The sequence below is a fragment of the Macaca fascicularis genome, chromosome 2 (assembly GCF_037993035.2).
Source record: "Macaca fascicularis isolate 582-1 chromosome 2, T2T-MFA8v1.1".
NCBI classification, from domain to species: domain Eukaryota; kingdom Metazoa; phylum Chordata; class Mammalia; order Primates; family Cercopithecidae; genus Macaca; species Macaca fascicularis.
The window spans coordinates 144155396-144227484 of NC_088376.1; positions in this window are offsets into that span (position 1 = coordinate 144155396).

Below are 72089 nucleotides of genomic sequence, written 5' to 3' on the forward strand. Positions count from 1 at the left end.
CATATTATATGAGTCTATTTTTAATTTATTTGAATTTTTGTTCCTTTTCTGTTCCACGGATCTATGTATTTATCTCACTGCCTTGATTATTTTAGCTAGATGGTATGTCTTAAAATTAGGTAGACAGGTTTCTCTGACATTACTCTCCTTTTTCAAAAGTATTTTATCTGCTTTAATTATTTTGTCTTTGCTTATAAACTGTAGAATAATATTGTTTATAGCTACAAGAAAATTTCCTGGGATTTTGACAAGAATTGTGTCAAACCTGTATGTCAATTTGGGGGATGTGACATCTTTACTATATGAATCTTATAATCCATAAACTTAATGTCTTCCATTTATTTAGCTCTTCGATTTCTTTCAGTAGCATTTTAGAACTTTTAGTATCTAGATTCTGTATGTGATTTGTTCAGTATACAATTAAGAATTTCATTTCCTTTGGAGCAATTAAAATGGTATTGTGCTCTATTTAACTTTCTGCACGTGCATTGTTAGTATATAGAAATGTGATGTAGTATTGTCTGTTGATCTTGTATCCCATGACCTTGCTTGACTCATTCATTATTTTAGGAGATTCTATAGATTCCTTAGGATTTTCTACATCGTCAGTTAGGTCATCTGCAAATTGGAAGACTTTAATCCCTTTTTTTTTTTTTTTTAACCTCCATAGGTTTTTGTTTTCTTTTCCTGACTTGTTGCACTGGATAGAACTTTCACCATGACATTAGGAATGTAACTTTTAGCTGTAGGTGTAGTCTTTATTAAGTTGGGGGCGTTCCTATCTATTCCTATTTTTTTCGAAAGCCTAAATCAAGAAGGGATGCCAAATTTTGTCATTTTTTTTCTTTCCTGCATTGATTGGTATGCTCATGATCTTTCTTCTTCAGCTGGTTAATGCAGTGAATTATATTCACTTTTGAATATTAAACCAACCTTGCATCCCTGCACTAAACCCTACTTAAACAGTTTGTTTTTTTTATATATTGCTAAATTCTATTTGCTTTTGTTTTGTTGAGTTTTATGTTGATATTTATGACTTATATTAGTCTAGAGGTTCTTTTTTGTTTTTTTTTTTTGTTTGTTTTTTTACGGTCTAATTTTGGTATCAGGGTAACACTAGCTTCATAAAATTAATTGAAAAATATTTCCTCCTTTTTATTTTTTCTGCAAGAGATTGTGTAGAATTTTAGAATTTTTTTTAAACATTTGGAAGAATTCTCCCTTGAAACAATTGGGCTTGCACATTTTCTTTTTTGGGAGTTTTTAATTATAAATGCAATTTTCTTAATAGTTATAGGAATACTCAAATGATCTATTTTATACTGAACTATACTGGTTTGTGTTTTTCTAGATATTGTTTCATTGCATCTAAGTGGTCCAATTTTTATATGTAGAGTTGTTTGGGGTATTTATTTATTATCCTTTTGATATTTGCAATGTCTGTGGTAATATCCCCTGTTTTATTCCTGATATTGGTAATTTGTGTCTTCTCTCTATCTCCTCTTTTGTAAGCCCTGCTAGAGGCTGATCAATTTTATTGATCTCTTTGAAGAATTAGCTGTTTGTTTCATTGATTTTTTTAAATTGTTTTCTTGTTTTCAGTGTCATAGATTTTGCTTTTGTCTTTATTATTGCCTTCTCTCTGCTTGCTTTGTGTTTATTTTGTTCTTCTTTATCTAAGTTCTTTTTCTTTCAACATTTACATTAGATTCAGGGGATTCATGTGCAGATTTGTTATCTGGGTATATTGTGTGATGCTGAGGTTTGGGTTATGAGTGATCTTAATAACCAGGTGTTAAGCATAGTACCCAAGAGTTAGGTCTTCAGCCCTCTTCCTCCCTTCCCCCTCTAGTAGTCCCCTATTGTTGCCATCTTTATGTTCATGAGTACTCAGTGTTTAGCTCCCACTTATAAGTGAGAATACACAGTATTTGGTTTTCTTTCCTATGTTAATTCGCGCCTCCAGCTGCATCCATGTTACTGCAAAGGACGTAATTTTGTTTGTTTTTATGGCTGCATAGTATACCATGGTGTATATGTACATTTTCTTTATCCAGTCCACCATTGATGGGTACCTGGGTTGATTCCATGTCTTGGCTATTGTGAATAGTGCTGCAATGAAAATAAGAGTGCATGTGTCTTCTTGTTAGAATGATTTGTTTCCCTTTGGATTTATATCCAATAATTGAACTGACAGGTTAAATAGTAGTAATGTTTTAAGTTTTTTGAGAAATCTCCAAATTGCTTCCCACAGTGGCTGAATTAATTTACATATGATTTACAAATTGTATTTATTGATTTGTTTATGCAGAACCAACACTGTATAAGCATTCCCTTTCTCCACAGTCTTGCCAGCAACTGTTGTTTTTTGACTTTTTAAAAAGAACCTTACTTACTGTTATAGGATGATAGCTCATTGTGGTTTTGACTTGCATTTCTTTGATAATTAGAGATGTTGAGCATTTTTTCATGTTTGTTGGTCACTTGTATTTCTTTTCAGAAGTGTCTATTCATGTCTTTCTCCAACTTTTTAATGGAATTATTTGGATTTTGTTGCTAGTTTAATTGTTTAAGTTCCTTATAAATCCCCAATATTAGATCTCTTTTGGATGCATTGTTTGCAAATACATTCTTCCATTTGGTAGGTTGTCTGTTTACTCTTTTGACAGTTTCTTTTGCTGTGCAAATGCTCTTTAGTTTAATTAGGTCTCACCTGCCAATTTTCATTTTTGTTGCAATTACTTTTGAGTACTTAGTCATAGATTCTTTCTCAAGACTACTGTCCAGAATCGTGTTTCCTAGGTTTTCTTCTAGGATTCTTATAGTTTGAAATCTTGCATTTAAAATTTTAATTTATCTTGAGTTAATTTTTGTATATGGTGAAAGGTAGGGGACATTTTCATTCTTCTGCATATGCCTAGCAAGCTATCTCGGCACCATGCGTTAAACAGGGAAGTCCTTTCTGCATTGCCTATTTTTGTCAACTTTGTTGAAGATCAGATGGCTGTAGGTGTGTGGCTTTATTTCTTCATTCTCTTTTCTGTTCCATTGGTCTATGTGTCTGTTTTTGTACCAGTACTATGCCATTTGGGTTACTGTAGCCTTGTAGTATAGTTTGAAGTAGGGTAATGTTTCTAGCTTTGTTGTTTTTTAATGTTGTTGTTGTTTTGTTTTGTTTGTTTGCTGAGGGTTGTTTTGGCTATTTGGGCTCTTTTTGGATTCCATATAACTTTTAGAATAGTTTTTTTCTAGTTCTGTGATAAATGACATTGATAGTTTGACAGGAATAGCATTGAATTTATACATTGCTTTGGGCAGTATGGCCATTGTAATGATATTTATTCTTCTAATTCATGAGCATGGGATATTTTTCCATTTGTTTGTGTCATCTCTGATTGTTCTTCACAGTGTTTTGTAGTTCTGCTTGTAGAGATTTTTCATCTCCTTGGTTAGATGTATTCCTAGGTATTTTATTTATTTTTGGTGGCTATTGAAAATGAGATTGCATTCTTGATTTGCCTCTCAACTTGAACATTATTGGTATATAGAAATGCTGCTGATTTTTAAGTTGACTTTGTATGATGAAACTTTACTGAAACTGATTTTCATGTCCAGGAGACTTTTGGTGAAATCTTGAGGATTTTCTAAGTATAGGGTCATATTGCCTGTGAAGAGAGATAATTTGACTTCTTTTTCTTTTTGGATGTCTCTTATTTCTTTCTCTTGCCTGATTGCTCTGGCTAGCACTTTCATTACTATGTTGAATAGGAGGAGTGAGAGTGGACATCATTGTCTTGTCCTAGTTCTCAAGGGGAATGCCTTTTTTCCTGCCTCTTCAGTATGATGTAGACTGTGGGTGTGTTTGTCACAGATGGCTGTTATTATTATATTCCTTTCATTCCTAGTTTCTTGAGGGTTTTTATCATAAAGGGATGTTGGATTTTATTGAAAGCTTTCTCTGTGTTTCTTGATGATTGTATGGTTTTTGCTTTTAATTTTGTTTATGTAGTGAATCATAATTATTGATTTGTGTATGTAGAATTAACCTTGCATCCCAGGAATCAAGCCTACTTGATCATGATTAATTAACTTTTTGATATTCTGTTGAATTCAGTTTCCTAGTATTTTGTTGAGGATTTTTGTGTCTATGTTCATCAGGGATATTGGCTTCTGGTTTTCTTTTTCTGTTGTGTCTTTGCCAGGTTTTGCTAGCATGGTGATGCTAGTTTGTAGTCTGAGTTAGAAAGGTGTCCTTCTTCCTCAATTTTTTGAAATAGTTTCAGTAGAATTGATACCAGCTCTTCTTTCTACATCTGGTAGAATTTGACTGTGAATTCATCTGATCTGGGTCTTTTTTTGTTTGGAAGCTTATTTATTACTGATTCAATTTTAGAACTTGATATTGACCTGCTCAGGATTTTAATTTCTTCCTTATTCATTTTTGGCAGATTGTGTTTCCAGGAATTTATCAATTTTCTCTAGATTTTCTAGTTTTGTGTGCATAAAGGATCTTTTGTACTTCTGTGGGATTGATTGTAATGCTACCTTTCTCATTTCTGATTATGCTTATTTGGCCTCTTTTTTTTTTTTTTCTTTGTTAATTTAGCTAGTGGTCGGTCTATTGATCTTTTTTATCCTTTCAAAAAACCAACTTTTGGTTTTGTTGATTTTTTGGTATAAATTTTTGGGCCTCAATTTTGTTCAGTTTCATTTTGATTTTAGTTATTTCTTTTCTTCTACTAGTTTTGGAGTTAGTTTGTTCTTGTTTTTCTAGTTTCTCTTGTTGTGATGTTAGACTGTTAATCTGATGTTTTTTCTTTTGAGGTGGGTGTTTAGTGCTACAAAATTTCCTCTTAACATGGCTTTCGCTGCATTCCAGAGATGTTGGTATACTGTATCTCTATTTTCATTCGTTTCAAGGAATATTTTGCTTTCTTTTTAATTTTGTTGTTTACCCAAAAGCCATTCAGGAGCAACTTGTTTAGTTTCCATGTAATTGTGTGGTTTTTGAGAGATCTTCTTGGTATTGATTTCTATTTTTATTACACTGTAGTCCAAGAGAATGGCTGATACGATTTCAATTGTTTTGAAATTATTGAGACTTGCTTCATGTCAGAGCATATGGTCCATCTTACAGTATGTCCTATGTGCAAATGAGAAGAATGTATGTTCTGTGGTTGATGGGTGGAGTATTCTATAGATATCTATTAGGTCCAAGTGGTGAAGTTTTGAGTTTAAGTCTAGAATTTCTTTGTGAGTTTTCTCCCTTGATGATCTATCTAATGCTGTCAGAGGGTTGTTGAAGTCCTGCACTATTATTGTCTCGCTGTCTGTGTCTTTTTTAGGTCTGGAAGTACTTGTTTTATAAATCTGTCCCACTCCATTCTGCTGTTGAGCCTATCCATTAGAGTTTTTAAAATTTTGGTTACATACTTTTACTTCTAGAATTTTCATTTTGTTTAAATATTTTTATTTCTTTACTATGATTTTATTTCTGAGACTTAAATGTATTTTTTCATTTGTTTCAAGTGTGTTTGTCATTTTTGTTGAAGCATTTTTGTGATGGCTTGTCAGATACTTCTCACATCTCCAATATCTCAATATTATTATCAATTTATTTATTTTTCATTATTTTGGGGATCTTCCTGGTTCTTTGTTGATGAGTCATTTTGGAATGAACCCAGACACATTGGATATTGTGTTATGAGACTATGGATCATATTTAACCCTTCTATTTTGCCATCTTTTTCTCACATCAATTCATCAGGTAAATGAGAGAACATCACCTTGTATCTGTGGATAGGGGTGGAATCCATGATTCCCACCTCTGTATTAATTGAAAACCAAAGGGTACAGTTTCCTTATTACTGCCTGGTGTTGGTGAGAATCCTGAATCTCCATGCCTTTCTGGCCAGCAGAAACAGGAATGTCTTATTACTTCTCCCCTCATGACTTTTGCTGACACCACAGTCAGGGTAGTTTCATTACAAACAGGCAGTTGTCAAAGTCCCGACTCTCCACTACCTCTCCTCTTACATTATGCCAATGGTAACAGACCCTTCATAACTTTTGTATGAGAGTGGAAATCCAAGTTTCCCATGTAGTCTTTACTGACAGCATGAGGGGGTCTGAGTTACTGTTCGATGGAAGTAAATTTGCCTATTCCGGACTTATTATTGCTCTCTGCTACCAGCCTGGTGGATAGGTTGTGTTGTCTTGTTACTGCTTGGAAAGAGTTGAAGTCTAGGATATCCGTTGGCTTTGATATAGGGTGGGTGGAGATGAAAGTCAAATGTTTTGTGTGATCTTTGTCTAGAATAGAGTAGCCATTGTTTAAAAGTTTTCTGTCTTCTTAAGTTGCGCCTTTACTCATTCTATGGCTTGAGAAAACAGAATTTTGATGTGACTTTTTTGACTGTGATTATTGGTCTTATTAGGTTGCTGGCTTCTTCACCAGCAATCCAAGACATATGAAACAAAAAGGTAATCTAGGGAAATTGATACCACACCATTCCTTGGGACTTGAGTTCCCAGGATTTGAGAGTTTTTTTCTTTTTTTTTGTCAAGGTTTGTTTTATATATAATATCCAAGCTTTTTCGTTGTACTTTCTAGGAGGAATAGGATAAATTATATCTGTTTCATCGTCGCAGAAGGCTTCTTTGACTTTTTAATGTTATATCGACATTGAAATTATGGAATAAATCTTACTTGGTCATGATGCATTGTTAACTCTGTATGTACTTGGATTTGATTTTATAATACTTTATATAGAGAATTGACTTGTAACTTTTTTATGTGATAGCTTTGTCAGTTTGTGGGATCAAGTTTATGCTGGTTTCATAAAATAAGTTGAATTCTCTTCTCTTTTCTTCTCTGGAAAAGTTTGTGTCAGAATGGTATTTTTCTTTATTTACTTTTGATAAAAGTTATTGGTGAAGCTCTCTGGGAATTTTCTTAGGATTCAATTTTAAAATAGATATAGAACAATTTCCATTTTCTATTTATTGCTTACTAGTTTTGTAGGTTGTATTTTTTATACTTCTTCAATTTATTTTGTATCTTTGAGTTTATTTGCATAAACTTCTTCATAATTTTCCCTTATAATATCTATATCATCTCAGTTTTTTATTCTTTTATTGGTGATGTATGTTTTATCTCTTTTTGTTCTTGATTGGTCTACTTTTTATATTGTTTCCTCAAAGAACCAACTTTTGACTGCTTAGATTTTCTATATTTCAAATTTATGTTCAATTTTATTATTTTTTCTTTTATCTTATTATTTCTGTTATTTCATTTTACTAGAGTTTAGTTAATTTTATTTTCTTGAAGTGTGTATTCTGTAAATGATTTTAGCCTATTATTTTAATATTTGTATTTAAAGTTACAAATATCATTGTAAGCACAGCTTTAAAAGTATCCCACAATTCTTAACATGCTTTATTTTTATTATTATTCAATGATTACTATTAAATTATTTTTAAATTATTTAAACTTAATACTTTTCACCTTCTAATTTACAACAAGGTATCTTCTTTGATCCTGGGTTATTTTGAAATTCAACATTTATTTTCCAAGCAGTTGGGATATCTATATGTCTTTTGGATTTCTGGCTTAATTCCATTGTGGTCAGAAAGCAAGTCTTAAATGGTTCTATTTTTTCCCTCAAATGTGTTGACACTAGTTTTCTAGTTTAGCACAATGTAAATTTTTATAATATTTTAGGTACGTGAAAAAATATATACTGTTTCATCATAGAGTACAGTTTCCTATATATGCCAATTGGCTGATATTTATTCATATGTATAATATCTTTACTTTTTAAATTTGTTCTAACAATTATTTTAAAATATATGTAAAAGTTTCCTACTCTGATTATGGATCAGTCTATTTTCTCTTTCATTTTTGTTACTTTTTCCTACATGTTTTAAGCTATATTTTTCAATTCATACAAATAGTATTTTAATTTTCATTTCGTTGGCTCTATCATCAATACAAAATGCTCTTTGTTATCTCAAGTCATACTTTTTGCTTTATCGTCTAATTTGTTTAATTTACTATATCTACTTGACAAATACTTAGATGAGTATTTGTATGACGAATATTTTCCCATTCTTCTAACTTTTTGCCTTTTGTATCCTTTTATTTAAAATATGTCTCCTCTAAGTTACACAGTGTTTTAACTTTTTGTCTATACTGACCATCTTTGTCTTTTTTGCCCCCTGTAGAATATTTCATCTATTTACATTTGATGTAACATAATTAAGTGGGTTTAAGTCTATGATTTTACTATTTTTATATATATTTTGGTTTTATATTCTCATTTTCTTCTATTTTGCCTTTTATCTAATCAAACTTTAATAAAAATGTTCTTCTCTCTGTTTGTTAGTTAAAAATTCTTTCCATTTTAGTTGTTATCCCAGAGATCACAACATACAATTTTAACTTAATAGATTACAAAATATGGTAATAGCTTTACCACTTCCCAGAAAACTCTAACTTTTGGACTCTTTAATTATTTTTAATTTATCTGATTCCTTTCATTTATTGTCTTGTATTTTAATTCTATATACACTTTAGTCACCATAAGGCTTATTATTATTTAGTACAATAGGGAATTATTTAAATTTATGCACATATTTATTTGTTTAGTAATTTTCATTTCTTTATTTTTTTGCTTCTCTCTGGCATCATTTAACTTCTGCCTGAAGTATTCTCTTCAGTATTTATTTTAGTGAAATTCTTCTGTTGACAAATAGTTTTTGCTTGGCCAGAAACATCTTTATTTTGCCTTCATTTTTAAGAGATATTTTATAATCCATCAAATTGAATTTGAAATGTGACAGTTGTTTTTCTTCAGCAAATTAAAATGCATTTTCATTGTTTTCTAGCTTTTATCACTTCTGTTCAGAAGTCAACTATCAGTTTTATTGTTGCTTTATTGAAAGTGATGTTTTCTTTTCTTTGGCTGCTTTTAAAATATTCTCTTTGTCTGTGGCAAATTATGGCCCATGGATTAAATCTGGCCCAATGCGTGTATTTGTAAGCTTTTATTGGAACACAACCATGGCCATTTGATTACATGTTATCCATGGCTGCTTACAGCAGATTAGTTGTGACAGAGATAATATGACCCTCAAAATCTAAACTATTAGGTTGGTGCAAAAGTAATTGCAGTTTTTGTCATCACGTTTAATGGCGAAAACCACAATTAAAAAGAGTATTTTCTATCTGGCTCTTTACAGAACAAGTTAGTTCATTCCAATCTATAGTTTTCAGCAATTTGAGTTATTATATGCCCAGCTTTGCTTATTTTTTTCATTTAAAAAATCCTGTGTGAGGTTTATAAAGCTTCTTGAACCTTTAACTTGGTATGTTTCATAAGTTTGGGGAAAGTTTCAAAGAGTGGTCATTACCATTCTTCCTCTTGACTCCTTTTAAGATGTCAATTGCCAAATCTTCAGCATCTCACGTGCTATTTATACTCATTTCTCTATTTTCAATTATTCTATTCATTCGGAGTAAACATTTTATTATTATTTTATTTTGCTGTGCTGAAAGATTGTTTTGTTTTGTTTTGTTTTGTTTTTTTGAGACAGAGTTTTGTTCTTGTTGCCCAGGCTGGAATGCAATGGTCCGATCTTGGCTCACTACAACCTCCACTTCCCGGGTTCAAGCGATTCTCTTGCCTCCGCCTCCCAAGTAGCTGGGATTACAGGCACCCGCCACCATGCCCAGCTAATTTTTATATTTTTTAGTAGAGACAGGGTCTTGCCATGTTGGCCAGGCTGGCCTTGAACTCCTGATCTCAGGTGATCCACCCACCTCAGCCTCCCAAAGTGCTGGGGATTACAGGTGTGAGTCACCGTGCCTGGCCACTGAAAGATTTTTATACCTTCCTATTTTATTCTTAGTATCAATTATGTTTTTCTGTTCTAAAATTTCCATTTAATTCTTTGTGAATTCTATTTTTCAAGTGAAGTTCTCCATTTTGTTTTATATTTTATTAAGCCTATTAATTGAAGTTATTTTAAAGTCAATGTCTTGATCCTCTAAGGATTTGTTTCCATTGTCTACTTTTTTCTCATTGTTCCTGATATGGTCCTGCTCATGGGAAGCCTGATGACTACTGATAGATGTCAGATTTTGCAAGTGAAAAGTTGAGATTATCTAAAGTACTGTTTGATATTATTTTCTTCCAGAAAGGATTTATTCTGCTTCTGATAGGCAGTTAAAGTGGGGATAGAGTGCCTAATCTAGTTTGGAATTGAATTTGTTTGAAATGGGATTTCAGTCTTTGTTACAACTTGTCTTAGTCTTGCTCACTTTCACTCCTAAGATATATCCCTTTTGGGTACTAATTTGAAGTCCAGATCTTCATGATACTGCTATCTTCTTGGTTGCTCCTGAACCCTAATTTTTGTTTCTCCAGCTCTGTGAAACTGTAGAAAGTCTGCTCAGCTTTCCAGCTCATTAGCCACTGTTTTCTGCTCTGCTTCCTAGGGTCTCAGCCCCATGCTCTTACTGTTGGAAAATGTCTTGAGGGAAAATGGCACAGATCTTCTATCTCTTTGCTTTCCTTCTGTCTGTGATGCCGAGTCCTCATGTCGAATTGCCTTGCCAGGTCTATAATACCTTGAACACATCTAAAAATATATATATTTGTATAAAATGTCTAGTTCTTAACTGGAGAGTTGATCTGCAATAAGGTAACCCAAGTGCAAGAGAAGTAGAAATCCTTTACCTACATAAAACTTTTCTTTAGCATTTATGCGAAGAGACTTTGATGATTCTTACTCTGAATAAATTTTCAAGTTTTTATTTCCAGAATCCAGGGCAAGTGTTTGTTTCTGATGAGAATACCTTCGAAATTATCAATGGACCTTTTCTGTCTCCTGTGATACTTTCAGGTATTTCTTCCATGGATTTCATATATGGCTCTTTATATTAAGTTGTGAAGGAGCTCATTACATTGCTGGGCAGGCCAGATTATTAGAAAATAACATTTGATAAATAACCAGAACGTATTGGATGAGCAGATGATATGTATTCTAGAATTTACTTAATCAAATAAAAGTATATCCCCTTTCAAATAATAACTCGGAAGGCTAAATTCTTATTCCAGCACTAATGGCCAAAGCTTGAAACAGTTTGGAGTATTTGGAGTCACCCTTAGAATGCATTCTTCCAAATGTGCTTAGTGGTGCAAATCTTTTTCCCTGGGGGTTGGAATTAACTTGTAGAAATAGCCGACAGCCATTCAAGGCGTAGTCTAGCTAATAACATGGTGACCAAATTTTGTAAATCTTGGAAGTACAGTCTGCTAAGAGAGATGTAAAATTTGTTTCTATTTTTTAGGGTCTAATTCATCAACTTATTTTTAAACAAAATTTTACTTAATGCCTACTGTGTACCAAACACTCTGTTAGGTGCCAGGGAGAACAGTGAACAATACAAGTAATTAAATAATTGATTATTAATTCAAACAGTGAATATTCAACATGTAAAGTGGTTACAAATACATAATATGGACATACACACATATTGTGCATTTGTGCAGTCCCATACATACATGTATGCATACATACATACATTCCATATATGTCATATGTTCTCATGTATTTTTCATATTGATTTGTCATATACCCCCCATTCATTAGACAATCAAAATTCCAAGATATTTTTGTATCTCTTAACAATGCCTAGTCTGTTATTTTGCATATATTGAGAACTTGGTTAGTATTGACTGACTGATTAGTATTGATTGATTATCCATAAGTCTGTATTTTTCAATAACAAACTCAAAATTGCCCTAAGCATAGAAGTTGTTTGATTATAATATTTCTTACTGACAGTTACTTTCTTTTCATAATCTCTGAGCAAAATATTTACTTTAAGTTATAACGCCTTTATGGAAATTTTGACAAAACTCTGGTAGCTGGAGGCCAGGCATCATCAGGGAAAAGAGGCAGCTTATGATTCATAAGAAACTGCATGAATCAAAATATATGAGAATATTTAATACAATGAGTGCTGATCGGCTCTGACCCTATAGAGTTCAGTTCCATTATAGCCGCTTATCTTAAGGAAAGGGTGGATTAAAATGCCCACACACTTGGCACATGAGCCATCATGTACATTTATATTTTAACATCCTTATGTTTCTTTTTTGGCAATTGAATATGTTTTTAAAAACACATTTTGCTTTTCCTAGCACTTTACTCTTAAATTAGAAACAAAATAATAAAATAGAAATCTAAAATGATACTCCAGAAACAGTGAATGCTTAGAGTTACATTGTAATGAAGTATATGCATCAGTTGGAAGCAATATTAAAAATACTGCAATTTGCTTTCTTATTCAGTTCTACGTTGACTGTTCTAATGTAACAACTTAGTTGACATTTAATATTGAGGTGTGAAGGTGTATTTCAGAAACATTTTCTGTGACTATACACTAGCCTGCTTCATGTGCCACCACATTTATGGAATGAGCCTGACCCCCTAATAATTCCTTTAAATAATAAACAATTTCTCTTTCATCTAAACAATGAAGAATAGAAGAAAAATTTTCAAATGCTGATGTAACTTCCCAAAACAATTTTGCTTCAATTTTGGCAAATTTGGCAAGTCTCTCTATGGTGTGAATACAATTGGGATAAAGTTGTTTTCTATCAAAACGTAATAAGGCAGACAAAATCTTTTCGTAAGAGCCATTTGACACTTGATTTTTCAGAATGAATGTTTGAAGCAGAATGAAATGTCATGTCAAGAGTATATTATTAGAAAAATAGCAAATTGGTTGCAAATGAGGAGAAAAACTTCAAGGAACATAGAAAATTAAAGATGATTTGGGAATAACGGAAAAAGATGTTTCAGATATTTTTGGGGGAAAGAGATGAATCAGTCAGTCTATAAAGTTCTATCTTGCTCAAATAGAGTATGATGTATCTGTCAGGATAGGTTCAGTTTGCTGCAGTAACAAATGACCCCCCATCTCAGTGGATTATGACTATAAATCTTTATTTCTGACTTGTATTTCATGTACATTGTGATTCAGATGTGACTGCTTGTTTCACCCTGGGTTCCAAAATAATGGAAATTCTTTACATATTACTAGTCTTCATGGAAGAAGGAAAAGAAATCACAGGAAAGCAGGTGCTGGCTGCTAAAGCCACTACCTAGAAGTAATGCCTATAATTTCTAGCACATTTTATTATCCATTGCACATAAGATAGTCTTGCCACAGTTGAATGGGTGGGGAGTTATAATCCTCCTTTATGGAGAGGTAGTAAATATTCATAAACAATGATACTGTACCACGGTGCCAGATGATGATGGAAAAAAGCATTGTTGTATTTAGAAATGTTGTAAGCATAAATGCCTAGGGGAAGCCAAGGAAACTGAGAATAAGAGAAGTTGGCTGGATGCTAGGATGGGAGACAAATAGAAAAAAAGAATACTACTAGTAGCTTAAGGGCAAATTGTGGCAGGCTCTGAATATGTGCCCAAGAGGTTTACACAGTAATGATATTCTGTAGAAACAAGTTTGTTTTAGGTTAGGTTTCTGTAAAAGAAGAGCCTGGGGGGCTGCAAGTAATTTATTTGAGAGGTGATCTGAGGAAACAGGGGTGAGGGAAAGGGCAACTGAAACAAAAAAGGAGTAGCTATTGACAGGTAATTATTGAGCTGGTTACTGCTGTGGGCATCCCTAGCTTAACCCACTGGGAATGAAGTGAGGAGCAATGTTATTCTAGGTCATCCAAGAAGGAGACATCAAGATTATGTTAAACATGAAATAATTTTATTAGAGGAAATGTCTTTGGGATAAAATGAAGAGCATGCAGCATCCCAGGCTGTCCCACAGCCCAAAGAAATTCCCATAAGGCATTTGGGAAATCCTAGACTTAAAGTAATTTATCAAAGGAATCCCATGACTTCCAGGAATCGCCATGCACTACTCAGTAATTAAATAGGAGCAGCCTGTGGAAGAAAGGACTTCATCATGAACATAGAGATGGAATTTAGAGCACAGCATCTGGGGCCCTCAGTCCATGATGCACCCTGTAATTGAAGGTCTGCATGGTACATTCCCATGGCTACTGCAGGAACCAGTAAAATTTACCTTAGAATTGTCCCTTCCAAGGAAGAGAGGCTGAAGCATTTATCCACTAATTTTCTTTCTCTGTTGTTTAAGAATTGTTCCTAGGGGTGTAATCCCCATTTTTCCATGTGCATGGGATGAACCAATTCCTTCATCTTAAGAGAGAGTCCTGAGAATGGAAAGTGGAGACATGTGACAGGTGCCTATGGTGTTGTGCTATCAGCATTCACAGGCTCCAACTATCACATCCGTGCCTGGAATCCAGAGTGAGCAGACAGTTGTGATACAGGGCCGGCAAAAGCAGCAGCTGCTATACGGCTTATGTCAGGTTTGTTAGTAAAGAAACAATATAATGTATACTTTGGAATGATTTGTTGGCTGGGCGTCGTGGCTCACGCCTGTAATCCCAACACTTTGGGAGGCTGAGGCAGGTGGATCAACTGATGTCAGGAGTTCCAGACCAGCCTGGCCAATATGATGAAACCCCATCTCTACTAAATTAGCTGGGTGTGGTGGAGGGCGCCTGTAATCCCAGCTACTCAGGAGACTGAGGCAGCAGAATTGCTTGAACCTGGAAAGGCAGAGGTTGCAGTGAGCCGAGACTGTGCCACTGCACTCCATCCTGGGCAACAAGAGTGAAACTCTGTCTCAAAAACAAAAAGGCAAAATGATTTGTCTAGCTGCAGGATATGGAAAAACAGACAGAGCGGGGTCAGGAAGATCATAGTCATTGTCCAGGTGATATGTCTAGTATTATTGTATGACTATGCAGTTGGATAGAAAAGGCTTGAATTCTGATTTTCGAACAAGTTACTTAAAATTTTTAAGACTTAATTTCCTTGTCTGTAAAATGGGGATAAAATAGTGCCCACCTGATACATTTATATTCTATGGCAAGTTATATAATTTTCTAGATTTTCTTTTGCACCTCTGTACATGGGGATATGAATGCCCACCCAATCGCATTGCTGTCAGAATTAAATGAGATGATAGTATGTGAGATGAAATTTGTTGTCTAACAAATCTCAATTCTCCAGTTTTGCCTTTCTAACAGAACGATATTTGGGAGTGTGGGAAAGGCAGCAATTTTCTCAGTTAGAATACCTCATATTTATGCTTCTTTGCATGTAGGAGTAGGCATTGAAAGATGTTACAGACAGAGAATTGTAAGTGAATGACTAATGGATGGAACTTCTGGGAAATCTATTGGTTTGCTGATATATGACAGAGATTCAGGAACAGAGTCAGTTGGAACATGCGTTTTTCTTTTCCCTTTCATTTTTCCCTGTGCTTCAAAGGCCAATGTGATGTCTGGATCCCTTCTGGCTGAGTAGAAAAGTTCAAGATGGTGGTAAAGGAAGAACCTGGATCCTTGATAACCTAATTGACTACCTATATTGATTTGATTTGTACTTCCAATTTTTTTGACATGTGAATGAAGATTAAACTCCTATTTGGTTCAAACTACTATAGTTGGGTTTGTTACATGTAGCTGAACATGATCCTGACTAAAAATAAAATAGGACAAGTTCTTTAAAAAGTGTCTAGTATATGGTATATATAAATAACTGCTATTATTAGAATTATGATTGTTTTCAATAGTAAAAGATAATGACGGTTCAAATTCAGAGGTCCAGAAAGATTGGAGAGTAAGAGATGCTTATAAATCACATATGCAAGTAGGATCCAAAACACTTGTCAACTAACTGATGGTCATAGGGAAGAGGGAGGAGCCAAGTGACCTGAAGACTCCAAAATTGGAAGTCTGAAGACTCAATAATGACATTAGTAATAGTTAACATTTTAAAAATGTGCTCACTGTGTACCAGCCGAGTTCTAAGCATTTGACCAGTGTTCATTATTGAACAGTAGTGCTACTAACAGCCCCAGGAAAGGTGTAGCAGTGCTGTGATGAGAAAATGATGAATTCACTCTAGGATGTAGAGACTCTAACAGGACAGTCACATTTCCAGGGCAGAAGGAAATGTATGCTTGCTCCTTGGAAGATGAATTGGGATGTTGAATATTTGGGTTTGGCATGACCTACTTATGGTGAGAATTAAAGGAGTAGGATGGGTGAGTGCTCCAGTGAGAAGGCTGGAGAGACAGAAAAAAAAAAGTGCAGAAGAGAACTTGTATAGCTGAAGTGTACCAAAGAAGATGCTCTGAGTTGTCTTGTTGCCATATATATTGGCCTTTGAGGCCAGGATCCATGTTATCCTTCATGTAACACCAACTATCACAAATGATCGGGAGATCAGGTATTCTACGGAAAATCAAAATGTTAGAAATCTTCTCTCATGTCAACTCTTACTAACAAATGTTACATATAGTTAGCCTAGCTTCATCCTTGTTTAAATATAATTGTTCTCAAAGTATGTCTGGGTAGTCCTTCTGGATCTTTGTAATATAGTCCAAGTGTCCATATGCCAAACTTTGAAAGATTGTGGAGATTACTTGTCTCTCTATCATCTATCTATCTCTCTCTCTCTCTCTCTCTCTCTCTCTCTCTCTCTCTCTCCAAGTTGACCTGAGTGAGACAGTAAGACAAACCCCTCCTCTTCCTCCTCCTCCAACATGAAGATGATGAGGTTGAAGACCTTTATGATGACCCACTTCCACTTAGTGAATAGTAAATAGATTTTCTCTTCCTTATGATTTTCTTAATACCATTTTCTTTTCTCTAGCTTATTTTATTATAAAAATACAGCATACAATGCATATAACATACAAAATATGTGTGAATCTGTTTTTTACGTTGTCATTAAGATTTCTGGTCAACTGTAGGCTATCAGTAGCTAAATTTCGGGGCAGTTAAGTTATACTTGGATTTTCAACTGTGTGGGAGATTGGTACCCCAACCCCTGAGTTGTTCAAGAGTCAATTTGTGTGTGTGTTTCTGTGTGTGTGTGTATAAAATCCATTTTTGTAATGATTTACTTCTTAGTACAACATGGCGATTTGAGAAGGGATTCCAGTTAATGGGGAATATCCCGGTTAATTGAATTTTTGTTAATTTCAGATCGTTTTTTCTTTACTGTGTTCCTACAAATTTGAGTGTAGTATAATATACCACATAGAAGACTGCTATGTTTGCTACGTTAATACCTGCATCTGTTAAATTTTATAAAAAATAAGTAAAAGCCATTTCATTATATCTTATTCTATGTAATTTGTTAATGTAATTAGAAACAGATTGTGTTTGTGATGGGATGTTTAAGCCAATTAAAGAAAAACATTTTCAAATAGTAGTACTACCCAAAGTCCTGATGGAGACAAGAACTGTATGTCAGTGTTATAAAGTAATTATTCTGGCATCTGCAGCTGGCGATGGGCTAGTTGCTAACTGCAGGTGGAGATCCCTTATCAGCAAGTGTTAATAATGAGTTGGAAGTGCAAGGGGAAGAAAGAATTCATTTTCACTCTTTCTGCCTCTTTGAATAAAATGATTCACAATCCGTACAGCTCCTGTGAGTTTCACTAGCAGCATTTTTAAAAAATAAAATCACTAAATCTTAGCAATGCAAACCATTTAAGGGTCATAGCAAAACCCAAAATACCTTATGGGGAATCTCTCTTATTTCTCATCATGCCTACATGGCTTAGAGACTTCTGAAGGGAGTTAACTCACAATCTCCATAGGTAGCCCATTCCATTTTATTATTTGAAAATTCTTATTTAGGGCTAAAATCTGCCTCTGTAAATTAATAGTAGTAATAATAAGAGCAATAACTACTGAAGCCTGCATTTGCTGAGTGCAATATTTAGCAGCAGATAACAGGATGAACTGTAGCTACTTTTAGCAAAAAGATATTTTGAAACAGAGAATTAGACACTGACAAAATTCGAAAAGCTAGTGGAACAGCCTATAGATAAGGCTTTGAGAAGTATCTTCTCAAACATTACCAAACAACTGGCAGTAACAGGGGAGTAAGAAGAAACTGTAATCATTCCAGGACCCTACTGTTTCCCACTTGCCCAATACCAAAACAAAGAAAAACAACAGAAAACAAAGCAACACCTGAACCCACTCTCTCTCTAAATCTATTTAGCTCTAGTTTCTTCTATTATTCTACATATGTCATAGTCTCCAAGTTTCTTTTCTTTATTGTTGTTGTTTTTGTTGTATTGTTTTTAACTCCTTTGTGGTCAGGTGAGTAATGCTGTTTTACCTTTGTGATGGGCAGAACCAAATACAGTCATGTGATGCATAAAGATGTTTTGGTCAACAGTGAATGTACCACGTACATGATGGTGATCTCGTAAGATTATAATGGAACTGAAAAAATTCCTATTGTCTAGTGATGGCATAGCCATTTTAAAGTTGTAGCACAATGCATCACCTTTTCTATGTTTAGATACACAAATACTCACCATTGTGTTATAATTGCCTACAGTACTCAGTACGGAAACATGCTGTGCAAGTTTATAGTCTAGAAGCAATAGGCTATATTATATAGCATAGTTGTGGAGTAATGATACAGTGATAGAGTCAGGAAGCAGAGAAATTCTAGGCAGAAAAAGGTGGGTCCCTGGCGAGGCCTCCACTCTCAAACCAAAAAGCCAGAGACCACAGCCCAAAGTAAGAAGGTATATTCCTGTTTTCCCACTTGAATGTTGCCTTTTCCAAAACCACCCATGGCCTGCCCCACTCCCCATTCTGTGCCTATAAAAACCCCATACTTGGCAGTCAGAGAGAAGAAGCAGCTGGACATCAAAGACTATGGCTGAACATTGGAGAGAACCAGCTTGACTTTAGAGGGACAACTTGACAGTGTAACTTTGGGGAAGAACCTGCCAGTGACAGCCAGACTTCAGGGGAGGACTACCTTTCCAACCCATTCCCTTTTCTGCTCCCCTTCCCACTGACAGCCACTTTCATTGGCAATAAAATCCCCCACATTTACCGTCCTTCAATTTGTTCATGCAAGCTCATTTCTCATGGATGCCGGACAAGAGCTCAGATGCCATGAGTGCAGATACAAAAGGCGGTCACACTTGCCCTTTGCCCTCACTGGCAGAAGGCTCACTGAGCTGTTAACACTTAAGCCATCTGTGGATGGCAGAGCCAAAAAGTCACTGTGATACTCCCTCTGGGACTTCAGGGGTCATGGGTATTCCCCATAGATGTTGCCACAGGGCCTGCCCAGAGTTTGCACCTGCCAGTAGCCAAAAGCACTCACCCTGGCTCCTGCACCTGCGAATGTGCCTGCTTCCCCGGAAAGGGGTTAAAAGATGCAGGCTGGGTAAGTAAGGCACACCTGTCATGAGTCCCACGAAGGGGTCAGGGAAATACCTTGCTTCAGTGGGCAACTCTAAGTTTGTCTAAGTGCATTCTATGATGCTCTCACAATGAATGAATCACTTAAAGGCACATTTCTCAGAAGGCATTCTTATTATTAAGTGACCTATGACTATAGAGGAACATCTGATGCAGCACGTTGGAGAACTAATATTTTTTGATGCCATATACAGATTATTCAATTTCCTGCCAAATTTTGACTCTCAAAAAATGCATCAGAGTTAGCTTTGCAGGAAGACACACAGGAGGCTAGGATAGATGAAAATAAAGGTAATCCTTGATGAAAATAAAGGTAATCCTTGTTCTTTTTGCAATTCCTGTAAGGATTTCATCCTACTCTGATAGCATTAATTAGTTACGTTTTACAACATTATGTTTAGTAAGTGGTGTTATATCAGTTTTATGAAAGAACAAAGGATCAGCAAGATTAACTGGATTCTCAGAGATTACATACTCACTGGAAAAAGTGAGAATTAAAACTGAGAGCCTTTCTCTCACAACCATTCTGCTTCTTTTAAGGAAAGAAGAGAACTACCAGTTTTTTCACATTAGAGAAAATGAAGATAAGGACACTTTTGCATGCATTAGTAGTATACTTAATATATTTGACAACCAGAACAGGTAATTTTTAACATTCCCTCTCCTTTCTATGAGAAATTTATTGTGAGTAGTAACCTTAAGTAAAACAAGTAATGATAATGACAAAAAGGAAATGCAGACAGTGAAATATTTGTGTAATTGAACTTGTACAATAATGCTGATAAAAATATGTTAAATGAACAACAACAACAAAAAAAAGGTTAAAGATTCATACATTTTAGTTACATTAGAATATGTTTTTTAAAAGGAGGAAACATTATACCTCATATTAGTATCTCATACCTGAGAATAATAACACAATTTAGGCTTTTAAAATTTCTTCAGATTTGTCTATGACCTTATCAAAATCGATCTTTGCATATTTGTGTTCAATAGACAGTATAGCCACATATATCAATCTGTCTTCACTCAGGATTCATCAAAGCACATTTTAAAATTCTAAATGATTTTTACACATAAAATACAGGCACATCAATGGGAAAAGTCTTCAACATAAGGATACATTTGTCAGAGATTCATAAAAAGTCTACAATAAATTTCAGATTAAGAAACTAAAACTTCAAGTGGTCCCAAAGAATAAGAGAGCAAAAGCAATTCAAGAACATTGTACTTTCAATGTCGATTTAAAAGCATACTGTTTAAAAGCAAAAGTGTAGAGTTTCACAGGGATTATTGACAAAAACTGTGCCCAAAGCACCTCAGGCTATTCCAAAGCATTATGAATGTTTTTGTAAAACAAATGCGTGCACCCGAGTCCATGTACATCAGGGACTAACATAACGAAGTTCTCCAGCTCTCTCAATGTTGATTCTTCCCTTATTTCTTAATGAAAATTTATCTACCTGAAACACTGGATTTGCTAGCTCCTCTTCCTGCTGATGTGATCATGCAGCTAAGTCTTTTTTGTTTCGTTTTGTTTTGTTTTTTTAAAGACAGAAGCAAAAGTGTATGCACTATGGTGCTTGTGGGAAGGTTCTTTCCTAAGGCGGGTGGATCACGAGGTCAGGAGTTTGAGACCAGCCTGACCAATATGGTGAAACCCCATCTCTACTAAAAATATAAAAATTAGCCAGGAGTGGCAGCGCGCACCTGTAATCCCAGCTACTTAGGAGGCTGAGACAGGAGAAGCGCTTGAACTCGGGAGGCGGAGGTTGCAGTGCGCTGAGATCGGGCCACTGCACTTCAGCCTGAGTAACAGAGGGAGACTCCGATTCAAAAAATAAATAAATAAGGCCAGACGCGGTGGCTCACACCTGTAATCCCAGCACTTTGGGAGGCTGAGACGGGCAGATCAGGAGGTCAGGAGATCGAGACCATCCTGGCTAACACAGTGAAACCCCGTCTCTACTAACAATACCAAAAAAAAAAAAAAAAAAAAAAAGATTAACTGGGCAAGGTGGCGGGTGCCTGTAGCCCCAGCTACACGGGAGGCTGAGGCAGGAGAATGGCATGAACCCAGGAGGCAGAGCTTGCAGTGAGCCGAGATCTCGCCACTGCACTCCAGCCTGGGCAACAGAGTGAGACTCCGTCTCAAAAAAATAAAAATAAAAATAAAATAAAATAAAACAAATAAATAAAAATAAAATGGAAACAGAGTGTACTTCTCTTTTCTCTTCTTTCATCCTGCTGCCTGCAGTGCAGAACTGACAGCTGGAGATTGAGGCTCCATCTTGGATCATGAAGCGATGTCTTGACGCAGGATGCCAAGAATCCAGAAATGCCAGTATAGTAGAGCAAAAGAATAGAAGGCGCTTGGTTCATTGATAAATGCATCGAACTGCCATATTATTCTTTGACTACTCCCACCAAAAGGGAATACATACTTTTGTATTCAAGTCACTATTTTTCAGATCTCTTGCTCAGAATCCAATAATATGAACAAGCTAATATTACCTCACAAATACAAACCTCTTACAACGTAAATTCTGCAAAATTATATTGTAATTATTAAGCATGCTTAGATTCTCGATTTAGTACTTGGCCCTGCCACTAATAGCCTTATGATTCTAGACATTCATAGTGAGGGAAAAATTAATAGTAAGGTTTTTGCACGCGTTAAATGATATGATGCTGAATATGACATATGGTAAGAGCTTAGTAAATACGTTCTTTTGTTGTTTAAAGAAATCTATATGCTTGAGATGGAAATCACCGCTTTCATTAAATCTCCCATGCACAATCAGATAAAATCTGATGTTTTGGGATTTAAAATAACTTTCAACAAATCAAACCTAAATCATGAGTCTACATGTAGAAATGAACCTACAATATGAATTCTATGTAAACATTATTAAAATTGATGCTGTGAGTTCTTGCCTAGTACTAACATAAGAAGTCCCAAGGATTTTTACAAAGCTATTCTGTAAAACTGTGTCTGCATTGGCCATATAAGGAACTAAGATGAGTCAAGTGAGACACTTAGGGAGCAACATTTAAAGAGGCACTCACAGGCCGAGACGGGCGGATCACGAGGTCAGGAGATCGAGACCATCCTGGCTAACACGGTGAAACCCAGTCTCTACTAAAAAATGCAAAAGAAACTAGCCGGGCGAGGTGGCGGGCGCCTGTAGTCCCAGCTACTCGGGAGGCTGAGGCAGGAGAATGGCGTAAACCCGGGAGGCGGAGCTTGCAGTGAGCTGAGATCCGGCCACTGCACTCCAGCCTGGGTGACAGAGCGAGACTCCGTCTCAAAAATAAATAAATAAATAAATAAATTAAAAAAAAAAAAAAAAAAAAAAAAAAAGCACTCACATGCAGATTCTGCACTTGCAGGAAACTGACAGTAAGTGCTGCCCTAAATGTTGTGTTCTAGGTGTCTCACTTGCCTGACCCTATTCCTGGTCCTGGTCTAGGGACACAGACTGGTCTAATCACAGGCGGTAAAATGCCACTGCCTCCTACAGTAAGCCATTGATTCTCTTTCTCTTACCTGATTTTCATATGTAGGAAAAATGGAAATATAAACATTTGTAGGATTAATGAACAAATGAACAACTGAGTGACAACTGAACCATCAATTTATTCATTCTGCTTATATATTTCCAGAAAGGTAAGAAACACCAGAAAATATTTAATTTCTTTCACACCACTCTTTTTTCTTAAACTGAAGCATAATTTACATTCAATAAAATGTGTAGCACTTGAGCATATGACTTGAGGAGTTTTTGCCTATATTTGTCACTAAAAATTGGAGGTAATGTAATTTCTTTCTGAGGTAATATAATTTTTTTCCTTGATCTGGTTGGCAATTTCCTCATGCCACTTTCAAATTAATAATCCCCCCAATCACCCCAGAGGTCAACACTATTCTATTTATCTCCATAGCCTAGTTTTACCTATTCTCGAACATCATATAAATGGAATCTGACTGTATGTTAAATTTATTCCTGAGAATTTGATCATGTTTAGTGCTATTGTAAATGGTATTGTTATTTATTATTATTTTAAATATATTTTTCTAAATGTTAGTTCTGGTTTATAGAAAGACTGAGTATTGCATTGTGACTTTGTATCCAGTGACTTTGCTATATTCGTTTATTAATCTTAGTAATTTGTATTTCTTTTCGGTCTTTCTATGTACAGAATCCCATCCTCTACAAATAAAGAGGGTTTTAATTCTTCCTTCCCATCTTTATAGTTTTTCTTTTCCTTATCTTATTGCACTAGCTAACAGCTTCAGTCTAGTATTGATAGAAATTGTTTGAATATATATATATTTGTCTTATTACTGACACTCGGGGCAGACCATCAATATTTACAATTAAATTGGATATTAGCTGTGGGTTTTCATAGATATCTATTTTCAGATTTTAAAAGTTTCCTTCTATACTTCTATGCTGCCTTTTTTTTAAAAAAAAGAAAGTGTGTTGAATTATTCATTTATTTTAAAAATACATCATTGGAAAAACATGACAAAATTAATTGCAGGTATTTAGAATGTACCATTTGATTAATTTTGACCAATATATACATTCATGAAATCATAATCACAATCAAGCTAACAGACATTGATATCACTCTCGAAAATTTTCTTTTTCTCCTTTGTAATCCATCCTTCCCTCTACCCCATCCCTAGAAACACTAATATGCTTTCTGCAACTATAGGTTCGTTTAGATTTCTAGAATTTTATATAACTGGAGTCAGAGAGTATGTAGTTGCCTTTTTATTTGTTTTCAATCAGGCTTCTCTCATTCTGCATAATATCGAAATTCATCCAGATTGTTTTTATTATTGTTGTTGTTTTGAGACAGACTTTGGCTCTGTCACCCAGGTTGGAGTGCAGAGGCATGATCTCTGCTCATTGCAACCTCCAACTCCTGGATTCAAGTAATTCTCATCCCTCAGCCTCCCAAGTAGCTGTGATTACGGGTGCACACCACCACACTCAGCTAATGTTTTGGTATTTTTTAGTAGAGATGGAGATTTACCATGTTGTTCAGACTCGTCTCGAACTCCTGGCTCAAGTGATCTGCCCACCTTGGCCTCCCAAAATGCTGGGATTACAAGCATAAGCCACTGCGCCTGGCCCCACATTGTTAACTGCATAATCATTGATTATTATTGATGCATGTCTTTCATATGCATTTATCACAATTGGATTATATATTCATCTGTTGATGGGTATTTGTATTATTTTCCAATTGTTAGTTATGAATAAAGCCAATATGAATATTTGTTTAGAAGTATTTGTTTGGGTAATAAACATTATTACTCTTCAGTAAGTACTTAGTGGTAGAATGGCTTCTCTCTATAATAAATGTATGTATATATTTTTTCTAAGAAAAGAAAATGCTAATCTCTTTTCCAAAGTGGTTGGGCCATTTCATATTCCCACCAGAAATGCAGGAGGGTTCCAATTGTGCCATAACCTTGCCAACACTTTGTATAATTAACTGTTTTCATTTTAGATTGCCTAATGGATGTGTATTAGTATCTCATCTTAGGTTTAATTGGTGTTTTCCTGGTGACTGACAATGTTGAATCTTTTCAAGTACTTATTGATTATTATTATCTCTTCCTTTATCTTTCTATCTCTCTGTTTTTGTCTCTGTCTCATTTTAGTAAAGTGTATTTCTTTTATTATAATTATGCTTTAAGTTCTAGGGTGCATGTGAACAATGTGCAGCTTTGTTACATAGGTACACATGTGCCGTGTTGGTTTGCTGCACTCATCAACTCGTCATTTACATTAGGTATTTCTCCTAATGCTATCCCTCCCCCAGTCTGCCACCTCCCAATAGGCTGTGGTGTGTGATGTCACTCGCCCTGTGTCCAGGAGTTCTCACTGTTCAATTCCCCCCTATGAGTGAGAACATGCGGTGTTTGGTTTTCTGTCCTTGTGATAGTTTGCTGAGAACGATGGTTTCCAGCTTTGTCCATGTCCCTGCAAAGGACATAAACTCATCCTTTTTTATGGCTGCATGGTATTTCATGGTGTATTTGTGCCATATTTTCTTAATCCAGTCTATCATTGATGGACATTTGGGTTGGTTCCAGTCTTTGCTATTGTGAATAGTGCCGCAATAAACATACATGTGCATGTGACTTTATAGTAGCATGATTTATAATCCTTTGTGTACATACCCAGTAATGATATAGCTGGGTCAAATGGTATTTCTAGTTCTAGATCCTTGAGGAATTGCCACACTGACTTCCACAATGTTTGAAATAATTTACACTCCCACCAACAGTGTAAAAGCATTTCAATTTCTCCACATCCTCTCCAGCATCTTTTGTTTCCTGACTTTTTTTTTTTTTTAATTTATTTATTATTATTATACTTTAAGTTGTAGGGTACATGTGCATAACGTGCAGGTTTGTTACATATGTATACTTGTGCCTTGTTGGTGTGCTGCACCCATCAACTCGTCATTTACATCAGGTATAACTCCCAATGCAATCCCTCCCCCCTCCCCCCTCCCCCCTCCCCATGATAGGCCCCGGTGTGTGATATTCCCCTTCCTGAGTCCGAGTGATCTCATTGTTCAGTTCCCACCTATGAGTGAGAACATGCGGTGTTTGGTTTTCTGTTCTTGTGATAGTTTGCTAAGAATGATGGTTTCCAGCTGCATCCATGTCCCTACAAAGGACACAAACTCATCCTTTTTGATGGCTGCATAGTATTCCATGGTGTATATGTGCCACATTTTCTTAATCCAATCTGTCACTGATGGACATTTGGTCCTTATATGAAAATTAATTCAAGATGGATTAGAGACTTAAATGTTAGACCTAATACCATAAAAATCCTAGAGGAAAACCTAGGTAGTACCATTCAGGACATAGGCATGGGCAAAGACTTCATGTCTAAAACACCAAAAGCAACGGCAGCAAAAGCCAAAATTGACAAATGGGATCTCATTAAACTAAAGAGCTTCTGCACAGCAAAAGAAACTACCATCAGAGTGAACAGGCAACCTACAGAATGGGAGAAAATTTTTGCAATCTACTCATCTGACAAAGGGCTAATATCCAGAACCTACAAAGAACTCAAACAAATTTTCAAGAAAAAAACAAACAACCCCATCAAAAAGTGGGCAAAGGATATGAACAGACATTTCTCAAAAGAAGACATTCATACAGCCAACAGACACATGAAAAAATGCTCATCATCACTGGCCATCAGAGAAATGCAAATCAAAACCACAATGAGATACCATCTCACACCAGTTAGAATGGCAATCATTAATAAGTCAGGAAACAACAGGTGCTGGAGAGGATGTGGAGAAATAGGAACACTTTTACACTGTTGGTGTTTCCTGACTTTTTAATGATCGCCATTCTAACTGGCATGAGATGGTATCTCATTGTGGTTTGATTTGCGTTTCTCTGATGACTAGTGATGATTTCTCTGATGACCAGTGATCATGTGTCTGTTGGATGCATAAATGTCTTTTTTGAGAAGTGTCTGTTCGTATCTTTTGCCCAGTTTTTGATGGGGTTGTCTTTTTCTTGTAAATTTGTTTAAATTCTTTGTAGATTCTGGATATTAGCCGTTTGTCAGATGGGTAGATTGCAAAAATTTTCTCCCATTCTGTAGGTTGCCTATTCACTCTGATGGTAGTTTCTTTTGCCGTGCAGAAGCACCTTAGTTTAGCTAGATCACATTTATCAATTTTGGCTTTTGTTGCCATTACTTTTGGTGTTTTAGACATGAAGTCCTTGCCCATGACTATGTCCTGAATGGTATTGCCTAGGTTTTCTTCTAGAGTTTTTATGGTTTTAGGTCTCACATTTAAGTCTTTAATACATCTTGAATCAAGTTTTGCATAAGGTATAAGGAAGGAATCCAGTTTCAGCTTTCTACATATGGCTAGCCAGTTTTCCCAACACCATCTATTAGATAGGGAATCCTTTCCCCATTTCTTGTTTTTGTCATCAGGTTTGTCAAAGATCAGATGGTTGTAGATGTGTGGTGTTATTTCTGAGGTGCCTGTTCTGTTCCACTGGTCTATATATCTGTTTTGGTACCAGTACCATGCTGTTTTTGTTACCGTACACTTGTAATACAGTTTGAGGTCAGGTAACGTGATGCCTCAAGCTTTGTTCTTTTTGCTTAGGATTGTCTTGGCAATGCGGGCGCTTTTTTGGTTCCATATGAACTTTAAAGTATGTTTTTCCAATTCTGTGAAGAAAGTCATTGGTAGCTTCATGGGGATGGCATTGAATCTACAAATTACCTTGGGCAATATGGCCATTTTCACGATATTGATTCTTTCTATCCATAAGCATGGAATGTTCTTCCATTTGTTTGTGTCCTCTTTTATTTCATTGAGCAGTGGTTTGTAGTTCTGCTTGAAGAGGTCCTTCACATCCCTTGTAAGTTGGATTTCTAGGTATTTTATTCTCTTTGAAGCAATTGTGACTGGGAGTTCACTCATGATTTGATTTTCTGTTTGTCTGTTATTGGTGTATAGGAATGCTCGTGATTTTTGCACATTCATTTTGTATACTGAGACTTTGCTGAAGTCGTTTATCAGCTTAAGGAGGTTTTGGGCTGAGATGATGTGGTTTCTAAATATACAATCATGTCATCTGCAAACAGGGACAATTTCACTTCCTCTTTTCCTAACTGAATACACTTTATTTCTTTCTCTTGCCTGATTGCCCTGGCCAGAACTTCCAACACTATGTTGAATATGAGTGGTGAGAGAAGACATCTTTCTCTTGTACAAGTTTTCAAAGGGAATGCTTCCAGGTTTTTCCCTTTCCGTATGATCTTGGCTGTGGGTTTGTCATAAATAGCTCTTATTATTTTGAGATACATTCCGTTAATAGCTAGTTTGTTGAGAGTTTTTAGCGTGAAGGACTGTTGAATTTTGTCAAAGGCCTTTTCTGCATCTATTGAGATACTCATGTGTTTTTTGTCATTGGATCTGTTTATGTGATGGATTATGTTCATTGATTTGTGTATGTTGAACCAGTTTTGCATCCCAGGGATGAAGCCATCTTGATTGTGGTGGATAAGCTTTTTGATGTGCTGCTGGATTCAGTTTGCCAGTGTTTTATTGAGGATTTTCGCATCAATGTTCATCAGGGATATTGGTCTAAAACTCTTTTTTTGTAGTGTCTCTGCCAGGCTTGGGTATCAGAATGAAGCTGGCCTCATAAAATGAGTTAGAGAGGATTCCTTCTTTTTCTATTGATTGGAATAGTTTCAGAAGGAATGGTACCAGTTCCTCTGTACCTCTGGTAGAATTCGGTTGTGAATCCATCTGGTCCAGGACATTTTTTGGTTGGTAAGCTATTAATTATTGCCTCAATTTCAGAGCCTGTTATTGGTCTATTCAGGGATTCATCTTCTTCCTGGTTTAGTCTTGGGAGAGTGTATGTGTCCAGGAATTTATCCATTTCTTCTAGATTTTCTAGTTTATTTGCGTAGAGGTGTTTATAGTGTTCTCTAATGGTAGTTTGTATTGCTGTGGGATTGGTGGGGATATCCCCTTTATCATTTTTCATTGTGTCTGTTTGATTCTTCTCTCTTTTCTTCTTTATTAATCTTACTAGCAATTTGTCAATTTTGTTGATCTTTTCAAAAAAACAACTCCTGGATTTATTAATTTTTTGAAGGGTTTTTTGTGTCTCTACCTCCTTCAGTTCTGCTCTGATCTTAGTTATTTCTTGTCTTCTGCTATGTGTTTCAATGTGTTTGCTCTTTCTTCTTTAGTTCTTTTAATTGTGATGTTAGGGTGTTGATTTTAGATCTTTGCTGCTTTCTCTTGTGGGCATTTAGTGCTACAAATTTCTTTCTACACACTGCTTTAAATGTGTCCCAGAGATTCTGGTATGTTGTGTCTTGGCTCTCATTGGTTTCACAGAACATCTTTATTTCTGCCTACGTTTCGTTATTTACCCAGTAGTCATTCAGGAGCAGGTTGTTCAGTTTCCACGTAGTTGTGCGATTTTGAGTGAGTTTCTTCATCCTGAGTTCTAATTTGATTGCACTGTGGTCTGAGAGACAGTTTGTTGTGATTTCTGTTTATTTACATTTGCTGAGGAATGCTTCACTTCCAATTATGTGGTCAATTTTAGAATAAGTGTGATGTGGTGCTGAGAAGAATGTATATTCTGTTGATTTGGGGTGGAGAGTTCTGTAGATGTCTATTAGGTCCACTTGGTGCAGAGCTGAGTTCAAGTCCTGGATATTCTTGTTAACCTTCTGTCTCATTGATCTGTCTAATATTGTCAGTGGGGTGTTAAAGTCTCCCGTTATTATTGTGTGGGAGTCTAAGTCTCTTTGTAGGTCTCTAAGGGCTTGCTTTATGAATCTGGGTGCTCCTGTATTGGGTGCATATATATTTAGGATAGTTAGCTCTTCTTACTGCGTTGATCCCTTTGCCATTATGTAATGGCCTTCTTCATCTCTTTTGATCTTTGCTGGTTTAAAGTATGTTTTATAAGAAACTAGGATTGCAACCCCTGCTTGTTTTTGCTTTCCATTTTCTTGGTAGGTCTTCCTCCATCCCTTTATTTTGAGCCTATGTGTGTCTCTGCATGTAAGATGGGTCTCCTGAATACAGCACACTGATGGGCCTTGACTCTTTATCCAATTTGCCATTTTGTGTCTTTTAATTTACATTTAGGGTTAATATTGTTTTGTGTGAATTTGATCCTGTCATTATGATGTTAGCTGGATATTTTGCCCATTAATTGATGCAGTTTCTTCATAGCATCGATGGTCTTTACCATTTGGCATGTTTTTGCAATGGCTGATACCAGTTGTTCCTTTCCATGTTTAGTGCTTCCTTCAGGAGCTCTTGAAAGACAGGCCTGGTGGTGTCAGAATCTCTCAGCATTTGCTTGTCTGTACAGGATTTTATTTCTCCTTCACTTATGAAGCTTAGTTTGGCTGGATATGAAATTCTGGGTTGAAAATTCCTTTCTTTAAGAATGTTGAGAATGTTGAATATTGGCCCCCACTCTCTTCTGGCTTGTAGGGTTTCTGCCAAAAGATCCGCTGTTACTCTGATGGGCCTCCCTTTGTGGGTACCCGACCTTTCTCTCTGGCTGCCATTAACACTTTTTCCTTCATTTCAACCTTGCTGAATCTGACAATTATGTGTCTTGGGGTTGCTCTTCTTGAGGAGTATCTTTGTGGTGTTCTCTGTATTTCCTGAATTTGAATGTTGGCCTGGGGCTAGGTTGGGGCAGTTCTCCTGGATAATATCCCGAAGAGTGTTTTACAACTTGGTTACATTCTCCCCATCACTTTCAGGTATACCAATCAGATGTAGAATTTGTCTTTTCACATAGTGCAATATTTCTTGAAGGCTTTGTTCATTTCTTTTTACTCTTTTTCCTCTAAACTTGTCTTCTAGCTTTATTTCATTAATTTGCTCTTTAGTCACTGATATCCTTTCTTCCACTTGATCAAATTGCCTATTGAAGCTTGTGCATGTGTCACGAAGTTCTCGTGCCGTGGTTTTCAGCTCCATCAGGTCATTTAAGGTCTTCTCTACTCTTTATTCTAGTTATCCATTCATCTAACCTTCTTTCAAGGTTTTTACCCTCCCTGAGATGGGTTAGAACATCCTCCTTTAGCTCAGAGAAGTTTGTTATTACCGACCTTCTGAAGTCTACTTCTGTCAACTTGTCACAGTCGTTCTCCATCCAGCTTTGTTCTGCACTTGATCTTAGCCAAAAGGCTGAGAAGCAATCCAGCTTTGTTCTGTTGCTGGTGAGGAGCTGCTGTCCTTTGGAGGAGAAGAGGCACTCTGGTTTTTAGAATTTTCAGCTTTTCTGCTCTGGTTTCTCCCCATCTTTGTGGGTTTTTTCTACCTTTGGTCTTTCATGATGGTGACCTGCAGATGGGGTTTTGGCATGGATATCCTTTTTGTTCATGTTGGTGCTGTTCCTTTCTGTTTGTTAGTTTTCCTTCTAACAGTCCGGTGCCTCGCCTGAAGGTCTTTTGGAGTTTGCTGGAGGTCCCCTCCAGACGTTGTTTGCCTGGGTATCACCAGTGGAGGCTGCAGAACAACAAATATTTCAGAACAGCAAATATTGCTGCCTGATCCTTCCTCTGGAAGCTTTGTCCCAGAGGGGCACCCACCTCTATGAGGTGTCTGTCAGGCCCTTCTGGGAAGTGTCTCCCAGTTAGGCTACATGGGTTCAGGGACCCACTTTAGGAGGCAGTCTGTCTGTTCTCAGAGGTCAAACCCCATGCTAGGGGAACCACTGCTCTCTTCAGAGCTGTCAGACAGGGACATTTAACTCTACAGAAGTTTCTGCTGCCTTTTGTTCAGCTGTGCCCTGCCCACAGAGGTGGAGTCTATAGAGGCAGTAGGCCTTGCTGAGCTGTGGTTGACTCCACCCAGTTTGAGCTTCTTGGCTGCTTTGTTTACCTACTCAAACCTCAGCAATGGCAGATGCCCCTCCCCCTGTCCAGCTGCAGCCTCGCAGGTCAATCTCAGACTGCTGCACTAGCAGTGAGCAAGGCTCTGTGGGTGTGGGACCCACTGAGCCAGGCATGGGAGAGAATCTCCTGGTCTGCCAGTTGCTAAGACTGTGGGAAAAGCACAGTATTTGGGCAGCAGTGCCCTGTTTTTCCAGGTACAATCTGTCATGGCTTCCCTTGGCTAGGAAAGGGAAATCCCTCCACCCCTTGGACTTCCCAGGTGAGGTGACTCCCTACCCTGCTTCGACTTGCCCTCCATGGGCTGCACCCACTGTCCAACCAGTCCCAATGAGATGAACCAGGTACCTCAGTTGGAAGTGCAGAAACCACCCATCTTCTGCGTTGAACATGCCGGGAGCTGCAGATCAGAGTTCTTCCTATTTGGCCATCTTGGACGAAGATCTCTGGTAAAGTGCATTTTCAAAGATTTTGCCCGCCCCCCACTTTTTTTGGTTATTTGTCTTACTTTTTAGTTGTAAGAGTGTTTTATATATTCTGGATTTAATTCTTTATCTGAGAGATGTATTGTAAATATTTTGTCTCAATTTGTGGCTAGTCATTTTGTTTCCTAAGTGCTGTCTGTAAAAGGAAAAAATCTTAAATTTTGATGGATTTCACTTTCTCATTTTTTTTCTTTTAGGTTTTGTTCAAAAACTTTGCAAACTTTAAGGTTAAAAGACTTTTTTCTATGTTTTAGTAAAGAGGTTTAATAGTTTTAGATTTTACATTTAGGTAGGTCTCTCATCCATTTTGAGTAAAACCTTACATGGTGAGAGATAAAGATATATGTTCATTATTTTCTATATTTATATTCACATAATCCAGCACAATTTGTCAGAAAATTTTTCTTTCTCTGTTGAGTTGCTTTGGCACATTTGCCAAAAATCAATCAATATGTAAGCATAGGTCTGTTTCTGGCCTCTCTATTATTTTCCATTAATCTATATTGTCAGTATAACTAAATTGTCTTGGTTACTGTAGCTTTAAAATAAATCTAAAGTCATATAAAGTTCTTCATTTTGTTCCTCTCTGTATTTTTAAAATAACATTGCTTATATTGGGTCCTGTACATATTTTAATATCATCTTATTAATTTCTTTAAAAGTAAAGCCTTCTAGAATTTTGCTTAGGATTGCAGTGAATCCATGGAATAACTATAGGAGAATGTCTGTCTTAAAAATACTGTCTTCTTGTCCATTAACCTGGTGTAGATATTTTAAAATTTCTCTCAGCAATGTTTTGTGGTTTTCAGTAAAGCATTTTTAGATGTCTTTTGTAAGGTTTATTCCTAAGTATTTTGTGGTAATTACATCATCTAGAAATAGGGAACATCTTCTGCTGTTGTTAAAACTTTCTCTGTTTTCTTGCTACCTGCTTTCACAGGGACTGCCTTCTGCTCCTGTGTTCTACCAAACATGAAACAATGTGTGTGTCCTGTTTCTTCAGACAGACTTGTTACTATTCGGAATTTGATTCACCTGTTTGACTTGTAACCTTAGTTTGTGTGTGTGTATGTGTGTGTGTGTGTGTGTTTGAGATGGAATCTCGCTCTTGTCACCCCAGCTAGAGTGCAATGATACAATCTTGACTCACTGTAACCTCTACCTCCTGGGTTCAAGCAATTCTCCTGCCTCAGCCTCCCAAGGAGCTGGGATTACAGGTGCCCACCACCACACCTGGCTAATTTTCGTATTTTGAATAGAGATGGCATTTCATCATGTTGGCCAGGCTGGTCTTGAACTCCTGACCTCAGGTGATCCACCTGCTTTGGCCTCCCAAAGTATTGGGACAACAGGCATGATCCATCATGCCCGGCAGACCTTAGTTTTTTGATGGATTATTAAAAGGTTATGATTTTTAAAATTATTTAACTTTTTCTAATTGTTAGAATGAAACAGCATTCTCTGTTGTTTCTGCATCCAAACAGAACTGTTTGTAAATTTTGATATGTTATATTTTCATTATTTTCAGATCAAAAGACATTATTTTTATGATGATTTTTATTGATTTAATGAGATTTTTGGAAGTCTGTCACTTAATTTATCATTTGGTAATTTCATATTATTATGTCATTGATTTTAGTCAAATTCTGTTGTGTTGGCAATCATGCTCTGTATGTTTACTGAGGCGTCATTTTGTAAGTGGAGCATCACTTGTCTATGTTGGTGAAAATGTCCTTTGCAAACATAATTAAAATTTGTATTTTGAAGTTGTTGGCCATAGTGTCCTAAAATATCAAATAAGGTAGTTTGGGTAGTAGTTTTGTACACATCTTCTATGTCTTTATTAATATTTAAATGCTGTAGGACAGGTACAGTGGCCCATGCCTGTAATCCCAGCACTTTGGGAGGCTGAGATGGGTGGATTGCTTGAGGTTAGGAGTTCAAGAACAGCCTGACCAATGTGGTAAAACCTCTATCTCTACTAAAAATACAAAAATTAGCCAGGCATGGTGGCGCATGCCTGTAATCCCAGCTACTCAGGAGGCTGAGGCAAGAGAATCACTTGAACCCAGGAGCCAGAGGTTGCAGTGAGCCAAAATCATGCCACTCACTGCAGCCACTGCATTGCAGCCTGTGTAACAGAGCAAGACTCTATCAAAAAAAAAAAAAAAAAAAAAAAAAAAGCCATGTTATGTCTTTTTCTCCTGCCAGTTCTATAATTTTTATTCCTTATATTTGAACATATGCTTTTAAATACATACGTGTTTAGAGTTGTTTTAGCTTCCTGATGAATTTATCCTTTTATCATTATAAAACTTACTCTTTATTTCTGATGATATTTCTTGTCTCGACGTTTACTTTGTCTCAAATTGACATAGCTCTATGCTGGATTGCTTATTAGTGTCTGCTTGGTGTGTCTTTCCCATCTGCTCACTTTTCAACTGTGTGTGTACACTATTGTTCCACCAGAGAAACAGAACCAGTAGGCTAGATGGCAAGAAAAAGAGTAATCGTTGAAAATATCCAAATTTTGTCTGTTAAGTACCAAGTTTTTGGTATTTTGTTTGCTTGAGGTCCTTTCCATACCTTTATCTATATATTTAAATATTTATTAGGGGCCTATAATATAGCAGGTGCTTAGCTGCAATTTTGAAACATACCAATACGAATGGAAACTCCCTGTCAGTAGAGTGTTTCCCAGTGTTTGACATCACACAAAAATCCACTGACACGTAGACTCCAGCATCCTAGGCTTTACCCAAGCTCAGCCACTTGGGTGCGCTTAGTGTGCCACCTGCTTCCCAACTTTGCTGTGAATTCTTTCCTTTCTGGATTGGGCGCCTCATGCTCGTTGCTGTGAGCAGAAAGACAAGTAAGCCCAAGTATCCAGGTGTTATTACCCTTTCGTTTTATTTCTTACAGGTTATGCCAATCAACTGAGCAGAAAATAAAAGACTTCTAAAGTTAATGTAGTACTTGTATACATATATGCATGGAACAGTCATAGTTAAATTAGTCAGTATACAATTTCGCCACGGGCACTTGTTCTGCTCTGAAATTGAAGACAGATTCATAAGTTTGAAATGAAAGGGGCAAATAAGTAGTCCTTTGAAAAATAAGTGTAATGTTACTTTAACTTCATAATTTAGGAGTAAGGTATGTAGACATTAATTTGAACTCTAATAAGTGTATTTAATAAGCATTATATAAGTTTATATAACATTATATAACTATAAGATTACATAATTACTATGTAGCCTAAGAATATTTAATAACCACATTATACATAGCTATTATGCTTTACAGTATGGAAGAGAGTTCCATTTTCACTTTCAGAATTAGCATTCCTCCCATGCTGATAAATCAAGTAATTGGTTCTTTACTGATTAAACAATTGTTTCCCCTCTTTTAGTATTTGGAACTGAAACAACTTACTTTTGATGATTTCTACTTACTGGTCCAGTCCCAGCCCACCTGCACACTATAATATCTCAGCGTTTGTATGATTTTAGAAAGCCTCAGGCTAATTTTTCTTGAATAATTCATTATCTATATTTTCAATGACACATGTATCCTGGGAATGCTGATCATATGCATTGCTCGCTTTGATCTTGAGAGAGCTTAGAAGATTTTGAACTGCATTTTCATCATACATTAAATTTGTTGGCTGCAATATGAAATCTGTTGTCGCTAACACTTGATTTAAGGAAAGCCACAGAGAATCCTTCAATGCTTAGCAGCAGCAAGAACTTTGCACAGTCTTTGTCTTTGTTTCCAGGCCTTAGGTGGTGGGCATAGGGACATTACATTCACACTAAAGCAAACTTATTTTAACTAATTGTTAAAATTCCATTCGGCAAATACTTTTCTCATCTCTGCTCTTATGCAGTACACATTTTAGTGGAAAGGGACAAAAAAATAAATGAACAGTAACACTTTTGTAATCATAAATGATCTAAAGACAAAAAAAAAAAGATGATGACATAGAGTGGGTAAGACTAGCAGCTACGAAGTTTGGGGAGCCCAGGGAGAAATGAAACTGTGGGGCTCTTCTATAAAAAAATAAGAATCTTGGCATGGCAACAGCAGAAATGAAACCAGCCCTGTTAGCGTGATGGGAAAGAGTGAGCAGGGACTTTAATAAGTATGTTCTAAACCTTTAGGTAAACTTTAGAAGTTAAACTGATAGAGAAGAGTCATTCCCATAGCCCTAACCGGCTTGAGAAACAGAAAGTCTTGGGGAGCTGATGCACCTAGGCCAAGCTCTGTAAGATGAAGCCCTGGAGAGAAGTTGGGGCTCTGTAAGACCTGTTAAGTCATGTCAGCGTGTGAGAATTTGGCAAGCAAGACTTATAAAGCGCTTTATGGATGGAAGCTTCTCTGTGTCTATTCGTGCTTCTGGGCTGCCTGGTGGTTAAGAAAAAAAAAAAAAGAAGTGACGGATTTTCCCTCCTTCCCTCTGTGTCTCCCTCACTTCTTTCCTTTCTATTTATGTTATATGCCAAAATCATAAGTAGTTTAGGATAATTCACTCAATTGTTTGATTTTATGAAAGATTGATCCCAACCATTGGACTAAATAGACGTACTGATTTAAGTGAAACAGAGAAACCACTATCTCCCCAAAAAACAATTAAAAATAATGAGAAAAGAGTCATTTACGTTACATACAAACACACACATATATATACACATGCACACACACATATATTATATATACACACTTTATATATGTAATATCTATACACACTTTATGTATGCACACACACACACACACACACACAGTTATCCCTCACTATCCATGGAGAATTGATCCCTGGACTCCCTTCCTGCCACAGATACCAAATTCCCAGATGTTCAAGTTCCTGATATAAAATGGTGTAGCATTTGTGTATAACCTATGCATGTCTATCCATATATTTTAAATCATCTCCAATTACTTATAATGCTCAATACAATGTAAATTCTATGTAAATAATTATACTGTGTTTTCATTCATATTATTTTTTATTGCTGTGTTGCCATTTTTTGTGTGTTTTTCCCCCAAATATTTCAGATCTGAGCTTGGTTGAATCTGTGAATCAGAACCTGCAGATAGGGAGGAGCGACTGTACACACATGTATAGGCATACATACGATATGTCTATCCATATTATATATACACATATTATATATGTACTTCCATATAACATGGACACATGATACATTTGGTATAATCTTGAATTCAGAATAAAAGGGGGATGTATCATATTAGTCAAGTTCTCCAGAGGCACAGAACCAATAGAATATACGTGTATATAAAAGGGAGTTTATTCGGGAAAATTGGCTCAGGCAATCACAAGGCAGAATCCCATGTTAGGCCGTCTGCCAGTTGAAGAAAGGGAGAAGCTGGGAGCGGCTCAGTTCAAGTCAGAAAGCCTCAAAACCAGGGAAGCTAACAGTATACAGCCTTCTATTTGTGACCAGAGGTCTGAGAGCCCCTGGGAAGTCACTGGTGCAAGTCCCTGAGTCCAAAGGCAGAAGAACCGCCTGGAGTCTGAGGTCCAACAGCAGGAGGAGCAGAAAAACAGGTCCAGCACAAGAAGAAGGAGAGCCACAAGACTCAACAAGCAAAACAGCCCAGCATTTTCTGCCTGCTTTGCACTAGCCACGCTACCAGCCGATTGTATGGTGCCCAGCCACACTGAGGCGGGGTCATCCTCTCCCAGTTCACCAACTCACATGTCAGTCTCCTTTGTTAATTCCCTCACAAACACATCCAGAAACACTCCTTTTTGTGTTGACAAAAAGTCAACAATCAAGTTGACACCTAATATTAACCATCACAGGGGATGATATAGTTTGGATACTTGCCCTGCCCAAACCTCATGTTGAAATGTAATCCCCAGTTTTTGAGGTGGAGCCTGGTGGGAGAAGTTTGGATCATAGGAGTGGATCCCTCATGAATGGCTTGTGTCATCCTCTTGGTGATAAGTGAGCTCTTGCTTTGAGTTCACAGGAGATCTGGTCATTGAAAAGCATGCGGCACCTCACCCCCGCCTTGTTCCTGCTTTTGTCATGTGATGGGCCTACTCCCCCTTGGTCTTCCGCCATGACTGTAATCTTTTGGAGGCCTCCCCAGAAGCTGATGCTATGCTATGCTTCCTGTATAGCCTGCAGAACCATGAGACAATTAAACCTATTTTCTTTATAAACTACCCAGTCTCAGCAACTTCTTTATAGCAATGCAAGAACAACCTAACACAGGAGGAGCCAGTAATCTTCCACATGGAAAACTTGTGGTATTATTTTTCTGTTAGAGATATAAATAAAAATTCGTTGCTATAAACTAGAAATAAACTATATTTTTTTATAGGTTTTGTATGCCTTCATTGGCCATCAACATAGATAAAATCAGATGGCCAAAGAACTTCTATCCATTTAGCCAAAATGATTTAGAATTTATTCTTTCATTATTTATTTATTCATTTAGCCAACGTCTACTTAGTAATTACCTTCAGTGGGCCAGAAATTTGGCAGATTCTGTGGTTGCTGAAGATACAATGTTTCCTATTATGGTTGATTAAAAAAAAAATACCATTGAAAAATGAGAGATCATTGTTAACACGACAAAAAATGACCTTATACAAATTTTTAAATCCAGGTTGATCATGCAATGGATCCTTTTGATGTCTGCAATAATGTGAGTAATAAGGGATTTCTATTTGTACCCTATTGTATTTTTTTTGATTTTCAGAAAATTAGAATATGTCCAGCTAAAGAGCATTTAAGAGTAGCCTAAATATTGTACAGTTCACTGAAACTTACAATTTTAAGTAACTTAATGCTTTAAACAGAATCTCTTGTTCAGGACTAGCATAATGACAGAAATTTTACTTCTGCCTGTCAATTTCTTGTCACAGATAAATGTGGTGAAGTCAGTAGCTCCCCTGTTTCCAGCCTAAGGACTGTGGGACACTTCTTAACAGCAGACATTGAAATTCTGAAAGCGTCATCGCTGGTTGTTGCCTTTGCTTTGTCTGACTTCATGATTGGTAGTTCTAAATATCACCATTATTCTCTCTCGAGTGTTCCTACCAGAACTTTTTTGTTCAGTGGGAATTAGGAGGGAGGAGACAGCAGCTTTTCACTGGGTCTGGTGTTGACTGATGAAGTAACATGTTTGCAGATTTTGAAGATCTGCACTGAATGATGACATTCGAAAGCTGAATACTTTTGTGATGTTATCTGGTCCATATATGATGTTATCTACTCCATGTATGATTAGTGATTTTGTTTATGTAGCAGCAATCCCTTTATCTACTTATGTGATTGGCAAATTCTGGAACCAGTTGCCAGTCTTGTTCTGTTAAACACAACCCTGCAAATGAAACTCAAATTTATGTATCCATTCCAATGTGGTCTATGCTACTGTTATATTAAGGACCCCAAGGAAATTATAAGACCAGAGCCCATTTCTCATTGGTATCCAAAAATATCAAAAATGTTGATGTAAGAAGAAAAAAAATTACTCATAAAAGATTCATCGTACTAATGCATTTTGACATGGTAGATATTCAGAGAGTTAGAATAAATGGCCACTTAATATGAGTAACTCAACATGAAAAAAAGTTTATTAGCTCCTCTGCTATCAGTCAATCAACTTTGGTAATAACTGCCTCTCCTTATTAGCACGTGTAATAGTCCCTAAGCAAAATTAATAGTTTAGATAAAACACACAACCTATGGAGATTTAGAGAACAATGCTTATTTTCCTGCTAATGTATCATTAATATAAATATTGATTTTTATTTATGTAAAGTTTACAGTAATTGGGGCGTGGGGTAAAGGAGCATAAGATCACTACACTTGCTATAAGACTCACAGCAGGTGCCACATCCTTTATGTGAGTCTCCATGGAGGTACCACCCACACAACATCTGCAGAAATGACCTAGCTTATAGTTTAGGCTTCTTAACTGTGTGATCTTAATAAATTACCCAACTTCTCTGAGGTTTAGCTTCCTTGCCTCTAAAATAAAGAATAATTAACTGTAAAAAAATATTTGCTGTGATGCAATGAATCATCCAAATGACAGGCCCAGCCCTGTGGGTTTTCCTCTTGTGGGTACATCTTATGGATCAAGAGGCAATGAGTGCACATATTTTTGGTGATAGACAGTTATATTTGGAGGAGCCCTACCACTTGTTTTTCAAGTGCTTTCCTTTTTGTTCAGTTAATTTCCAGCTCAAATCTTTGACATATACTCTTAACTTGAAAAATGCAAATAATCTAATTATATATTTACACACAAATCCAAGTATCTTTAAATATACATAGATCACACATCAATGCTGAAAGGTGAGTCAGGTGTGTGTGTGTGTGTGCATATTTAATGGACATTTGCTAGAACTAGTTTAAGGGTTAGATCATAAACTACCTAATGGTAGCAGGTATGTCTTATTTATCTCTCAATACTGAGCACCAAGCACAGGGGTGAATGTACGCAAGGTGGTTAGGATGTTTGACATAAAGTAGGAACCATGAGCCACTCCAAAGGTAGAAAATATCCCTGAGGATTTTGTATAAAATCATTGCCAACTGTAGGTGTCTTTGAGGACAGAAATTGTGCTTCTCACTCTCTATATTACTTTTTTTTTTCTTTCTGAGACAGTTTCACTCTGTTGCCCAGGCTGGAGTGTAGTAGTGTGATCTCCACTCACTGAAACCTCCACCTCCAGGGTTCAAGTGATTCTCCTGCCTCAGACTCCTGAGTAGCTGGGACTACAGGCACTTGTTACCAAACCTGCCTCTTTTTTTTTTTTTTTTTTTGTATTTTTGGTAGAGACAGGGTTTCACCATGTTGGCCAGGCTGATCTCGATCTCCTGGCCTCGGGTTATCTGCCCGCCTCGGTCTCCCAAAGTGCTGGGATTACAGGCGTGAGCCACCACACCCCGCCTCCATATTGCTTTCTGCAAGGCATTCCAACAGGGTTGAGGGATCAGGAAAGGGGAGAGAGTTTATATCATAGTAAATGTTATTGCTTCACTAAATAAGAGATTTGGAAACTGTTTTACACTTTCACTAACTTATTAAAACATCTTTTTTTTTTTGGAATTGACTTTTCCCTTTTCTATTTTAATATGTAATTTTCACATAAGAAAGTCTATTTTAAAATCATTTCCAAATTTCCTAACACAATCTGGAAGCTATTTCGGAGATGCGGCATTCCCAGAAGAATAAAGTAGATTGAGTAAATGCTAAATGAGTGTATTAAAAAATAGGCTGCCTTAAAGGCACGTAGGTGTCACTACTATTTTGAAATAATCATCACTTAGAATTATAACTCACTTGTTTTGCAAGCCAGGTTGATAAATACACACAAGTTGAACCACTAATGAGACTTTTTTTCATTTAAAGTGTGGGGATGACATGTGGAAATGCAGTGTCCACTAACTAGTTTCTATTTTCATAAGGATTTTAAAATAACAAATATAGTGACAGAAACTAGGCATCATTTACCAAGTTCATTGAAATGGTTATTTTTTCAGTGGTCTCCTAGGAGTCTAAAAGAATAAGGGCAGCTTCCTGGAAACACCTTATAAGAGACCTCAGTTGTTCCCAGAAGACGGGAGATTTTCTGAACTCTGTATGATCTTTAACAGTGGTTCATCATTCTTGTTGTACATTACAGTTATATTGGGGGGGCAGTTTACACAAATATTGACGTTTGGGTGTATCTGGGACAATCAAATCGTAATCTTTGGTGAAGGGAGAGCTTGTAGGAACTGAGCATCAGTGTGGTAGAAGCTTCCCAGGTTAATGCGTAGCCATTGTTGAAAATCATTGACATAGCAAGAACAAGAAGTACAAGTTCATGACAACGAAACTATAATTTCCACTATCCCTACACAAAAGACACTGTTGATATATCTAAGCATGTTTTCCTACTGAAACCATGTCCAGTCTCAGGAAATCGTTCAATGGTTTTCTCTACATAACTACTAGGAACCAATTAGTATTTCTGTCTCTGAGGAATTTGTGGCAATTTTCAGAGTTCACAGATGTTCAATAAGGATTTATGGATTGATCAGGCTGTCCCCAGTAACCCACCAGCAGGTTCCTAGATAGTTGATTTGTTATTTACCTAGCTTGGCCCAGTGTTTCTGCGCAGAAGAAGAATAAGGCATTTCTTTATTGCTTCAAATATTCATAGAGCAGTTTGTGACTGTGAAGTTTATTTTAAAATCATCTCTGAACCAAACTGAAATCCTATTCTATGATTTTATCTGGTATCATTAAAAATCTGTAACATATCTGAAATCTGCATTTTTATCAAATAGGCAGTCATTATAATATTTAATGTTAATGTGTTAAAAGGTGTAGTTTGCTGAAACAAAGAGACTTTGAGTTAAACAGAGGCATCGCTTCCACCTAACATAATTCATCCTTAAGGACTACTAAATTCACCAAATGCACATGCCAGTGAATATCCAGGGCCCTGTATCTCCTGCCAGTGAATGAATATAGGACTTCAAAAGCACAAAAAGTAAAGAAGCCGTGCCTTCCAGCCTTCACCCTCTGAAGAGTAGTCTATATACATTTGCTCCTCCTTTTGTTTAAAAATCTTTATCCTCAACATTTAGAAAGTTATACTTTCTCATTTCTTTCACATACAATTCCTAATTACCTCTCCCATGCTATCACACTCTGTGCTTTTAAAATATTTTCTATCTCAGTTATTCTGTGAGTTTCCTTAATTGTCTACAAGTACAGAGGAAGTTTGAAAACATTCTTGTTAACGCTTGGAAGAAAGAGTCCACCAGCGTCCCCTTGACTGGCAGCCTTTATCAGACGATGTCATCCAGACCCTCCCACTTTTCCTTTTCTGTGCAGCGAGGCTTTGGGGAAGCCCACAAGACTTTGGCATAGAAGAGCAATTTAGCTGTGACAAGGTGTTTAATCTGCTTTGCATGCCCAGTGGCATTCTTGAGACACTCTTCATCAGAAATCCAAACTCTGGAGCCACCTGCTTCTTTGAGATGCACAAATCTATTAAACTTGCCATAATTCATTTCAAAATGACAAATATAAAGGAAGCAAATATATCACATACTTAAATGGTCTATTAAGTTAGTAGATGTTGAGGCAAACTTCAAATTTATTGTGGCACTCCTATTTTGGAATTATAAGAAGCTGTAGCTAAAGGGATTTTTTAAATGGTTATTTATTTTACCTTTCTTGCTTTATTAAGGTATAATTGATAAATATAAATTGTCTATATATAAGGCATACAATGTAGTGATTTGATATATTTATACACGGTGAAATGATTACCACAATGAAAATAATTAATATCTCCGTCACCTCACATAGTTGTCATTTGTGTGCCTGTGTGTGGTAAAAACACTTAAGATTTAGTATCAGCAAATTTCAAGCACACAATCAGTATTTTTAACTATAGTCACCATTAGATTAGCTTTACTTAGACTCCCATAACTTATTCATCTTTTAATTATAACTCTGTACCCTGTGACCAACATCTCCCACTTCCCCTAACCCCCAGTCCCTGGCAACCTCCGTTTTATTTTCTGCTTTTGTGAGTTTGGCTTTTTAAAATTTCAATTTTTTTAAATCTCATTTATGAGATGATACAGTATTTAATCTTCTGTATCCAGCTTTTTTCACTGAGTATAATGTCCTCAAGTATAATGTCCTTATTCCTGTTGCCACAGATGGCAGGATTTCCTTCTTCTTTAATTCTTCATTTTCTTTGTTTATTAACTTGTCAATAGAAACTTAAGTTGTTTCCATATCTTGGCTATGGTGAATGCTGTTGCAATAAACATGGGACTGCAGCTATCTCGTCAAAATACTGACTTCATTTCCCTTAGATATATACCCAGTAGCAGGATTGCAAGAGTATGTGGTAGTTTTATTTTTAATTTTTGAGGACCCTCCGTAATGTTTTCCATAATTACTATGCCAAATTACATTCCCACTGAGCACTGTGTCAGCTCACTGCAACCTCTGCCTCCCCTGTTCAAGCGATTCTCCTGCCTCAGCCTCCCAAGTAGCTGGGATTACAGATATGCACCACCACACCTAGCTAATAATTCCAACTCATAATCAAGGGCTATCTTTTCATGTATTTGTGTCATCTGTAATTTTTTAAATCAATGTTTTATAGTTTTCAGTGTACAGATATTTTACCTGCTTGGATAATTTATTACAAAGTGCCATTTTGTGTGTGTGCGTGTGTAACTATTATAAGTGGAATTGTTTTCTTGATTTTATTTTTGGGGTAGTTTGTTGTTAGTGTGTAGAAATACAATTGGTCTTTATAAGATGATTTTGTAACCTGCAACTTTATTGAATTTGTTCTAACAGTTTTTTAGTGGAGTCTTTAGGGTATCTTCATGTAAGATCATGTCACCAGCAGAGACATTAACATATTCTTTTCTGATTTGAATGCTTTTTATATCATTGTTTTGCCTAATCGTGGTGGTGAGGGCTTCTAGTAACATGTTCCTGATTGTAGGGAAAAAGTGTTCAGCTTTTCACTGTTAGCAATAGCATGTCATATATGACTTTTATTATGCTAAGGTAATTTCCTTGTATTCCTAGCTTACTAGGTGTTTTTATCATGAAAGAATGTTAATATTTTTCAAATGCTTTTTCTGTACCTGTTGAGCTAATCATGTTTTTATTCCATTCAATTAATGTGGTATATCATGTTTATTAATTTGCATACATTAAACCATCCTTGCCTCTCAGGGATAAATATCACTTGATCATGTTGTAGAATTCTTTTAATTTGTTATTGGATTGGATTTGTTAGTATTTTGTTGAAGATCTTTGCATCGATATTCATCTGTGATGTAAACCTGAAATTTCCTTTTATTGTAGTGTGCTTATGGCTTTATGAGAGTAATGCTAGCCTATAGTTTGAAATCATTGCCTCCTTGTCATTTTTTTTTGACAATTTTGAGCTTTACCATTAATTCTTTAAATGTTTGATAGAATTTACCCATGAAACCAACTGGTCCTAGGATCTTCTTTGTTGGAAGTGTTTTGATTACTGATTCAGACTTCTTTATTTCTTATTGGTCTGCTCAAATTTTCTCTTTCTTCATGACTCAGTCTTTGTAGGTTGTTTGTATCCAGGAATTTATCCATTACTTCTAGGTTATCCAGTTGGCTGGTGTATAATTGTTCATAATAATCTCTTATAAGCCAGTGCATTTCTTTGGTATCAGGTATGATGTCGCCTCTTTCATATATAATTTTATTTGCATTCTTTCTCTTAAGGCTAGGAATTTGAGACCAGCCTGGGCAACATAGCAAGACCCTGTGTCTCAAAAAAGAAAAAAATACCCAGGCATAATGGTGCCTGCCTGTAGCCTCAGCTACTTGGAAGGGTGAAGTCTCTGCTTGACCCCAGAAGGTTGAGTTTGCAGTGAGTCATGATCACGCCCCTGTCCTCCAGCCTGGGTGACAGAGTGAGACTCTGTCTCCAAAAATAAGATGAATGGAAGGAAGGAAAGAAGGAAGGAAGGAAGGAAGGAAGGAAGGAAGGAAGGAAGGAAGGAAAGAAAGAGTGTGGGTGATTTGACATAGGAAAAGAAGTACTTGACATTATTTTGTGTGTGTGTGATGAGAATGTCATGGTGAAATCATCCTCATGGAAAGAAATTCTCTGCAGGTTGCTAGGTAAGATTTTATCCAAAGAATATTTTAGCAGTTTATTAAGTTTCTACCCAAACTTGCTTCTACTTGTGCTTCTATTGGTCACAAGCTGGAACTTTTTGGCTAAATGCCATCTAAAACTATGATTATTGTATAGGTCCTGGTCTTTCCTTACTTGCTTCCACTAAAGCATTGTTTCCAACTTCAATCATTTACATACCACCACCACAGTTATTACTGGTTCTGCATACTATCTCTACTAAAGGTAATATTATTCTTTAAACTGACTCATTTTGGGAGTTTATCTGGATTTATTTTAAAATTAAATTGCAGTAATATGTATAGATTGCTGTTATATGTTTTTCTAATCTATTATTAAAATAAAATCCCAATATTCTACATAAAAATAGTGTGTATCACTGGGGATACAAATAGCACCCTTTGAGAATTAATAAAGCAAAGCACTCGTTTTATTCCTTCTTCACTTTGTTAAGTTATTTGACATTAAAAACAATTACGTGGAACCAGTCATTCTTTGTCTATATCAGTAAAATGGAGCAGAATATAGCACATGCTGTGGAAATTTGATCAAGCAAATAAGAAAATCATATATTAAACACCTGATGTGTTCTAGGCACTGATCCTTCATTTAATAGAATTATTTATCTAGTGAGTTCATAAAGATTATTTACATATTTGGGCAGCATAGTTAAGTGGCATTTTCACCAGTGCTGTTATGCTACATAATTTTTCTGTTCTTTCTAACCTCAATTATGTCCAGGTCGAAGAAAACCTGAACTTAACTTTGTAAGAACAAGCTAGTATCTTCACTCCCTAAGTCATTGCGTGTTCCCTTGTTATTTGCTTCCTGGAGCTGAATCTAGGGTCTGCCTACATACGACTGAAAAAGGAGTGTGGCATTTGATGCACTGACATCTTCCACACAGTCAGCATTTCAGTATGGATAAACCTTTGTGAATCAGGGCAGTATCCCACCCTGGATATCAGATGGCAGATTCTAATATTCTTCACTAAATAATTATGTTTGAGGATGAGCTCATTTTTAATGAAGAAAACGTGTCACATGGTCACTTTTTTCTTGAAGAGTAACACCCTTTGAATAATAGAAGTCCCAATATTTCAAAGCCTTTAGAAAATCTCTTTTACTCACTCTCATTTGAATACTTGCCTAAGAAACAAAAATGGAATTTTCTTAGTGGTATTGTGTTCCTTTAAAGAAAATCTGGTATATAGAAGTTAGAACTTCATAAATATAAATGATTGCATTGCCAAGAAACTTCAAGATCCACTCTGAAAAACTGCTTATAGCAAGTCCCCTCCCCATTTGTTCATATAATTCTCTTCAGGAAGGGATGAATTGCATAATATATTGTAGTTGGAGTTTATTACTCTTTTAAGTTTTGGCAAATGTATTAAGCAAATGTGCATTAATACCTTTTAACCAATACTGGATGGCTTATCATTGTTTTGATTGGAATTGAACTTAGATTTTTCTTTTCTAGATATGTATATTGGAAATTTGTAGTCAATTTTTTTTACTGTTTTTATAGTTTGCATGTAAATATCCCAAACATCCAGGAAATAGTATTTTTCTTCTTGAAATAAGTATTTGGACTCTGAATTTCATTTTAGCTTCTTGTCTATTTCCAATCAATACATTCTAGAGAGTCTATTTATAGGAAAACCTGATATATATCACATTTTCTGACTTCACTATGCACACATTGTATTTCTTCTCAACTTGTTACTATTTGTTAATTACTTATTATTATTCTTACACATCACTCTTTAGTAGCTTCTAATCTTTCTCTCTTATAGGACCCAGTGACTGTCTTGGTCTCTCACAGCAGGAAGAGACGCTCTCAAATAGGTGTGTACATGGGGAGAGAGAGAGCAAGGAGATTGAGATACAATCAGTCACCAGCAAGTTGGCTTGATTTTCTGAACGGAGCATGGTAGCATGCTATAGAGTCCAAGGAATTTGCCAAATCCATGTAGGAAAATTTGCCCATCCTGACCCCACCCCCCTGCCACCACCCGAGTGAAGCAGACTGACAGAGCACATTGGCTTGCTGTGGAGACAAGATCAGGGAAAGTGCCTCTGAAAAGAAAGCATTTTGGGAGTCCTGAAGGTAGAGAAGGTAATCAATCACGTGAAGAGACAAGAGGAAGGGTATAAGCTAGTTAGAAAATAAGAATAGGATGAGGAAAGAAGGGAAGCAAGATTCAGACCACATAAGGGCCTTAGAGGTCATAGAAAGGAATTCAGATTTTAAACAAAATGTGTTAAAATAAAATTTGGCAAGAGTGGAGTCACCGAGAAAGGACAGAGCCACGTACTGGTGAGTTAATATCGAAGTTCAGGGTGATAGAAGGGTGTGAGATATTTTTTGGAGGATTTGTTGGATAAATTAGATATGTGGAGTTACAGAAAGGGATGAGAAAAGACTCACTCTTTGATTATTGTTCCTAATCTCTATCCCTCCCTACAGGAGATTTAGAGGAAGAGTGATGAATCAAAAGTCTTGGTCCAAGGATTAGCTTTGCACCACCTACAAACCTAGGCAGCTGCAGGTACAATTTGTTGATAGGGCTGATACTATCAGATGAGTACAGACCCATGACCATTAAATATAATTCCATCATTTATTTAAAAACTACTTTCTTGAATGATTGAGCTTACTTCTAATAAAAAAGTAAACTATCATCAAAAGGATATTGGTCATTGGGTTGGCTTTCTCATTGGTAAGTGTGAGGTTTTGAGAGCATTATTTGGTGCTAACCTCAGTACAGGCAGTTGTATCTCAGATCTAGAGAGTAAAGTAACTCATGCTGCTTATGATTTACACCATGTCCACAGTGCACAAGCAGAGGTTACCATGCACACTCCCAAAGTCACTGGGGGGACTAATACAAATACTTATTCCTTCTCCCTCAGATCCTGGCTGTCTACAGTTATATTTTCCTTGCTTCAATCATATACAGTTCACCCACTCAGAGCAATTAATTATCTTTGTCTCTTTTAAAATTACTCTCCAATCAAGTAAATATAAAAAGACAGAGTGTTACAAAAAATATTTCCTATCTGGTCCTCTCATTAGCTAGCAATTGCATAAACAGAATATGATTTGCTCTTTGGACATTAATTTAGCAGACATGGAGTCGTGCTGTCTCTAAGCTATTCTGATAAAAGTCCTGTTCTTTTTCTGGATTTTATGATGTCATATAATAATCTTTTAACTTATTGTTTCCTCAGCAAATGGTACCACAGCCATTGTGCAGCCCAGATGCATGATTCTACTTAAATTTTTAAAAAATGTCCTCCTTCAAGGTTATGTGACCTTGTAGATTCATTTGATCCTCAGGAACATTGCAAAATTCCATAAAAATAATTTAATTAATGTTTAAAGCATTATAGTATTTTGAAGATAGTGATAGGTAATAGAGAGAGGAATAAAACTTTACTTGTATTAGAACAAATAGTTAGAAACATAGGTGTTTTTCTTCATGAATTTAGTGTTGGATTTTAGTATACTGACATTTTCCTCCCAAGACTGATAAAAATATAAAGCATTTTCTACACCCGAGTAATGATAGCAAAAAGGGAAACAGAATGAACTGCATATTACTAGTATTAGTAATAATACTACCATTAATGTTTAGCAATTAATAATTTATAATACCTTTTTTACCCTTACATTAATGAAACTTACGTTAAGTAACTTGCCCTAGATCACATAGCTTGGGAATCTGGAATCAGGATTAGAACAGAATTTTAAACTCTGTACTTTTCTCTCAGTATGGCATCTGATTTCCAAAGTTAGCTATGACAGTCAATAAACAATTAGAAAAGTTGTCTCCATCATCTTTTGGCATCAGTTCTTTTTTTCTGTGGTCACTGTTTCCCTCACTATTGCCTAAGATTGAAAAGCAGTTAGGAAGAAAGCTTGTTCCCAACTTTGAATTGTCCAGTTGACAAAGCTAAGACCTGAGTTGAGTGTAGAAAAAACCTAACCCTGTTGCTGCTATCATCATACTCTCAATTGTAGAATCAGGATCAGACCCGATGTACTTATAGTAGGATCATGAACAGCATGTTAGAGCTGGAGTTGTGCACAGAAGCCAACAAATCTGATCCCATCAAAGTAGATATGGCTGTAATTTGCTTTGCAAATAACAAATAATAGAATAAAACAATTCATCAGTGAAAGGGGATTACATCATGTAATTAAGGAGCAGATTTCAATCTAGTTGGATTCAAAGGCTCAAATGGTGTCATCAGAATTCAGCCTCTTTCTCTCTCTCTCTCTCATCTGTTTTCCTTAGTTCTCTCGCAGCTCCAGGTTTACATCTTCACAGCATCAAATTAAACATTTACTCTAGAAAGTAAAATGTTCCAAATTCTAACCACGAAAGATCAGCTTTGATTTGAAGTACTTGGGTTAAATGCTGAACCTGCAACTAATTACTGATTTACACATCCATCAGCGATCTTGCCCCCACCCAAACCACATGGAAAGAGAGTGAATGAGAAGTGGATTCCTAATGTGCACAGAGGACTCATTTCTTTTAAGAAACACAGCTGGCTGTATTGAGAAGAAACCCTGAAGTCTGCATATGGCCAAGGAGAAGTTGAGAGGGAGCAGGAACCAGTATCCAAATTAGAACTGTAACATTCACACTAGTTTTCCCTCCTTGACACCTCACAGCTTCTATGGAGAATGTGACAAGGTTGGAGGTCCCCAAATCATCATGTAGATGGTCTTTTCCAATTTCCCTTGGGATACAGAAAATGAAGAAAATTGATGGTCTGCAGGACAGGCAGGAGTATCTAATCTTTTGGCTTCCCTGGGCCACATTGGAAGAAGAAGAATTGTCTTGGGCCACACATAAAATACACTAACACTAACAATAACTGATGAGCTAAAAAAATTTTCATAACGTTTTAAGGAAGTTTACGAATTTGTGTTGAGCTGCATTCAAAGCTGCACAGGGCTGCATGTAGCCCTTGGGCCGCAGGTTGGACAAGTTTGTGGTAAAGAAATATGGATAAAGTATGAATTGTGCAAAGTTGTAAATATACCTGAACTAGATTTAACTCACAAAGAGAACCCTTTTCAGTCTACCCTTCTGATAACACTGACCTTCCTCTAATAGAAAGGTTACAGCTTTCAGTTAGATGACACATTTTTTTCCCAGAGGGTTAGGGATAAACATAGCTTTTTTAAAACCTATCTCAGTTTTCTACTATCTGTCTTGAACCAATAAAATAACCAAGATTGTGGCAAGGACAATCCAATCCCTCTTTCCTTATCACATTCAGCATTGAGTCTCCGATGTCTGTCTCTTTTTTCCCTGCAGTTTCTGAGTCTTCGTGCTTCAGTTTCACGTGTCTGTCTTCTGAGGAGCCCATCTGCCAAGCTACATCATGGCAGACTTAATGATAGGCTTTATTACTCTTTCCTGGCAGCTGCCTATGCTTTCTTTCCTTTGTGGGGCAAGGAGGAGGTTCGTTCTCACCCTGTGTTCTCTGCTTCTCAAGTCTAAGTATGAGAAGAGGGCAGGAGAAAAACAGGCAGTGTAGTGTATGTCATTCTATTAACAGGGGAGGCAGAAGTAAAAACAAAAGTAAATCTTCCCTCAATTCTTAATGTTCCCGAATCCACGGTGAACTTGTTTTAGCATTGTGGAGATCCCTACCAGGTGTCCTTGTTCCAAATTCTAACCATGAAAGATCAGTTATAAGCCAGCTTTACTAGCCAGTTTTATTCCAATGGTTTTGCTTACAAAATGGTTCCAGGTTTCTAGTACATAAGTTATCTCTGATTAGAAGTGAACTGTCTGTAATGAAATATAGATATTTCATGTTTGGTTTGGGAAAATCTGAATAAGCCAGGTAGCTATAACCTCCTTTCTCAGAGGATCCAAACCATCAGCCCTGGGGCCATTATGAAAACTTCACCATTTCACATATAGTCAACGGAGTCAGATATTGGCATCATTCATTTGAATCCTTGATTAAAAGTATTATTATACATTTACAGTCATCAAAATAATATAATGGTTTGTTGTATCTTCCAAAAATGACCACAGGAATATTATCCACATTTTTCCTAAATGTTGGCTCTTCCCCATCAAGACATGAAGTCTCTATCTCCCTCCCCTAAAACTAAACTTTCGCACTTCCCGATCAAGACATGAAATCTCTATCCTTTTCTCTTGAAACTAGATGGGCTTTTGTCATTGTCTCAATGAATAGATGAAGCAGAAGTAGCTTTGTATGATGCTTGACACTAGGTCATAAAAGGCAATACAGCTTTCTCCTGAACTTCCTTCTTGGGACACTCGCCATTAGAACTCAGACGTCATTTTGTGAATAAGCTTGGACAAAAAGTTTGGGACAGTAAATAATTGGACCAGGTTTAGCTTATTTATAAAACCAATGAAAAGATGTTAATATCATGAATTAGAACTGATATTCTGGGGAAAATATTAAACTCCCCTATTAAGGATGAATTTTCCTTCCTCCCTTCCTTCCTTCCTTCCTTCCTTCCTTCCTTCCTTCCTTCCTTCCCTCCCTCCCTCCCTCCCTCCCTCCTTCCTTCCTTCTTTCCTTCCTTCCTACCTTCCTTCCTTCCTCTCCCCTCCCTGCCTCCCCCTTCCTAACTTTCTTCCTTCTTTCCTCCCTCCCTCCCCATTCCTACCTTCCTTCGTCCATTCCCTCCTTCCTTCCTTCCTTCCTTCCTTCCTTCCTTCCTTCCTCCCTCCCTCCCCATCCCCCTTCCCTCCCTCCCTCCCCCTACTCCCCCTTCCTTCTTTCCTTCCTTCCTTCCTTCCTTCCTTCCTTCCTTCCTTCCTTCCTTCCTTCCTTCCTTCCCTCCCTCCTTTCTTCCTTCCTTCCCTCCCTCATTCTCTCCTTACCTCCATTCTTCCCGCTCTATTTCTTTTACTACTTCCTATTTCCTCAGGAAATAAACTGCATCACCAAAGTCCCACTTTCTCCTAGGTGTGCGTAGTACAACTTGGCATAGGACCAAAATGGCCTGAAAGAGTTAAAGAATCATCCCCAAGATTTATTTCACAATAGATACATTTTATCGTATTTTAAAGCATCATGAATATGTAATTTAGTTGGTGAAAATATGCGTATTTTCTCCTCTGTTTATTTCTTGATAGAGTTCATGGCTATCCCGTCTTCCTCTGACCCTTTTTAAACTTCAGTGAATGTCTATGTGCATTACTGTGACATCGCCAAAAGATTATTTGTAACATTTTCGCAAAATAACCTTTTCTGTAAGGATCATCCATTTATCCATCCATCCATGAATTAGTACACTTAACCCATATGTGTCAAATGTCCATTAGATACAGGATACTGGGGATCCAAAGGTAGGAGTTAGAAGACTTGCCCTTACAAATATCATAGTCTCATGCAAGAGATAGAAAAGCAAACATATAAATTAATTCATTAAATAATTCAACAAACATTTATCAAGCTCCTACTGTATTTCCAGGATTATGACAGACTCAGGAGTTCACAGCAATAAGGAAGGTAGATACAGCCTTTGTCATATAGATAAGGGATTAGGATAGAAAACCAAATAATAACAACAGTACAAAATCCAATAAAGATTTTAGAGAAGACCTTCTAAGCAAGGGTGTCGAATGCTTTGGCTTCCCTGGGCCACATTGAAAGAAGAAGAATTGTCTTGGGCCACACATAAAATACACTAACAATAATGATAGCTGATGAGCTAAAAAAAAAAATTGCAAGAAAATCTCATAATGTTCCAAGAAAGTTTATGAATTTGTGTTGGACTGCTTTAAAGCTGTCCTGGGCCACATGCGGCCTGCAGGCCATGGGTTGGACAAGCTTGTTGTAAAGGAAGTGAAGTATTAGCTGAAACCTGTAGACAAATTGGAGTGAGCCAGGTGAGGGCAGATTTTGGAAGAGAGTACAAGTTAAGAAGGAAAGCAGGTGTGAAGATCTAGAGGCGAGGAAGAGAATGGTATGTGCATTTGAAAAAACAGAAAAAGTTCAGTAAGGGAAGGATGATGCCTGGATGGAGATGATGGTGAGAAATAAGCCTGGAAAAGCAGACAGTCTCAAAGGTAAAGGGAAACCATTGAAGGCATTAAGCACCCTGGGAATAATGAAATAATTGTATGTAGACTCTTCTGACTGCAAGATGATGAATAAATCTTCATGGAGCAGGCTTAGAATCAGGAGCCCTGTGAGATGACTGTAGGGACAATCTTGGACAAAGGTCATGATGGTTAGTATGAGGATGGTGACAGTGATGAATAAAAGTGTACATGTTTAAAATCTGGAAATATAATATGTAGGGCATTTTTATTTGATGGGTTAGATGTCAAGGATGGAAAAGTGAAGAGTAAGAATAAATTCCAGGTTTCTAGACTAGGCAACAGGGAAGGTTGTCATGCCACTAAAGACAAACCCTTCCTTAGGAAGGAGATTGGGACTGGGCATGGTAGCTGATGACTATAATCCCAGCACTTTGGGAGGACGAAGCAGGTGGATCACAAGGTCAGGAGATCAAGACTATCCTGGCCAACATGGTGAAACCCCATCTCTACTAAAAACACAGAAAGTAGCTGGACGTGGTGGTGAGTGCCTGTAATCCCAGCTACTTGGGAGGCTGAGGCAGGAGAATCGCTTGAACCAGGGAGTTGGAGGTTGCAGTGAGCCGAGATCACACCACTGTACTCCAGCCTGGTGACAGAGCAAGACTCGATCTCAAAAATCAATAAATCAGTAAATCAATAAATAAAGGAAGGAGATTGGATCTGGAAATAAGGTAATGGGTACAGTTTGGGTTATATTGAATCTGAGTTTTCTGTAAGCTATCCCAGTAGAAATGTCAATTTATAGTCAATATAGCCAAGTTGGAAGTTCAATATACATGTCTGGAACTCAGCAAGAAAAAAATGGACTGAAGCTAAATATCTAGAAACTATCTACATATAGAAGGTGATAATAGAATCCCTGAGAGGAGTAAGTGTATAATGTCAGAGAAAAAGGCCTTGTGCAGAATGATAAAGAAAATTAACTTTTAGGGGAGACGTTGGATATCTAGATAGACTCACTGGGGAAAAGAAACCAGGAGAATGTGGAACCTAAGAAACCAAATACATTGCAAAGATTTATATATTTAGAAAAAATATACATAAGTTTTAGGAGTATCATCGGGCAGACATTGAGAACTTTGGACTAAACTAACGTAGTGGCATTGGTGATGAAGAAGAGAAAACTTACACTTGGGAGATAAAGTGGGCTGGGCTTGGAAATGAATGGTCTCTAAGGATAAAGGAGGAGTGAAGTAGTAATTCCCTGTTTGTTCCAGGCATCAAGGGCAATTGTAGAGGCTTCCCCACCAGTCAAGTCTTATCAGGGTTTATTCACACTGAGTGTTTAAAGAACACACAAGCAGGATGTCTATATATCTTTGCGTGTCTTAAAAAGAGTCTGTTTTTAACACAGTGAGTTCTCACTGTGTGACCCTTGCAATGTACAAAGAATTACACAGTGAGATACTTCAAGGCGCTTTCTAGAAAGGGATTGACAACTCTGCGGGTCTCCAGATGACACATTTCCTGACCATTCTTAAGTTGGCTTTGAGGGTTACATCCATAAGAATACGTCAGTTCTGCTTTCTCCTGACAACCAAAGACAAAAGGATTATTTGAGATTCCTCCACGAAACGCATCCTTCAGATTTAATTTTTTAGTTGGCTAAGAACGAACTTGATCCAAAAAGAAGGGGAGTATTCTGAAATTGTATTACAAATTTAAGCCTAGTTATTACTTAAGGCATGGGATCTCTTCCTTCTTCTTTCTTTCCTTCCTTTCTTTCTCCCCTCCCTTCTCTCTTCTCTACCTCTCGACAATTGTAGCTGTATGTTCTAATATCAAAGGCTTCAGGAAATAAGACAAAGCAGAAGAGAATACAAGTTCTACCTGCATAGGGAGATAATAGAAGGCTCCTGGCCTGCAGAGCCAGAGAGCAGGACACTGCCTGTGGCAAGGTCTCCTTGTATGCAGATAGGAGACTTATGAATCTGTTGCTACCCAAGCACCTAAAGCTTTTAGCACCCTTGGATAGAACTCATGCAGCTTTTAAGACAGCATCACTTAAACATTCTCTTCAGTCAATTAAGCCAGAAAATGGGTTAGCAACTAAGCACATGAAATGTTCTAACCTATTTGTGTATAAAAGTCAACATTATATTCATCTGGATTTTAAGAAGCTGAGAATTTGCTTTATTACTAGACACTCAGAAAGCAGGGCAAATGATTACTTCCACAAATGACAGGTAGTTCATGTTCACTCATTTTAGGATTATTTCACTTCTGGACTGCAAATCTTATATCCTCTGGATCAGTGTCTATTTTTTCGTCAGAAAAAAATCACACTAACATTTTTATGAAAATGAGCAAAAAACATTGTACACATATTCTTTTCATTGTCCATGATCCATTTTATATATTTACTGCAAATAGGCTTACAGTAAACACGTCATAATTTTAATGAGTCACATGTGTTGCTAATTAAAAGACTTTATTAGGCTGGCTTTCATGTACTGCCTAGTAGCCCTATAATTTATCAGGCTTTCTTTCCTCTGCTGCCTAAGTGAGCCTATAGCCTCTTTGAACTCATCATCCCGTCCAACCTCCATGCTTTTCTAAATGCACCAGGGCTAGGTTTTCATAAAATTCTGCCATCTATGAAGGTTATATTGCCCAAGAACTGAACCAAGTGAATATTATCTTGAAAACTAGCAATGCATTATGTTTAGTGTGTGCAACAGAACTCTCTTGCAGAAAGCCTACAAAATTGAAAGCTGATAACTGACTGTTGGAGATAAAAAGCACAAAGATAAAAAAGAAAATAGAAAAAAAACAAAACAAAACTTGAGCCACTTAACTGAAACCCCCAGTGGTAAAAAAAAAAAAAAAAAAAAAAAAAAAAAAAAAAAAAGAAGAAGAAGAAGAAGGAGAAGAAGAAGAAGAAAAATGGGATGTGAAGCACCTCTGATCCATTTTTTTCAAATCTAAAATACATGTCAAGTAAACATTTTACAAAATCAGTTATTCTTCTCAGATGACACCAATACATTGGCTGTCAGTCGGGGGCTGCTCTCAGCTGCTAACAGTCATTTGCGTTCACTGCTATGCGGCCCCCTTTATCTTTAAGCTAAAGGAGAGAAGGGAACAAAATACTTTGTTAGGTTTGGATCTGATCCCCTGGTGTGTATAGACTGCCTTCTCTCCTTAAATGAGATGTCTGCCTTCTATTACTGCTATATTGAAATAACTAGTGAAAAGAACATGAATGCCTAAAGTGCAGAAGTCACTTCATTTATTCATGCATTCATTCACTCATGTATCTAACATATTTCTTTTGAATGTCGTATTTCTTTTGGTGCATCCACAGTCAGCAGCAGACTGTGGATGCAGGAGTAGACAAAACAGTGTTTTTGACTCGATGGCGCTTACTTTGCAGTAGGAGTGAAGAGACATTAAATAAGCATGTAAAGTATTTTAAGAGAGTGAGAAATACATTAATTGAATATTTTAAGAGAGAGATACTACGACAGGAAAAACTTTGATTCCCTTCTCTCAAATCCCATATTCCATCTATTAGCAAAACCTGTTAGCCCTTCAAAATATATTCAGAATCTGACTCATTCTAAACTGTGATCATACACATCCTGGTCTAAGTCAGCATCCTCTTTCTCCAGTGTTAACACAGTGGCCTTCTGTTTTCTTGGCTTCAATCCTCATCTCCCCTATGATCTATTTTCGTGCAACCAGAGTAATACTTCTGACACTGAGTCAGATCATGCTACTCAGTCCAATGCCTTCTGATCTCAGAGTAAACGCCAAAGTCCCGGCAATGTCTTCAAGGCCCTTTGTCAGCTGCCATCCCTCCACCTCTGCAACCTGGTTTCTCAATACCCTTGTCATGGCCCATACTGCTCTAAAATCCTGGCTTCCTTGTAATTATTTAAGCACAGCAGCCATGTTCTTACCTTAGGCTCTGTGGTGGGCAGAATTCCAAAATGGCCCCCCAAGGTTCCTGGACCATGATATACACACACCAACTGGCAGCTATTTAATCGAACATGAATTTAGTTACAGCTGTGAAGGGATTTTGTGCGTGTAACTAAAGTCTCAAATTTGTTACCTTTAAAATAGGGAGATTATCCTGGGGGAGGGGAGAGATGGGAACTTACCTGATTTCATAAGACTTTAAGTCCAGGGTTAGTGGTCAGGAGCAGAGAAAGTCAGATTCAAATCACAAAGGGATTTGATATTTAAGGAGTTCTCCGTTGCTAACTTAAAGATAAAGGGGGCCGCATGGCAGTGAACGCAAGTGACTGTTAGTAGCTGAGAGCAGCCCTCGACTGACAGCCATCGAGGATATGGGTCTGGTCACCACAAGGAACTGAATTCTGTCATCAACCTGAGTGAAACTGGAAGAGGATCCTAAGCCCGAGATGATGTAGCAGCCCAGCCAACACCTTGATTTCAGCCATGTGAGACCCTGAGCAGGGAACCCAGTGGCACTGTGCCTAGACTTCTAATCTGTAAGGAACCATGAAATGCTACATGTGTGTTGTTTTAAGCCACTATGTTTGGAGTAATTTGTTATGCAGAACTATAAAACTAATAGAGGCCCTTTGCATTTGCCCTTCCTCTTTCCTAGAATGTTTTCCTCAGTTATCCTTCAGAGACCTCTCTGGCTTTGTCCCTCACTTCCGGTAGGTTTCTGATTAATTACCATCTTGTTATGAGGCCTTTCATAACACAAAGGGGCCTGACACTCATATATTGGGTAATTTGAGGATTTGAATCAAGTGACTGTAAAAGTGTAGTTGTTACCAAGCCATCAATGATCTTGCTGCCCAATGCACATAGCAGCCAATATCATGGTAGTATCTTTTGAGAAAAGAAAAGCTTTATTGTGAATTGACTGGCAAGAAGACAGGCAGAAAGACTCAAATACCCAAATCTGTCTTTCCAGTCTGAGGTCTGGGGCTGGTTTTACAGGCAGAGGGTAACAAGGTATAATCTGATTGGAATCTTCCCATGGGGTGACACCAGGGCTCAATCTAATTGGATCATGGATTATGCCATGTGGTGTCCTCTTAATATGGTCCCCATTCCTTGGTCTGAGCACTTAGGTTCCATGTGGTTGCACACTTGGTTCATGCTTAATTATGTAACTTGCAACCTAGGGTCCATGGCAACTGAAAAACAACTCACAACTTTTATTACACAAAGTTGAACCAGGTTGAGCTGGTTTTGTGATTACATAGGCAGGTTATGGAGAAACTGGAGTAGTACCCTGGGATTAATGGGAGGGGATCAAGGGGAAAAAAAGATGATGGGAATTGGGGACATGACTATGTAGTGAGAACTATCCAGCAGGAGCTGGGACCTTCCATACGGATGTACGGCCAGTGGGAGAAAGTCATGAAAGTATCACTCCTTGGCAGCTTTCCTCCATGCCTATTGTCTAACACACTCACTGGAATATGAGTGTTATGAGGGGAAGTATTTGACCACGTGTGTTCCCTGTTTTATCCCCGGGGCCTAGAACGGTGCTTGAATATAGTGTTCAACCTTCTTCAAGTGAATGTATGAGAAGGTAGAGAGATATTATCATAATCTGGGCAACAGATTTCTCTAACACTTGCGCTAAGACATAACTGATGAGAAGGAGGTGGCCAAGAGCAGAAAAAGGATATGAAATTCCAGATGGAGGAAATAGAAAACGCCCAGGCCCTAAGGAGGAAATTAGTTTCTATGTTTGAGGAACAGTGTAGACACACAGCTGCATTGAGGTTGAGTGTTGGAATAATGCCTGATGTGAAAGAGGTAGGCAGAGACTAGCTCATGGAGTGTCTAGTAGGACATGGTAAGTGATAGGGTTTGGATCTGGGTCCCTGCCAAATCTGGTGGTGAATTATAATCCTCTGTGTTGAAGGTGGGGACTGGTAGGAGGTGACTGAACCATGGGGGTGGATCCCTCATACAACTGGTGCTGTCTTCATGATAGTGAGTGCTTTGTAAGATCTGGTTGTGGTAAAGTGTGGCACCCCTTCCCCAATCTCTTCCTTCTGCTTTTGCCATATAATGTGCCTTCTATCACTTCACCGTCTGGCATGATTAAAAGTTCCCTGATGCCTCCCCAGAAGCCAAGCAGATCTGATGCCATGCCTGTACAGCCTGCAGAACTCTGAGCCAACTAAACCTCTTTTCTTTATAAATTACCTAGTCTCAAATACTTCTACATAGCAACACAAGAATAGACCAGTACAGCAAGGAATTTGCATTTAATTTTAAATACCAGAAAAATATGTTGTGGGGTTTTAAGCTGAGAAGAGAAGAGACACTGTGTATTTTACATTGTTAATGTCCAGAGAAAAAATCCAAATATAAGGTAATAACTGAATAGTTGTGTTTGCGAGTCAAATCTTTGCCTCTCGGTTCTAATACATCCATTTCTAGGGTATAGAATCTTAATGAACTCTCCCAGTTTTTATTTCCCCATGCCTTCGGTGTGTTTCTACCCTCCAAACCTGACAGGAGGCTTTATGTGGGCTGCACCCTGCAGCTCTTTGATTAGAATCTTCCAATTTTAATTCTCAAAAAACCCTCAAGTGTTGTCTTGGGTAAGGTACAAAAATGGCAGAGTTGTATTTTATTTTATCTTCAGGGTCTAGAAGAATATCTGGGCATAGTAAGTACTCAGTAATTACTACCTGTTAGAAAATTTTATTATTAGCCCTCGTTGCTCTAACTTAGTAAGAATAAAATACCTATGATAAGGCAGTTTGTGATCAAATCCCAGCACAGGAGCTTCCTAGCAATGCAACATTGAACATGCCTTCAGTTTCTCTCGGTTTTAGTTTGTAATCTGCAAAATGGCATCGATAATATTATTTTGGCAGTAATTAATAAATTAAATGGGGTAATATCTACAAAGTCCTAGCACATCATTATGATTAATAAATGAGGCATTATTCTTGGCTATTACTATATATTGCAGGTGGAACGCAGTGAGTTGAAGGAAAAAATATTGTGTACTTCTTCTGTCACCTACTCACTCCTACCCCCAGGAAAGGGAGCTAGCATCGGCTATATATATCTAAAGGGGAGTTTGTTAAGTATTAACTTATATCATTACAAGGTCCTACAACAGGCTGTCTGCAAGCTGAGGAGCAAGGAGAGCCAGTCCAAGCCCCAAAACTGACGAACTTGGAGTTCCATGTTCGAGGGCAGGAAGCATCCAGCACGGAAGAAAGATGTAGGCTCGAGGCTAGGCCAGTCTCACCGTGAAACATGAAACGTGAAACGTTTCACGGTGAGACTGCTTTATGTTCTCTGGCAGCTGATTAGATTGTGCCCACCAGATTAAGGGTGGGTCTGCCTTCCCTAGTCCACTGACTCAAATGTTAATCCCTTTTGGCAACACCCTCACAGACACACCCAAGACCAGTACTTTGTATCCTTCAATCTAATCAAGTTGACACAGTACTAACCATCAGAGTGGGAAAATGCTTCTTTTTTTTTTTTTTTTTTTTTTTTTTTTTTGAGACGGAGTCTCGCTCTGTCGCCCAGGCTGGAGTGCAGTGGCCCGATCCTGGCTCACTGCAAGCTCTGCCTCCCGGGTTCACGCCATTCTCCTGCCTCAGCCTCCTGAGTAGCTGGGACTACAGGCACCCACCACCACACCTGGCTTATTGTTTGTGTTTTTGGTAGAGACAGGGTTTCACTGTGTTAGTCAGGATGTTCTCGATCTCCTGACCTCATGATCCACCCACCTTGGTCTCCCAAAGTGCTGGGATTACAGGCGTGAGCCACTGCGCCCCGCCGAAAATGCTTCTTATGTCTAGGAGTGGTGAGCACCAGTGCCCATTCCCTCAGTGCTGCTTCAGAGGAGCTGCACAGGCCTGGGCATCCTGGGGGCCTAAAGTGTGAGAGATGTGGCTTTGAGAGCTTTATTGAAATGGCCCTGGGAGCAATAGTAAGCATAAAGGACCAGTCTGTCTCCAGTGCTCCATACTGAACAATTTACATAATGATATTGACCATGATTGAACAGGCCCTTCACCTATTTTCCAAACACCACACAGTGTCCCTGGAAGCTTATACAACCTTAAAAGATCACCTAAAACTGATACCTTACAACATGAGTTAAATTGGTTTCTTATCACCCTGGTTGGAGACCTCTCCAAGTGAGATTTAATTTGATGTCGAAAAACAATGTGGTGGAGTAAAATTAAATGCTAAACAATTTCAACAATGATGATGTAGATGGTAATTAGTAAATATTCAAAGGAGTGAATCTGCATTACCCATTTTCCTGTGCACCATTTCTGACTTTAAGTCAAATTCGTGTTGTAGACCGATGACATTTGTTGTCTCAGAATGAAAGATTTCTGAAGAAAAGAAGAGCTAATGGAAGGATATGGAGGCTTTTTTCCCCCCACCAACTCTTTTTATCATAGGATCATTGAGACAGAAGGGATCTCAGAAGGCATTTTAATCCTCTACTACTTGTCTCTGAGAATGGCTGAGAGCATTATTTCTTCCTGCCACTTTCCTCTGGGATTATTCTGCTTACTGAAATCTGCTATTTACTTTATAGGCTTATACAATACAAAGTATTTAGATGAGCTGAAGTGCAGCTCCTTAAAAATGTATGTAATTCCAGTTGGCTTTTTAAATGGCTATCTTTGAAATGCAGAAATGCATAACAAAATCAACAGTGTTTCAGTGAGTGGAAATATTGAATGTTCCTTTGTTACACTGGGTATCTTTGAACAACTGGAATGCGTTTACAATGCTTGCTGGTCTCCTGAGAGACCTGCCTCAAAACAGTGCTTTTGTTGGTGGGCTGGTTTGATGACACAGAGGCATTCTTATGTTTGAAGCATCTCAGTAGCTTTATAAATTTAAAAATAAGTGATTTCTCTTTTAGTGATGAAGCACTCATTGTATTCTGATGAATTCTGATTCTTTGATGCAATGACTTCTGATCAGTTTACAAAGTTTTTAAGACTAGATTACTAAAGATGAACTTCTCAGCTCCTGGATTATATAGAACAAGGATTGCCGCTTCTGCAGACTTAGCAAGTTGCTGTTCTGAGGAAGTAAGTACAGTGGAAAAAACACAGGCAGTGGGGTTGAATTGCCTGGGCTTGGAACAGAGCTCCACTGTGTTCTGTCTGTATAAACTTGTATTCTTCTGAAAGCTCACGCAGAGACAGGGACTCGGATGCAGGTACTTAACCTGGGAAGTGATTCCAAGAAGGCACTTCACCTGAGAAGTGATTCCAAGCTGAAGAAAAAGGAAAAAAGCCAATGACTGATTAGTGCTGTGGACTACCAGGACTCAATCCAGCCAGGCCTCTTTGGATTCCCTATAAAATGTGATATTGCTTCGGAATAGCCGCATGGAGGGATGGGGAAACTGGGCTGGGTATTCACTGATACCTGTTTCTCAAGAACTGAGAGTTCTTCCCAAGGTGTTAAATTCCAGGTACTGCCCAACTGTCCTGTCCAGGAGCTGCAAAAGCTCTCAGAAAGTTCCCAGAAAGCTCCCAGGCAGAGAATCAGAAAGACTGACCCTTATTGAGGAGTTGGGGCAGGGGGACTCTCATTGCAAATAGGGAACCTCAGAAGTGGGTTGGGGGATGTGAGGGGTGAATAAACAGTGTCTCCTACAGTCTTTGCATGCATAATCAAAGGATTTTATAAGAATGAGTCAATTTGGGAGGAAAATCATACTTAGCATAGTCTACTGACTTGTTTACAACACCTATGGAGAATACAGTACTATGTTTGCCATGTAAAGGATTCTGTCTAGCCTTCAGTACCTTCCCATTAACTTGTATGGTGAGGGAGTAAAACTTGGAAGTATGACATCACTGTTTTCTCATACGACGTGCCCTGAGATGTGTGTTTTGTGCTTCAGGGGCTCCTGAATGGTTCTAGAAGATTCTGAATGTATTTTTAGCAGGTAACCGGTATTGTAAAGCAGCAGCTTAGCATCTTCCTGTTTTTACTCTGCATAGATCAGAGTTGTCCTGCTCCGTGACTGTGATTTCTATGTACTGCATTGATGGGATGCTGTTTTGAAGTCCCTGAGGTAGGGAGACACTCTTAGGATCAGAGGAGAACTGAAAATAATCTCTCCTTCTATGAGGCTTTGGAAAGTTGTGTATGACACGATTAGCCATGCTCCATGCAGCCTTGGTTAAAAGGCACCTTGGGGCTGCTACCAAGTATTTCATGCCCAATATAATCTAGGCTGTATCTGTAGGCATATAAAGTATTATTAACCCCATTTTCCTAATGAGGCAACTGAGGACCAGAACATTGATCCATGCATCAGAATCACCTACTGGGCTTATTAAAACAGATGGCTGGGCCCCAACCTAAGAGTTTCTGAATGCTGATTCTTGATCTGGAGTGGCATCTGAGAACTTGCATCTCTAACAAGTTCTCAGGTAATGTGCTGCTGGTCTAGGGACCACACTTTGAGAGCTGCTGAAATATTTATATATATATATATGTGTGTGTGTGTGTGTGTGGTGTATCTCAGTTAATGTTTGTCTTTGCAGCTGAAAGATCTAAGCACTAGAGATGTCTGTCTTATTCACTGGTCTTTCTCTAGCTCAGGAACTGGCCCATAGTGCCAAGGTATTTGTTGAAAGAGAAGATGTGTGACTGCAAATCCAGGTGAAGCTTAGCTCTTGCCTGTGAACAGATGATGTGTTCCCGCCTGGAATGTCTATTTCTAAGGTGCATTTTTTGAGCTTTCCTTTTCCAGACTCTGGTCTTCTCCTCACCAGTAACACCTGTTTTTTTAAATCTTACTGAGTCAATTCCCATTCCAGGTGGCAGTTGACTTGCTGGTCTCTGACTAGACATATTTCTAAGCAAATTGAGCTAAGGGGTCCCTATGCTTTCTCTTGACTGACTTGCTTTACTTCAGCTCCACTGTCTCTAGTCCATGGTCGATGTGTTATCTCTTGTCTCTATTTAACCTCTGGCTCTTAAGGAGCATAAAAGATTGATTTAGAAAACCACAGCCTGTCTAGGTCTCATCATTAGAAACTTCTCTGAATGAAGCAGGAAAGAAGCCAGCAATTTTGTAGTCCCCTTGAGGGGCTGGTATTATTAAAACAAAAACAACCTTTGACTTTTATTTCTTTCTTCGTAATCGTCCGTGCCCTTAAGTTGCCTTCTAACACAAATGCTGTGTTGAAGAAAAATCTAAATGATAGTAAGATACTTCTCCTTAGAGTATTTTATGAGGAAGGCATGGTTTTCCTGAAATCTTGGCTTCAGAAGATGTACATGGAATCGTCCATGGGGATTTAGAATGCAGATTCCTGGGTCCCAACCCAGTTATATTGAATTAGAAGCAAACTCTGTGGAGAAGACCCAGGAATCAGCGCTTCTGGGGACTGCTGTAACAAATGTGTGAGAACCACTGCGATAGACCATGGGGTAGCAGACCTTTTCTATAAAAGGCCATATAGCAAATACTTTCAGCTTTGCTGGGCACATGGTCTCTCCTGTGAGTGCTCAACTCTGCCACTGCAGCACAAAAACAAACATAGCAATATGTAAACGTGTACTAGTCCATTTCATGCTGCTGATAAAAACATACCCGAGGACTGGGCAATTTACAAAACAAAGAGGTTTATTGGAATCACAGTTCCGTGTAGCTGGGGAGGCCTCACACTCTGGTGGAAGGTGAAAGGCACATCTCACAAGACCGCAGACATGAGAATAGAACTTGTTCAGGGAAACTCCCATATTTAAAACCATCAGACCTCATGAGACCCATTCATTATCAGGAGAAAAGCACAGGAAAGAGCCATTCCATGATGCAATCATCTCCCACCAGGTCCCTCCCACAACACATGGGAATTATGGAAGATACAAGATGAGATTTGGGTGGGGACACAGAGTCAAACCCTATCTTTCTACCCCTGGTCCCTCTCAAATCTCATATCTTCACAGTTCAAAACCAATCATGGCTTCTCAACAGTCCCCCAGGGTCTTAACTCATTTCATCATCAATTCAGAAGTCCACAGTTCAGTGTCTCATCTGAAACAGGGCAAGTTCCTTCTGCCTAAATGCCTGTAAAATCAAAAGCAAGTTAGTTACTTTCTAGATATGCTGGGGTACAGGTATTGGTAAATACAGCTATTCCAAATGGGAGAAATTGGCCAAAACAAAGTGCCTACAGGCCCCATGCAAGTCCAAAATCCAGCAAGGCAGTCATATCTTAAAGCTCCAAAATGATCTCCTTTGACTCCATGTCTCACATCCAGGTCATGCTGATGCAAGAGGTGGGTTCCCATGGTCTTGGACAGCTCTGCCCCTATGGTTTTGCAGAGTACATCCCCCCTCCTGGCTGCTTTCACAGGCTTGTGTTGAGTGTCTGTGGCCTTTCCAGGCACACAGTGCAAGCTGTAGGTAGATCTACCATTCTGGGATCAGGAAGACGGTGGCCCTCTTCTCACAGTTCCAATAGGCGGTGCACCATTAGGGATTCTGTGTGGGGGCTCCAACCCCACATTTCCCTTCTGCACTGCCTTAGCAGGAGTTCTCCATGAGAGCCCCACCCCTGCAGCAAACTTCTGCTGGACATCCAGGCATTTCCATACATCCTCTGAAATCTAGGCATATGTTCCCAAACCTCAATCCTTTACTTCTGTGTACCCACAGGCTCAACACCATGTGGAAGCTGCCAAAGCTTGGGGCTTGTAACCTCTGAAGCCATGGCCTGAGCTGTACCTTGGCCCCTTTTAGTCATGGCTGGAGCAGCTGGTAAGCAGGACACCAAGTCCCTAGGCTTCAGACAGCAGCGGGACTCTGGGCCCAGCCCACGGAAACATTTTTTCTTCCTATGCTTCTGTGCCTGTGATGGGAGGAGCTTCTGTGAAGACCTCTGACATGCCCTGGAGACATTTTCTCCATTGTCTTGTGGATTAACATTCAGCTCCTCATTACTTATACAAATTTCTGCAGCTGGCTTGAATTTCTTCTCAAAAAATGGGTTTTTCTTTTCTATCACATTGTCAGGTGGCAAATTTTCTATACTTTTATGCTGTTTCCCTTTTAAAACTGAATGCCTTTAACAGCACCCTAGTCACGTCTTGAATGCTTTGCTGCTTAGAAATTTTTTTCCCCCAGATGCCCTAAATCATGTCTCTCAAGTTCAAATTTCCACAGATCTCTGGGTCAGGGGCAAAATGCCTCCAGTCTCTTTGCTAAAACATAACAAGAGTCATCTTTGCTCTAGTTCCCAACAAGTTCCTCATCTCCATCTGAGACCACCTCAGCCTAGATTTCATTGTCCATATTATTATCCAGCATTTTGGTCAAAGTCACTCAACAAGTCTCTAGGGAGTTCCAAACTTTCCCACATATTCCTGTCTTCTTCTGAGCCCTCCAGTCTGTTACCTAGTTCTAAAGTCACTTCCACATTTTCAGTTATCTTTTGAGGAATGCCCCACTCTACTGGTACCAATTTACTGTATTAGTTCGTTTTCAGGTTGCTGATAAAGACATACCCAAGACTAGGCAATTTACGAAAAAAAGAAATTTATTAGGATCACAGTTTTGTGTGGCTGGGGAGGCCTCACAATCATGGCAGAAGGTGAAAGGCACGTCTCACATGGCCACAGACAAGATAATAGAGCTTGGGCAGGGAAACTCCCATTTTTAAAACCATCAGATCTCATGAGACACATTCACTGTCACAAGAACAGCATGGGAAAACCTGCCTCCATGATTCAATCATGTCCCACCAGGTCTCTCCCATAACATGTAGGAATTATGGGAGTTACAAGGTGAGATTTGGGTGGGGACACAGAGCCAAACCATATCAAAATGAATCAGTGTAACTGTGTTCTAATAAAAATTTTATTTATGAACACTGACATTTGAATTTGATATAATTTCCTGTCTCATGAGACACAGTAAAAAAATCTTTTAATTGTTTTTTAACCACTTAAAAATATGAAAACCCTTCTGAACACACAGGACTTACTTTGGCCCACAGGCTGTAGTCTGGTACCCTCTGTCCTGGACAGTCTAGGTTGTAAGGAGAGAGTGGTATGCAGAGTTGTAAGTACTCTGCTGATGTTGATGTTCAATACTTGAGCAGAGTGTCTCAGACTTTATATGCTCTTTTTTCTTCTTGGAATTCTGGAAAGCTCATAAGATAAGAAAATGTTAGAAAGAAATGGAGAAAATGAGACAAGCAATTTGGCAGTCTCTCAGACAAGGTTTGGAAATCAAACTGTTAATGCAGCCTTCAAGGCCTTATAATGCTTTTGATATTTTTCATCAACATTATAGACAGTGCTGTTTTAATAAGACTCAGTCATGGGTTTGGAACTCACTGTCCTAATAGGACTGATGGTATTAACCTCAACGTTGGCTCCAGAAATGGCTTGTACCTGAAGTCTGTTTCCTGGGCCACATGATTAAGTGTTATATTGGATATAAGAATCCAATCAGAGCCAATGACATTGTCTTATACAGGAGATGCTGGGGCTAAAAGAGGCAGGACCTCTATGCTAATGGATTTGAACCTCGGTGAATACATAGCTGAAACTTCTGCAGCTATCTAGGTGCTATCATTTTAGCAAGTGTCTTTGAGAATGAAGTCAACCCAACTCACTGGGGGACCAGACATCAGACAGAAAGGACCTACCAGGCGTGACTGGAACCTCCCTTGCAGTAATTCAACTTTCTAGACTTCCCATGATAAAATCAATGCATTCTCTGTTTGATTGAGATAGAACTAGTCAGATTTTCTGCCATTTGCAATCTATAGAGTCTTATTTATATAATCTTCTGATTCAAACATTCTACAATTCTCTATCTTTGGAATCAACTATGCAAATGACTGGTCCATAAAATCAACTGCTCCCTGCAGCACTGACTTGTTCTCAAGTGGCTAGAATTTAAGAAATGTAGGAGTAACAATTGCATTGAGAGAAGGGATGTCAATTTTCCTACTGTATTGCCAGTTCATTATTCCTATCCAAATGGCATAAGACAGATAAAATAGACACAACTCTCATTTCCAATAAGTGCAAAAATTGGATGCCATACAATTAAAATTTATAGAGATGTATTCCCAAGGACTTAATTATCTCAGAGTGACATTTGGGGATGGAGAGGAGAATAGCAGTTTTTCATTTATTTAAGTCATTTTGTCCTATATTATATGCAAAATCCTGTTTTCTAAATATCTGAGCTCAATGTTATCTCCATATACCTGTAAGCTTAAAAAAGAAGCCCTATCTGTAATTACCATTTACAACTTTAAAGATGCTTTATGAGCACTAATGTCTTTGAAAACCAAGAAGACCTATGGAAGACAAAAGGTACAGTTCAACCAAACCATTCAGCTTTGCAAGTACCATTGAATTACCCCATAAGTCCCTTAGTTTCAGGCCACATTAGCATATTTTATTCTGCTATAACAGAACATCACAGACTGGATAATTTATAAACAGTAGAAATTTATTTCTCACAGTTCTGGAGGCTGGGAAGTCCAAGATCAAGACATTAACAGGTTCCCCTTGTGGTGAGTGTCCAACCTCTGCTGGTAAAACAGTGCCTTGAATGCTGCATACTTTGGAGGAGGTAAGGAACTCTGTATCATCACATGGCAGAAGGTGAAAGCATGAAAAGGAGTAAACTTTGTCTATCAAGCCCTTTAATGAGAGCACTTTAAACCCATTCATGAGGGAGGAGCTATCAGGGCCTAATCACCTCTTAAAGGCCACATCTCTTGTGACTATCACATTGTCAACATCTGAATTTTGGAGGTGGCACATTCAGGCACATTCAGCACAGGCCCTGGAGTATCTAGGGTGAGAAGATCAGTGTACACTTCTGCTGGCTGTTTGGACATTGGCCATCACTGTAAATGGACTCACCCTGAGTAAAGTCCATGTCCTCCCATTCTGCTCTAGATAATCAGATTCCACTAAAATGCATGTTAAAGCTAAATAACAGCAGGTTTTCTTATTTAATGTCAGTACTCATAGAACATCAATAAATAAATAAATAATCTGTCATATGCTTTTTAACATAGGTTCTTAATTTTTACTCTCTCTGATGGTGAAGGTGTGAGTAGAAGAAATCTGTGCTGAAAGAATAGCAGAACTTAGATAAATCACAAACATCCAGTATTTTCCAATACTGATTTCTCCTTTCCTCCATTTTCCCTTCCTGGAAGACTCTCCTTGATGTCTTAGTGTACCTCAGAGGTGAGTTTCTCTGTGAAGTCTTCAGCAGTCTTCTGAGCACAGAATTACCCTCTTTCCCCCCATTCTCCAATGGCATTTTATGCATGCTTTTATTATAACGTTTATTATGCTTTAAGATGAGAGAGGATAAATAACAGTTTTTACTTCCTGTATCAAAATGTGTCTTCTTGAGAACATAGTATGTTATTTACTTTTAAACCTCCACACCTAACAGCACCTGACTCAGAGTAAGATTTGGGGCTTACTCAGTCAATATTTGTAGTATTTGTTGGTTAAATGATAGACCACCAGAATGCTGTCTGGAGTATGTAACTACTTCTGCATGGTAATAGTAGCACACAAAATATGAAATGGAAATTAAAGCATTTCAAAACCTTTCCACCTCTAACTCACTGAGGCAAACAATTTAATACCATGATGTGCCCTTTCACAGCGTTTTCCATATTTTATTAGTTAACCATTGCAGTGTAGCAAATTACTCAGGAACTTAGTCTTCACAAAAACAATACATGCTTATTATACCATAGTTTTAGAAAGACAGGAATCCAGGAGCAGCTTGGCTGGGTTGTTCAGGCTCAGTCTCTCATGTGGTTGCTATTAAAATGTTGACTGGGGCTACAGGGTTTAACTAGAGTAAGAGAATCTGTTTCTTATGTCATTGTTGGCTGAGGCATTAGCTTCTCACTAGGCTGGTTCTCAGTGGGAGGCCTCAGTTCCTTTCCACATAAACCTCTCCACACAGCTGCTTGAGAGGCCTCACAATATGGCAGCTAGTTTCCCCCAGAAAAGCCAGTTAAGTAAAAAGAGCCAGGCGTAAACTGCAGTCACATGCCATCACTTCTGCTGTATAGTCTTGGTCCCAAGACCAAGTCTAATACCATGTATTATACAAGGGTATGAGTAGCAAGAGTCAGGGGCCACTGGGGGCCATCTTGGAGACTGGCTACCATCTATATAGGGTTTTTGGTTTTTATAAAAAATGTAATGATGCATTTATTTGCAACTTTTTTCACATATAAATACTTCACTACCTTTTCTCCAGGTTGGTAGATATGGATGGATCTAAGTCATTCTTTACATAGTAGCTGACATTATAATACATTTATTTCAGACCTATTAATTCTCATTGTTTTCTATTACAATATAGTAATACATATTCTTACATATTTATTTTCATTTTATAGAGGTTACCAAAAGTAAAAATGCTTGATCAAAAATAGCATTTTGTTTTTTCTATTTCCATAGACATTACTACATTTCAAAGGAGTGACAATATTTATTTTGCGCCAACTATGCACAAAAGTACTCATTTTCCCATATACTCTTCAGCACTGGATAATTGTTTATATACATTTTGTCATTTTGATGGGCAACAGAAATCTCTCATTTTTAATTTAGTATACTTATTTCACTGTTAGTGAGCTTGAGCACTTAACATATGTATTGACCTTGTGCCTTATCTTTTCTGAATATTGTCTACTTGTAACCTTTCCTTCTCCTTTTCTCATCAGTTTCTACGGAGTGTTTGGTATTTGCACATAACAAGAAATATAATTTTAATTATGTTTGCTCTGAAAAATTTATAGTATAGTCTCCTTAAAAGAATATTAGTATCCATTTCATCACCTTTTTGAGTTGATATACCTAAAAGTCTGCCAGGTTTCATAGGGATCAAGCATATACAGAAATACTTTACGTCTTATTTCTAGAGA